The sequence below is a fragment of the Gallinula chloropus genome (genome assembly GCF_964237585.1).
Source record: "Gallinula chloropus genome assembly, chromosome: 1".
Taxonomy (NCBI): domain Eukaryota; kingdom Metazoa; phylum Chordata; class Aves; order Gruiformes; family Rallidae; genus Gallinula; species Gallinula chloropus.
This window is the reverse complement of record NC_140085.1, coordinates 57,127,540-57,199,628: the sequence shown is the minus strand read 5'-3', so window position 1 is coordinate 57,199,628 and position 72,089 is coordinate 57,127,540. Positions and strand designations below refer to the sequence as shown.

General features: G+C 39.8%; 1 protein-coding gene across 1 annotated transcript; it reads right to left on the bottom strand.

The window, feature by feature from the left end:
- Positions 1–13,806: 13,806 nt before the first annotated feature.
- Positions 13,807–40,847, bottom strand: KITLG (KIT ligand; the record flags this gene model as incomplete). Its single annotated transcript, XM_084263066.1, has 9 exons — positions 13,807–13,846; positions 15,274–15,350; positions 15,827–15,936; positions 23,534–23,629; positions 24,501–24,663; positions 26,579–26,758; positions 32,068–32,130; positions 40,480–40,593; positions 40,734–40,847. The coding sequence occupies 9 exons, from the start codon at positions 40,845–40,847 to the stop codon at positions 13,807–13,809; spliced, it is 957 nt and encodes a 318-aa protein (XP_084119192.1).
- Between the last annotated feature and the right edge of the window lie 31,242 nt (positions 40,848–72,089).

Genomic DNA, 72,089 nt, shown 5'->3' with positions numbered 1-72,089 from the left:
GCAGAGGAGCTGTGTTAAATGGCAATAAACCATAACAAGCACACACATAACCTCTAGAGATGTTTCTGCAGAAATTTTTTACTAGAGCTGTAGATTTGGTTGATTTCCAGAACTGCTAAGATCCAGAACATGTGTTGAAACAGAAAGAAACTTGTAATCACTCTGGAAACTTCTAATGAAGAATCAGTATGTATTTGGTACCTCTGAAAGCAAGTTAAATGCCCTACTGATAGAGCAGAGAAGTGTTTAAGGTCATGAAAAAGGTTGTGAACAGAAAGGATATCTTACACACTTCAAAGGAAAACAAAACCAACCTTGTGTTTTCTTGTTTTGCTGCTTCCTCTTCGACTAGCCTTTTATATTTCCAAGAGTAACATCTTACTGAGTAGATAGCATGTTCTGATATTTCAAATGCTTTGTTTAATTGCCAGTAGTGTAAGATGGCTGCCTCTGTCTCCTGCAGTTGAACCCTGCCCTTATTAGAGCACTGTTATCACTTTATGGAACCCTAGAGAAAAGTTTGAAGTGGAAATGAAATGAATTTTTTCCATAATGACACTAAATAGTTTTCTGCATAGTAAATCCGCTTGTTTACCTCTTTCACTTCAGATTAAATGGATTTTTGCAATGTACAAGGTCCATTATAAATTGGCAGATTAAATTCAGGAATCCTTGTGTGAAATTCCATGGATATATATAAGAGTTTCATATAATTAACTGTCTAATATGAATTAATAATTTGCTACATTCACCTGGTGGGGGGGGTGTGTTTGGTTTTGGGTTTTGTTTTTGTTTTTTTTTTTTTTCTTATTCTGTCCTTCTAAAGAAGTTATGGAATTCCAGGACATGGAAAGAAGTTTATCTAAAAACTAAGTGACCTGAAAACCTCAAAAATTTCATCTCTTGAGTGCAGAGCTGCTGTACAACATGATTTGTTTCCTTAATGTTGCTTTTTTAAGTTTGTGGGTTGTTCACTGTCACTCCATACAGACCTAGGCAGATATAGTATAATTTAAAATGCTACCATTTTTCTGAAGGCTGTTTAGCTCCTATACATTTTCCTGGAGTTACTTCATTTTTCTAATCTTAAAAATGTAGAGAAGTCAAACTTTGCAGTTTATTTTTAAGCCACTGTCACGATATTTAGACATGATATTTACAAAGCCACCAGGGAATTTGACAACAATCTCAGGCTGCTTTCAGTCATACTGACTTCCTGCATTGTTGCTTATCTTTCGATTTTCTTCAGAAATCCTGCTCTTTTATTTTTTTCCCCCTCCTTTTTTTTTTTTTTAATATTTGGGATCAGGCACCTACCTCCCCATAACTGCACACGAGGAGAATGATGGATATTCCCCCTGCTAGACAATAGTTGAACTGCTAAAGCGCTTGCCTAGGAAGGAGGGAAAAGGAATCAAAGGGCTTCTTGGCAGCATGCTCCCCAGGAGCAAGACAGTGGTCCTCTCTCCCTTTGAATCTGTGTTGCTGTGCAATATACAGTGCAGTGCTCCTGGGACCAGGGCAGAGGGAACCTAAGGCATGGCATGGTTTCCCACAGCCTGTGGAGCAGTGCTGCTGGTGTGGGGTGAAGAGGCAGAGGATGCTGTGTAGCCTGGAAAGCTGCATGTGCTTCTCTCTTGTCATCTGACTGGTCAGAGTGTGCAAGCCTGGCTACTGGATGGCCATCGGAAGGTGTATGCAGTGCTAGGCCAGGTGCATAGCGCGTCTCGGGCCGGAAAATGTGCTGCTCCTCAGCCTTGGTCAAAACAGCAAGGATTGGTAATGGACACAGAATTAGGGCTGGGAAGAGCATGGGGCTTGAGCTGACTCATGGCTGGAGAGGTGAGGGTCACAGGATATGGATGCAGCAAGATGAAACCCAGATAAATGAGCTATAATTGATCTGAGCAAAACCAACAAGAGAGAGGTTTACCAGAAGGAGAAGTTAGACTTCAGTCATTCTGTTCAGGCATTTTCATTAATAGTAGAATCACAGACCCACAGAATACTCTGGGTTGGAAGGGACCTCAAAGATCATCTAGTTCCATTCCTCCTGCCACAGGCAGGAACATCTTCACGAAACCAGGCTGCCCAGACCCCCACCCAGCCTGGCCTTTAGGATAACCAATTGCACAAACGAACATCTGATTAATTTGACTAGCTGTTGCTATCTCAAATCTGAATGGCAGATATTTTTAGGGGGAAACAGGGTTAACATATTTATGCAGCATAACTTTTTTTTCCTCTGAGGAAAAATTCTCATGGAGTTTTTGTTCTTGCAGCCTGCATGTGTACAGCTGTGTAGTCACTTTGTGGTCAGACTAGCAATACACCAGTTATAACTGTATGATGTCCACATCTGCTGGTCCTGGTGACCTCACCCTTCAACGGAGTTACAAATACAGAAACTTTTGAGATTAAGCCAGCTGGGACAATTTCAGAAGTCCAATCTTTTGCTAAACAATTTCAAGTGTTTTCTTCCTAAATACTAACTCAAATGTTTACTGCCTACATAAAAAACTGCTAATGGCAGGGCTGCTAAGCACCACAGGGATATATGAGGCTTTAATTGCAGAGTATGACTCAACAGGAGAGCGCAGGGAGACAGGGTGGAGGCTGAAGGAGGGACAGGACACAAAAGGTGTACGTATGCAAGATGGAAAACTGGGGGTCTTTGGGGAGGTTCCAGTTATGGTCCAGGTTGAAATGCAGAAGACCTGTTTGAGTTATGCAACCTGGGGCCAGGTTTTGACTTTGAGTTAAATAACCTCGGTGGCCCATATGGAAACATAGATGGATTCATTACAGGTGCCCCCAGGGACGCAGGAGGTGTGCGCGGTTCTGGCACGTGCAGCCACGGCGCAGGAAGGGTGACGGTGCTGAGCTGCCGGTGGCTGGGGAGTGCAGAGCAGGGTGGGGCGCCCAGAGAGCTTTTTGATCAGTGCATGGGACTTGGCAATCTTGAGGCTCCCTCTCGCCAAGGGGTGGATTTGCAAAGAGATTCTGTAACGTGCAGCCATTCCTTCAGGGTGTATGATTCAAGTTCATGGTAGTTACTGTAAAGCTTACTAAATGCAAACACTGCCTCCTCTCCAGCAACCCCCCAGCACCCTCACCCCACACAGGCACACTCTACATTGCAGGTACATTAGCGTGCCTGCTTAAAATGGTGCTGTGTATCAGTGATTCTGTTTGAAATGTAGTGAGTAACTAACAAATTACAGCATGTAACAGGATCATTCATTTGCACCACTCTTTGTTTGATCCAAAGGTTAAGGCATTTAAAACAAACCCCAGAAAATGCAGTGCTTACTGACTGAGGCAATTGGCTTCCTCCGGAACAGTATCAAAAAAGGCTTAACAACAAACTGCCAAGTGGTTCCACCATGCTGATGGGATACTTTCTTCTCAACTTCTGGCAAAGGAGAAATTGCTCCAAAGAACTCATTGCATTATTCTCAGGGATGCGATTCAAAAGATTTAGATGCTATGTCTTTTCCTTCACTGATGCTATTAATTGGTTTTGAGAGACATTCCCATTTTGTCATTTCTAAAGGTGAAGGCTGTTCTGTGTTTTGTTAATGATGACAGCATTGCTGAGAAAAAGGAAGGTCTAAAATATTTAACTTTAAGAACATGACAGATTAAATAACCTGTGGGGTCCTAATAATCATCAATCACAATGTAGGAGATGACAAGGTGAAATTTCTAAGATGACATTTTGTCACTTGGGGTAGTCACTTAAACTGACAAAAGCTATACATTCTGCTCTGCAGCTTCTTTACTCTAATTGGGCCAATTTTACTATCATGCTATTATCCTGCACAGCAGAACTAGTGACAAACAAAGAGGCTTTTGTGATCTCAGTCGAATATTCTTCCATGAGCTCAAGAAAATATCTTTGCCAAAAAAGAAGGAAAATTGTCCCTGTATTTTGTGACTGGCCAGAAGCCCAAGGCTCACGTCTGTCTGGAGAAAGTCTTATCTGTATTTTTAGCTACTGCTTGCTTATTGTGGGATCTTGCAGAAAGGGCCACAAGTCAGGGGAGCTATAGTAGCATTTGGGATTTTTCCTGTTATATGTTGAAAAAACTTTCCTCGGGATACGGTGGAGCAAAAAGAGGGCTAAACTGCCATTCCCTCACTCTTCACAATTTTGGCATTGTGCTTTAATTTAACCTTATTTTCTGCTGCACACCAGCACATAACAGTTCCAATTAAGCACATAACAACAAGAAACTTGATTGTGTTGGCACATGCTTCAGTGTAGTTATTGGGAAACAATCCATTTTAGAAACTTATGAACATTAGAAGAAAATTTATCATCAATGGCTACATGAAGAGTAGTAAGGAAGTGGTTCTATACATTGTTAATGTGGACTGAAGTCCAGAAACAGCCCATCTCATTAAAACTAAAAACATTTTATGTACTGTGCTTCAGAAACTTTGGGCAAAAATACATTTACTAATGCACATTTAACATGTAATAAAATCCCACTGCATTGTAATACGGAATGTATGTGGAGTGGGAATTTATACAGCTGATCTAAAATAGTCATTTCATGAAAGTGTTAAGCTGTTGAAATGTATTGTTATCAAGAAACAGTAGTTCATTATAATAAGCACTGTTTTTCTGCATGACAGAATTAGGAAAATGCCATTATTAGTGCTCTCCATGCCTGGGACAAAAATTGCCTTTGATTTTTCCCACCGAATGAGATGGTTTTTACTAATTGTTTTGGTGACACTGAAAAAGGAAAACTGAAGGTAAATATTTCTTTCCATCCTTTAGCCCATTTAAGTCTCCAGGGTTGAGATTAAGTGGCAGTGGTGGTGAGTCAGCATTATGTAAGGCACCAAAAATTGCAAATCAGACTACCAAAAACATTATGGTGGTATCTCTTTGGCTGAAGAGTCACATCTGTTTTCCCAGCCTTTCACCCTTACCCTTTACTCCGTGTATGTCATAGCATCATAGAGCAGTTTGGGTTGGAAGGGACCTTTAATGGTCACCTAGTCTAATTTCAGGTTGCGGAGAGTCCCATCCATCTACCATCTCTCTAGACAACCTGTTCTAGTCTAAATCTATCCTCTTTTAGTTTAAAGCCATTAGCCCTTGTCCTATTGCAACAGGCCCTACCATAAAGTCTGTCCCCATCTTTCTTATAAACTGTCTTTCAGTACTGAAAGGCTGTAATAAAGTCTCCTCCAATCCTTCTCTTATCCAGGCTGAAAAAGCCCAAATCTCTCAGCCAATGTTCACAGCAGAAGTGCTCTAGTCCTTTGACCATCTTCATGCCTTGTCCTCTGGACTTGTACCCACAGCTCCATGTCTTTCCTGGGCTGAAGGTTCCAGAACTGGACTCAGTACTCCAAGTGAGGTCTCACAAGAACTGAGTAGAAGAGGAAAATCACCTCCTCTGACCTGTTGGTCATGCTTCTTTTGATGCAGTCCAGGATACAGTTGGCTTTCTAGGCTGCAAGCACATGCTGTTGGTTCATGTTGAACTTTTTGTCAACCAACACCCCCAAGTCCTTTTCCTCAGCTCTCAATTCATTCTTTGTTGCCCTGCCTCCAGTTGTACTTGGGATTGCCCTGACCCATGGGCAGGACCTTGCACTTCGCCTTACTGAACCTCATGAGGATCAGATGGGTTCACTTCTCAAGCTTTTCCAGGTTCCTCTGGATAGCATCCTATCCCTCAGGTGTGTTGACTGCACCACACAGATTGCTGTCAGCAAACTTGCTGTGGATGCACTCGACACCACTGTCTATATTACTGATGAAGATATTAAACAGTATTGGTCCCTATACAGACCTCTGAGGGACACTGCTTGTCACTGATCTCCATCTGGACTTTGAACCAGATTACCAACTGCCAACTCCTGACTTCAGTGAAAGCTGTTTTGTTACTTCAGAGCTCTCACATCTCGTTTCCAGATACTCTGCTCTAAATTCTGCCTTCCTGAAATTTCAGCTCAAGCTTGTCTCTTTTTTCTTACAGTAATGCTGCTTTCCACATAAAGCATGCTCATTGCAGAATCACAGAATCACAGAATTTTAAGGGTTGGAAGGGTCCTTGAAAGATCAACTAGTCCAACCTCCATGCCAGAGGAGGACCACCTAGATTAGGTCACACAGGAACACATCCAGGTGGGTTTTGAATGTGTCCAGAGAAGGAGACTCCACAAACTCTCTGTGCAGTATGTTCCAGTGCTCCATCACCCTCACACTGAAGAAGTTCCTCCTTCTTGGCCATGAGGGCACATTACTAGCTCATGATCATCCTGATGTCCACCAGGGCCCTCAGGTCCCTTTCCCCTATGCTGGTCTCCAACAGATCTGTCCCCAGCCGATGCTGGTACCTTGGGTTGTTCTTCCCCAGATAAAAGACTCTATACTTGCCCTCGTTACATTTCATGAAATTCCTCCTTGGCCAACTCTCCAGTTTGTCTAGGTCTTGCTGAATGGCAGCACAGCCCTCTGGTGTGTCAGCCACCCCTCCCAGTTTTGTGTTCCCAGCAAACTTGCAGATGGTGCACTCTATTCCCTCATCCGAGTCACTGATTAATATACTGGTCCCAGTACTGACCCCCTGAGGCACTCCACTAGATACAGGCCTCCAGCTAGACTGTCCTATTGATCACAACCCTCTGACTTTAGCCATCTCCATCCAGCCGCTGCAGCTACATGATGCTCACCTAGCCCTGGCTGAACTGACTGTCCATTGCAGCAGTGCTGCTCCTCAGGGCACAGCTTGTGCTACACCATCAGCACAGAGATCCACTGCTCCACAGCCTTCTTCAAGCTCATCAGCTCTTCATTTCTTGCAGTGCCCAGACCAACAGCCACAGCTCTTATTCTTGTCTGTGCCCTAAATTTTGCCACCCTGAAATCCTGTTCCTCTGTTTCCTAGCCCATTAACCCTGCTCTCTGCTCTTACTCATTGGTCCAGCCTGTACCTCACTCATACTTGTAAACCTCCTGTATCTATCTACTGCAGCTTCGCCTCTCTTTCTTTCAAAGCTCCTTACCTCTCTCCAAGGTAGGTTGAAAGCCTCAGTAGGTTTATCTCTTCCTTTGTAGGGTGGCATCCTTTCTTTCTTTCTCAGGAGCGGAGAGGTGCTGGAGCTCCCTGAGCAGCTGTTTTTCCTCCCAACCTCATCCCATGTCCTGTGCTTCTTACTGAAAAGCCACAATAAACTGTTGAAACCTGAAAGGAAGGATGCCATCTTTATGGGATAAGCTCTGGCTGCAGCTGGAAAACCCTGTTATTTGTAATAAATTCTTGAATTGATAAATGTCACACTGCAAGAGGAGCGTATCAACAACATTGAGACTTTTTAGTGGTAAACTAAATTAAAATCCAGCATGCAGCTAATAGCAAGAATGGAACGTGAAAAACTACCTAAAGCAGGGCACAAACAAGTTTAAGCTTATTAACGAGCTCCAAGAAACTTTTAATTCTGAAACTGGAATAATTTTCATAATTACAGATACACAATGGATCAGCACTGAAGGCTGATAATGAGGACATACAGTCTGGCAACACAAGACTTCAAAATGCAGGATTAAAATGAAAGGATTATGAAGGAGTCTGCATTAGTGGCATACATTCCTGCAGAAAATTATTCCAGGAGAAGACAGGACTTAAAAAAAGGCTTTAAACAGGACTGACACAATGCAATATACTAATTATTTGGCAGTGCATAATATCTTTATTTAGAACAATAAAGTATATGTATATAATGTAAATTCCAAATTTGAACTGGTATAAAAAAGGATCTGGGAAAACATCTATCTTTAAGAGGACATATATATACAGACACATCACATTTTATAAACTTTGTTGATTACCTTCAGTCAGAATGTAACTATGCAAGACTGTGCTGACATTTACAGTGAAAGAAATGAATTTGCCCATGATACAACCAGCAAACGTCTGTGTCTCTATCACTAAAGAGTCTGAAGTTTCCGCGTTCCATCAATTTGATAACATAATAGCAACATGCCACCATTACTGTAGATCTGCATTTAATAGACAGTTGAATCAGATTCCTGAAGTGAAGAATGTTGGATAAGTCTTAAATGTAAATCTAACTCAAAATATCTGTATTTTATATATACAGTTACCTTTTCAATTTAATAGTTGTATTGTGTGTACTGAAAAGTTTCAGCATATTACAAAGAGAGAGCAACAGAGAAAACAGGGCTGGTGAAGATTAGAATCTAAAAAATGTGCAGGTTTTACACATACTCACTCTATTATATAGCACATTTTATAAGCTTACTTATAAGCTTACTTATAAAATGACCTTGTGATGAAACAAGTACCATTTATTTATTCAAGTAAACACACATCTAAAGTAGCACATTGCATTACTCAGTATATCATTATCTGCTTTGTATTCTCACAAGGCCACTATTAATTGCATGCAAAGTTCAACTACTCCAAAGGAAGCATGAAAATGTTAGTTCCTCACAAAGCCACAGGTATCTGAAAAAAATATATACTGTTTTACTTTTGTGTAAAAACCACAACACTCTTTTCTCCCCAACTTCCTTCCAAGAGAAAGGGTCTTCATTTGCTAACTGACTTAAAGCATGGGCTCTGTATACCCAAAAATGCGACTGAAAAACTGATCACTCTTCACAAATTAGCTTACAGCTGGTTAAAGAAGCAATTAAAGGCCTATTTCTGCCATTCCTACTCCCACTGAACAGTAACTCATTCTATTTCCCTCAACTTCAAAGATGTCTCATGAGTCAGTAGCCTTTCAAAATTTCAATATATCCAAAGTAAATGCTTTCACAGTGAGTAGACAAATCAGGCACAGGAACTGAAATAATTTCACGATTACATTTCCAAGTGCCATGCAATCCTCTTTATCCACAAATGTCTAGAACTGTCCTTCTGCTCTGCAAAAATGATTAAGAACACCCAATATTTTGTTCAGATCTCTCAAAATGAGGTGCAGAGAACATGAGCTCCAACAACAGTTCTGTTACACAACTTTGGTGCATATTCAAAGATGTTTGTGATGTGAAATTGGAAGCTTCAGACATGAATTTTCTTTCTGTTTTCATGTGCCTTTAATTTGCTTTGCTCCATGGAAAAGATTACAGTATCAGACATTATCTGGAGGTGACTTAGCTACTCTTTTGTTACTCTTGGAAGGTGAGCATTTTGCACCAGTCTATCTGGGTTTAATGTATGTTTCAATTTACAACTGATATTTTCTGTAGTATTGAACAGTAGACTGAGGAGCCTAAAACATTATACATTTTGAGTATCAAAATCTGATTTGGGGCACACCAATGTAAAATATTGTGTATCTGATTTTCTGTAAAGAACACATTTAAGAAAGAGAACATTCTTATGAACAAAGAACACTAGTAAATAAAAGATTTTTGTTTAACCAAAGTAAAAAAAAAAACCCAAACAACTTGCAAAATCTTAAATCCATAAGCTTGCTTTGACAATGTATTGTACAGTAACATGAGGTATCTACATTTTTTGTAAAATGTGTAAGGATAGTTGCTTCCATTTACTGTGGATTCACTTCTGTTTTGTTGAAACCTACAAGTAGTTAATCTCCACATTACCAACAAGGTGTAAATTTCCCACCAGTTAGGTCACGGTGACATTTCTTTCAGGGTAACCCTCAAGTAAGTTTGAAACACAACATATCAGGGCCTTGTGAGTAAAGAATTCCACAATGACAAAAGAAACTGAGCTGCAGGTGGGGAATCCTATTGTTTGATTTTTACCGATCTAAAATTTGGAATGCATTTGCTTTTTAGAAGTGCTGGGCAACCTTGATTATTTCTTATGAAGTGGTGTTTGCTCCAGCATTTTCTGAATAGAAATGAAGGCCTGATTCTCACATTAAACTTCTTTTGAGCTAGTCTAAGACAAATTCCTCAGATGATGCAAACTCCAAAACTCTGTTAATGTTAATGGCACTATGGTAATTTATACCATCTGAACAGGACCTGAGGACCCTTTTTTGACACTTGGGAAGTGCAAAAAGGCCTTGATATAAATAAAAAAAGAGTTCCACATGGCCAAATCCTTGCATCAGTGAATTAATGACAAGTTTTGACATCGGTCTCAGTAGTGTTAAAATTCCATGCAGTGGCTACACGCACATGTACGCTCTGTCATCAAACATGGTAAGGTTTTGAGTGGGTTTTTTTCTGTTGGTAAGTATGAAAGATGAGTCAGTCTTACCAATAATATACACACACACACACGCACACATACACACGCACTTATATATTATATGTATGTCATATTCTTTTATGCATGGTTCTTATAAAATTCAGCAGATTATTAAAATTTACACAAGAATTCATAAAAAATGAAGTAAAGAGAACTCCAACTTTATGCATAGAATGAAAAGGGTGATGGGCTTTTTTTGTTTAGTTGGTTTGGGGTTTTTACGTTTTCAAGTTACTTGAGCTAAAACTCTTGGTTACCTAGTCAGTTTGATGATAGACAATTGTCATCTGAAGTGACACCTTTACCTTCTGAAGTTAAAACCATTAATACAGATAAATAACTCACACCCATTATCTGGAAAGAGCCAAGATAAAAAGATGCACAACTACGCTTGTAACTTTTTTCCATGGTATTTTTAGGATTTACTTGAAAATGCATGTCTATACATCAGTCCTGTACAGATTCCATGGATGCTATAACAGCAATAGATGCAGAAGACAAGGGGGACACAAAGCCTTTCCCTTTTGTTTTTAGAGAATTAACTTCAAGAGTGGAGAATGCCAGGATATTAAAGCTTACTAATCACTTTAAACACAATGCAAACATTAATTACAGCTGATGTAAGTAAAAGCTAAATACACTCTCAGGATCTTTCAGATTTTCTATGCTATACATTTAAAGACAAGGTATCAATGGCATGCATCTTCAGCATTTAAAATGCATTTCATGGGTTTGTCTTCATTCTGATGTTTGAACGCAATTCAGACTCTTTACTCTCCCTTCCCTTAGCATGTCTGGAAATTTCATCAATGTTCACATACCCAGCAGTTGCTCTTAATGCTTCGAAGATCTGTGACGTATGTTCACCTCCTGTTTACTTTGTCTTCATCAAGTATTTGCTTCTCCTGAACAGAGACCACCAACGCTGATGAATTCTTGAGGCTTTCTGGGGTGGGCAACCAGCCACCTGGCACCTGACAGAGACCACATGTTGCAGTACACACAACCTTTGCCAGGCATAAATACAGTTCCTTATAAGTAAAAGGCTGAACATGGGTCCATGGCATGACTTTGCTTTCAAGTTTTATATACAATATCGAAGAGTATGTTATCTGTATCCATTTCTGCGTTTTCTGTCAGTTCAGAGAACTCCATCTGAAGACACCAAGGTAAGGTAGAGGACACAGAACTTAAATTAAAGATGCAAAAGTATTTATGACTTTCAGTGATTATACATAATTGGAGGCATTTGAAAGATGTTTTTTTTCAGGACATGTACATTGTTTGCCAGAGTCAGCTGCAAGTAGCAATGCAATTAAAAATCCCCAAATGCCACACAAGGTAGATATTCACATAAGATACCGTCCTGCTAAGTGCACACTCTTCTTGTCGTTGTTCAATTCAGTGTTGGTTTCACAGTAATGAACACAAATTGTCCTCATTTCTATATCATGTGTATGGAGTCATGGGCAGCAACAACAGATGCAGACTCAGTCTGTCACTCCAGAAGGAATACGAATGTGCTTAAAGCTGCTTCATTTATGAAGCGAACATGGAACTGTTACCTGCCTGAAGAAAAAAACAGAAATTATAAATTTGCTGATCAATTTTCCTCTCCATATTACCAAACAGTAGAACTTTTCACAGATATACAACGTCAGGCATTTTTTTCCATATTATTTTGGAAATAGATAAATTCAACAACACTTGCATAGATGTTCCTTTATTCTGAAAAAAACCCCATTGTCATAATATACACTTGCCTGCAAAAGTTCACTGATGTCATCTATGGTGATGAAACAACTCTCATGGTACAGAACTGTTTGTGAATTTTGATATCTTGCAATCTCTGGCAATAAGCTTCCCTTTGAAGTCATGTGGACAAGCCAACACCCAACTGAGTTTACATCTTTGGAAAAATCAAATGACTTGCCCAACGCAGTGACGATCTCCCTTCTCAGTGAACCAATGTTGAACAAACTAGGTAAGGAAACTGGAAATCTCTCAAGTTATAGCTAGCTTGATCACAATGGTGACTGCTACAGGATGAACTGCAAGCCTGGATTGCCTAATACACTCTTACCCACTCATTCATTAAAGATATAAAATGAAGAGTTTGGTGATGCCTGAATCTTCCAGACACTTGCCAGAGATGACATGGGTTAAGTATAGCACAACTCCTGCAGTATGAAACCCCTTGCAAGAGACATGCGCTGTTCTGTAGAAGCCAGATGGGACTGAGAAAACTCACTCACATTTGCTGCTCACTCTTACATATTAAAGCAAGAATGATGTACCTGATGAGGCTGCAGAGACTGCAAACTGTGCTGAGCAAGCAAGAATTAATAGAACCTCAGCTTTTCCTGGCCTGTTCTCTTGCACTCACCTGCTAGTCTCAGAGTTGTGATTTTTAGGTCACGCTACTTTGAAACAGCTGTAGGACAAGAGCTGAAAATTTCTCTGTATTGCCTTTCATAACAAAAAGGAGAAGCAGTACCTGTCCTTCCTTTCAGATATTCTGGTATATTTCATTTTGTAACATTCAGTTTGAAAGTCAAATATGTAAATTAATAACAGAATCACACAGGATCACAAGGTTGGAAAAGACCTTTGAGATCATTGAGTCCAACCGTACCTGTCGTCTACTAAACCATACCCCTAAGCACATCATCCACCCATCTTTTAAATACATCAAGGGTTGGTGACTCAATCGCCTCTCTGGGCAGCCTGTTCCAATGCCCAATAATCATTTTGGTGAAGAACTTTTTCCTAATGTCTAATCTGAACCTGCCCTGGTGCAGCTTGAGCCTGTTCCCCCTCATCCTATCATGTGTCACTTGGGCCAAGAGACCAACACCCACCTTTCTACAACCTCTTTTTGGGCAATTGTAGGTGGTGATAAGGTCTCCCCTCAGCCTCCTCTTCTCCAAGCTGAACAGCCCCAGTTCCCTCAGCTGCTCCCCATAAGGTTTCCTCTCCAGCCCCTTCACCAGCCTGCTTGCCCTTCTCTGGAGACGCTCCAGGACCTTGATGTCTTTCTTGTAGCAAGGGGCCCAAAACTGAACACGGTATTCAAGGTGCAGCCTCGCCAATGCTGAGTACAGGGGCACAATCACTTCCCTGGACCTGCTGTCCATTCTTTCTGATAGAAGCCAAGATGCCATTGGCAGTCTTAGCTACCTGGGCACACCACTGGCTCATATTCAATTGTCAGTCAACCAACAGCCCCAGGTCCTTCTCCACCAGGCAGCTATCCAGCCAGTCTCCCCCAAGCCTATAGCGCTGCATGGGGTTGTTATGTCCCAAGTTCAGGACTCTGCACTTGGTCTTGTTAAACCTCATCCCATTGGTCTCAGCCCATCAACCCATGATAAAGGATTAATTATATTAGCTGCTGAAGATCTCAGGTACAGTCAAAGCTTATTGATAACAAGTTTTATTTTACTTTGTTCCCAAGATGGACTCCGAATCACTTTATAATTCATCAGCCCAAAGTTATTAAGGCTGTGGTAAAACTCTCATCTATAACAACTTACCAGTACACAAAACAGTAACAGTGTTGAGGGAGAAAAAGCAACAGCTACACATGTAGATGTTCCTTTTCTTTTTGCTGCAACATACTGAAAAAAAAAGAAGGTACTTCATTACTACAAGACAAAATGGAAGGTTTTATCAGTTAGTTAAAATGAAAGGGAACCAAGTTATTTTAATTTATGTTTGATACTACATCTTCCCAGTTATAGGTGAATATTACAAATTTCTTAGGGAGGAGAGGAGAAAAAAAACATATGCCAAATATTTAAGAAGACGTCTGATAGAGAATGCAACCTGGTTAAATTTCCTGTTAAGACCATCTCCTTAACTAATCCCTTCCTCTTGTCTTTCTATGAAGCAATGTTTTTTATTTTGGGGAAGTTAAAAGGAAGTGGCATGTTACAAATTTAAATACCTGTGAGGATGAAGTGCAGGATGAGTTATCTGTAGCAACTAGTATACCTGACGAATATACAGTCTTCCATTTTATATACTGTACATGAAAAAAATTGTGTAAAGAATTTATTATTCTATAAAGTTTAAACACTGAGCATTTCAGCTCCTGTGATGAAACCACTAGGTCAGAACCTCACCTATTTCTGCCTTCAACAGTGGGCAGCACCAGGCATTTCACACAGTGTGAAAACCCTGCAGGATGAGTCCTTCTGCTGTCTGCATTAGATCTTTCCCTTAATCCCTCATAGTTAAAATTTGACCAAACAACCTGAAATAAGAGGCTAAATAATACTCTCAAAATGCTTTAGTATGAACTGTTCTAACTTAAGATATCCCTAAGTCCTTTTCTGGATTTCGGACTTTTCTTTTTTCAAGTCATGTCCAAACAACATTGAAAGTCTTCAGCTGTTATTTCTAAGGAACAGTTAATCGACTGAGTTAAATGGGTATTTTTTCTGCTTTAAACTCAGACAAAGCAATGTTTAAATATGAACAAAGCCATGAACAATTTCAGGATGACCTTAGGAAGTTATTATGTTTTGAATGAGTTCTCATTAACTTTCCACAAACATTAAAAAAGACCTTTGAAACATAGATGCTTATATACACGTACCCTGGGGAATACAAAAAAAAAAAGTGAAAGAACAGAGAAAAAGTTAATGTAAAAAATATTTAGAAAGATTTAGGAACACAGCCAGGAAGGCATTGTTTTCTATTTATTTACATGGTATCTACCTAGCTTTACACCACACAGCAAATAACAAAAATGCACTTTTTTGTTGCTTCTCCTATAGGTCTCAGCAATCCTTTCCCACAGTGTGAGATAAAGGTAAGGGGTAAGGTCCTCTTAACGAAATCTCTGCCATATCAAGTTTTATATTTAAACAAGAAGCTCCTTTAAAGGACACACCCTAAGCACACATTTTACCTCTACAGCAAGACCTTGTGTTTGGGTTTTTTTCTGTTTGTCTTAGACCTATAGAGAGAAACCTTCAGGAAGCGGCTTTCAAAGGTAAACTTACATTTCTATATCCATATATAAAGTGAAACAGTATACCTTATCTCATTTTCCTCTTGACCATCATGACACTGTGTAGTTTCATCACTTTCTGGTCTGGATTTAGGATGTGTTTTCTAGGAATAAAATGCATTAAATAGAAATATTCTAAAGCTTGCTTTAACAACTCTATAAATAATGGTTGTACATTTCAGTTTGCTTCATTTTTTCAGTATCAAAGTCCTTTGGGAAAATGTAGGCCAAATCTTGTCCTCTAACATACATCTGCTACTGATATAATTTTACTATCAAAGCCTTTGCATTGTAGGCAGGAGAAAAATAATCCTTTCCTCGAGATATAATAGGAGAACTGGGAAATTTGGGGAAATCCCATGTTCTTGATTTCCAATTAGGAAGCTATCATGCCCCTAAGGCAGGTTTTACACTCTGGTGGTGGAATTCAAGAATTTGACAACATATTTACATTTGCATGTCACATAGTTCAGTGAACATCAAAAGAGATGTCTCTTGCTTTCAAATGCAGAGTGGGCCTGCTCGTTCTGCTTTCTCATAGCTACAAAGTGTAGAATCAGTTAAATTTGGTATTTCTTACCTTCCAGTATATGGCTCCCAAAATAAAGCCGATAAGAAGAGACAGCAATGATGTCAGTGCTACGCTGATCCCTTGCAGGCTGGAGCTGCTAATGAAGCCAAGTGCCTCTTCTGTAATTACAGATGTTCTTGTTAGTGAAGACAGATTTATAGCAGAAAGCTATCTATAGGGAAAGAGCACTTTTATGCACCACCTACGTAACAGCATCTTAAATAGCAGAACAGATATCACCAAGCGCTGTGTACATGAAGTGCGCTTAACACAAAACCTCACAGGACATTTCTGACCACAAAGATGCTCTTCCTGATTCTGAAACAGCTGTGTTGAAGAGTTCCAACACTAAGTCTCTTATTGTCATTCCAACTCTATTTCTCTTTTTGCCATTTGTGGAGAATTTTCTTTCCCACATTTCAGGTTTGGGTTTATGATTTTTTTTAAAGGTGTTATTTTGTAGCACAAAGTAATTCTCTGGAAGAGAATATATCTGTCACTTCATGGATTTGTTCCATATTGTTGTTCCATAAGACACATCCCACTGACTACAGATAGACACTTCACTTTGCCACTAATGAACAACCAACATGAAGCCTCTTGAGGAAGGTTAATTTAACAAAATAAACCTGACTGATTTACTTTTAGTGTTTGCCTGGAAAGATCTCAATGACTTGGGTAAGATCAAACCCTTGTGCCTAGAAGTCTAGCTGTGTGTTATTTTGTTGTTACCGTTTATTGACAGCTTTTTACATTTTATACAGAAGAGCCTCAGTCCTAATCTTTTATGTACACAAGCAATTCCATTCCCCTCACAGGAAGCTGTAGGCATGCTGGGGCTGAAATGTGGCCCTGCAATTATTCAATCAAGAGCAGGATGTGAAAAGTCCAACAGAGTCACTCCAGGATCCCCCTTCTGAAATGTAAAGTGAGCCACAGGAGACTGCTAGTTGAGACACCATCCACCCAGTTTTGGTTCATTTCAAAATTTGGTGTCTGCAGCTCAAACAGTGGGTGTATGGTCAGATTACAGGAAAAGTGTAGGTGCTCTAAGCATTGGAAAAGTGTAGGTGATTAGATATAGAGGTGGAAATGGACTGCCGGTACTAGAAATTTATGTGACATGCAAACAGCAAATGTCTAAGCACATAGAGTATGCTACACTGGGTCAAGCAATGTGCATTTAGTACATTATTATATAGCCTCTAAGAAAACACTTTAAAAAGGAACATTCTCATAATTAATTAGCAAGACTTTTTCAACTCGGAGATTTTCTGGTTGACATTTTGCAAGTTTTTACACAAATGTTCTTTTTATCTCTGAAATTCAGCTGTTGTTTCTAGGGCCATATCTATCTCTGTCTCATACACTGCTTACAAAGTCTAGGTTCTGTCTACAGAGGCTTGAATTCTACATCTGGCAAACTCAGCACACTAAAAGGAAACAATGGTTAAACAGAACCGGTGCTAGATTACCATGAAAGAAATCTATCTACAGAGGATAAGGTAAAGATAGCAGGCAAATTTCCACAGAGGTGAATATCAGCTGAAAAAGAGAGGCTATAAATTAGTCTGCCTCTGCCTGCTTGAACCTTGAAACCGAGCAGAAATTAACTGGAGTGGCATATCTTTTCTCAAACTGTCTGCCCCAGGTTAGGCACAGAGGAGGTTTGCTTGTAGAACTGACCTTCAAGAAATCTGGACAAACTCAAGTGGGGTAGGGCCAGCCTGAACATCTCAAGAAGAACTCTTGTTATTACTTTGAACTGTATTCTCAAGGTGTGCTCAGAAGAAAATTCTTATATCACTCTTGTGCTCTAGTCAAGAAAAATGAAACATTGATTTGCCTGATACCGTTAGTCATTCTTCCCAGGGAGAGACCACTGAGTTATACAACTGAATTATATAAACCCTATGTCGATGATCATGTTTTCTGGATCCTGCCCTGCAAACTTCAGAAAAAAATTAAAAGTGAAATAAAAATCAAAGGGAAAAAAAAAGGATTATGCTCATATAGAGCATAATTTATTTGATAAAATATTATAGTAGAGTTTGTTACCTCAAAAATCCTCTCCCTACTCTGCAATGCTGGGCAGTATAGCATGGCAAGCATACTGATTTTTACCTGAACTTCTAGAGAAATGCTTTGTATGCAGGGTGATTAGTGATAGGATAGCACCCTCAATTTTACGATCATTTTTCAAAAAACTTTAAAGTCTTAGACAACAGAAGAGCTCCCCTTATAATGAAGTATCTAAAAGTGGACGAATCTGGTTTCTGAGAAGATATCTCCAATGCAGATGCTTTCTTCAGCATCTATGGAAAACTGAAAGGAATTCATAATTAGCTTTCCATTTGGGGACTCACAACCAGGGGACAGAACCTAAATACAGTCAAATTGTGACACTCCCCACCCTACCTTTTAGAATGATAACAGGTTTTTTTCCTAACTTGATAGTGTATGAATTAATTAGAAAGTTAAGTAACCCTTAACTACTGTAAAACCAAATGTCAACAGGCTATTTAATTTCACTTTCAAGTCCAGAAAAAAGGTCTCTTGAAAGATCTGAGTCGTGGTAGGTCTTATTTATAGTAACACACAAAACATATAAACCAGAACAGGTTGGAGAATTTTCAGTCTGGAGAACATCCTGAGGACCCATGTCCTAATGAGGAAAAGGGAGATAAGGAAACAAGCTGGCTGCCAATAGGCTTTTATTTCTTCTATAGGGACCTTTTCCTCTATTAGAAACTTCAGAGCTCTACACAGAAAGATTCCCACTCTCAGCAGTTGTAAAGGCAGAGTAGGAGAAGGAAAAGGAGAAACCAGGTGTTTGTGAACTCCGTGGGCAATGCTAGAGGAACTGCTGGCTTTGCAGTCAGTATGTTATTCACTTTAAATAAACTTTATCCAGCAAGGTGTAAAAGGGGAGTGGAAGCAGGCCAGCACCTTTCAGAGCTCTCACTCTGCACCTTATGGAAGAAACCCTTAGGAAGTGAGCTCATCTGATGTAGGTTTATATAAAATCTTCATGGACAGTGGGGTATTAAGCTGTGAACACAATATATTTACATTAAAAGCTGCTCAGCTACACAATGAAGTTATTGAGCTGCTCTCTACCTTGAGCTATGCGTGTAGGTTTAGCAAGTAATTATGGTTCAAAGCACTGCCTCAATCTTTTTGCCATACATGTCTCAAAGGAATTTTCAGTTTACCTCTGCTCAGATCCAACACAATTACCACAAGATCTTATCTCTAAAAATGCAGAGCAGCTCTCACCTGTTCATTAGGGTTTCCCATTAACTATAAAGTTGGAACAAAAGCACAGAAAACAGCACCAATTGCATTAAGCCACGGGTGAACACTTTCAAATTGTTGTGCAATTACCAAATTAAACTATGGTATTCTTTGCTTAATTATAGAAGTATTATAGAAGTAGAGCTTCTTCCTGAAAATGCTATGAAGATTTCTGTGTTTACACATTCTTTGAACTGTTCAGTACTGAATAATAAAGCTAAATTATTCTGAGAAAATCATAGAATCACAGAATGGTCTGGGTTGGAGCGGACCCCAAGGATCACAGAGTTCCAACCCCCTTGCCACAGGTAGGGCCACCAACCTCCAGGCCTGGATCTACACAAGGTTGCTCAGGGTCCATACAACCTGGCTTTGAACAACTGCAGGAACACACATCCACCACCTCTCTGGGCAGCCTGTTCCAGTACCTTATCATTCTTTCTGTAAAAAACTTCCCCCTAATATCTAACCTAAACCTTCCCCCCTTTAGCTTCAGTCCATTCCCCCTAGTCCTGACATTATCTACCCTTTTAAAAAGTTGATTACCCTCCTGTTTATATGCTCCCTTCAGGTACTGGAAGGCTGCAATGAGGTGCCCCTGAAGCCTTCTCTTCTCTAGGCTGAGCAAGCCCAGCTCCCTCAGCTTCTCTTCACAGGGGAGGTGCTCCAACCCTCTAACCATCTCTGTGGCCCTCCTCTGAACCCTCTCCAACAGTTACATGTCTGTCTTGTATTGGGGACCCCAGATCTGGACACAGTGCTCCAGATGGGGCCTCACGAGGACAGAATAGAGAGGGACAATCACCTCCTTGTCTCTGCTGGCCACCCCTCTTTTGATGGAAATCATAAGCAAAAATGGATGAAAGCAACACTGAACTTTCCAGGAAAATATAAATAATACTATGACACTAAACTGAGTGAGAGGTGTTAGTAACAGATAGCTAGTTCAAGCTTTAGGCAGAGCAATATGAGATTCATCTGTGGGAACAACAAGAAGACTACTATTTATCATTTGGTTCAGCCATCGAAAGAAGAGATCAGGACTCAAGACTTCTTATCCTGACACTTATTCTTCACATAACCATCTCATCTGAACTCTCTAGACTATGCATGGTATAACGATCCAGGGAAACATCAGTGACTGGTATTTCAACAGTTAATTGGAATTTAAATTGGACTACAGTCATGTAACCCAAAGAGAAGAAAACAAACAAATCCATATAAATTGGAGTTGGGGGTGTTTCAGAGAACTTTATGAGACAAAATATAGAGTGTGAACATGACACAGATCTACATACTATATTACAAGGATGAAAATAGCACTACTACAATTAAAAAAAAAAAAAAGAGTGGGATACTTGTTTCATTTTACTCTTATTTGGGGTAAAACTTTTGTTACAGATATAGTCAGGATTCTACTCTGGATATTAGTTTAATTTTATTGTTGTGTAATAACAATGAAGCCATGAAATATAACTCAACAAATGTGGGAACAACATGATAAAAATAATTCAGATTATATAAGATTTCTATTACAATTATTTCACAAATTATTTTATTAGACAATGTACTTCAGGTCTGTCTAGGTTGAATTTAGAATTAAGAGCAGTTCAAATCATCAGACTTTATTAATAAATTCAAAATTTATTATAAATCTGCAGGGGTTCTTTTGCAAACAGAGACTGCTTCTAAATGGTCTAGAAACCATTAATTTTTAATAGCTTAATTCAAAACTGTTTAAAATTAAATACGATCATAAAAAAAAATAAATTGTAGTAGTTTGTGTCTGAAGGTACTTTTTTCAGGTTTCCCCTCTCCTCCAAATCTTGAATCTAGTGGCACTGCTCTGAGAACAGTACTGGACCTGGCAGACAAGGTCTCCTGTGCTGGGGAGTCTTCATGTGGTTTATTCATTGTTGTTCCTTTCAAGAAGGTAGGATTAAGTACAAAAGAAAACTTAGTGATAAAGCCAAGACAAAACTGAAATCAGTACTAGAGATTATTTTCAGGGAGTTAAGATAGATATGCCAATAAAGATGCCACAGGTCCCTCCCTGCAAAAAACTCCAAATAAATAACTAAAGTGTAATCCAATGACTAAATTAATGTAATTTAATCTGATTAGGAGTTCAAACTGTCTCCAGCCCCAGACAAGCAGTCCTCATGTCATTTCTAGATAAGGCTGTTAACTGATATCCAATTTTCCAATAAATTGCTTAAGAGAATGATAATCAGTTAAAGCACACCTGTACAACATATGGCCAGCCAAGCAATTTCTTTGATTTACTGCATTATTTTAATTAGGCTTTTTCCCTATGTGATTATCAGTTCCACTTATAAAACAAGATTAATAAACCTCTCCTGTACAGACACAGGTGCCACCCTCTGCTGCATCCATCTTCTTACTGTACTTGGTCAAACTCCTTTCATCTGAACTACTCTTGTAATCTATTTGTCTTTCTTTTGGCTTCACGACCCATTCCTGTTGCTTCAGGCTGTAGCTGAATATTCTCTCTAGCAGCGACAGCAAAAATTATCACATGTTCAGACCTGTGAGAGACAGGTATGTGCTCTTTAGCCCCCTCCTGGTACCTCATAATTGGCCCTGGGCTCATCAGCTAGCAGCTAGCTCTGTGACCTCTTGGAGAGGAATTTATGGCAATGAGGGTTCTCTTTTCCAGAGAGGCAGGCTGGCAGCCAGGAGTCCAAGGTGGTTTTTCCTCCAACCTTGAACTCACAGCATTCTGGGGAATGATGACTTAAGACCTTCTCTTCATTACAACGCAATCAGAAAGGGCTTCAAATCTGACAGCAGCTGTGAGCCAACTAAGAAGTTGCATGTATGGTCATAAAACCCCTGAGAATAGCTAGATTATATCTTTCCAGAAGAAGCAGCATGAGAAGAATCTCAGTCTTACTCATATCTGTCCCACTGTCAGGAGCTACCTTTGTGCCCACCAGACAACATGAGGTTTTCTCCTTGCCCATGTTTTCTTAATCTAAAGGAGTATGAGCCACACACTTCAACATCACATTTAGATAACATGGACAGTTGTGAAGTGAAAGGGGGGATTGTAAAAGAGAGGCATACTGGGGGTGCACAGAAAGTTACAAGGGGAGACAGCAAGGACAGCTGACCCCAGCTTACTGAAGGACTATATTCCATAGCTCATCCTCAGCATCTAAGGGGCTGGAAGGAGGAGAAGAGGAAAGAAGGAGGGAGGGGGGTTGATGTTTGGAGTGGTGGCATTTGTCTTCCCAAGTAATGGTTTCATGTGATGGAGCCCTGCTTTCCCAGGGATGGATCAACACCTGCCTGCCCATGGGGAGTGGTAAGTGAATTCCTTGCTTTGTTTTGTTTGCATGGGTAACTTTTGCTTTACCTATTGATCTGTTTTTATCTCAACCCATGAACTGTCTCATTTCCACTCTTCCAATTTTCTCCCCTATCCAGCCAGTGGGGAGTGAGCAAGCAGCTCTGTGGTGCTTAGCTGCCTGCTGGGGCTGAACTGTGACACATCTTCATGGGGCCAGGAAACAGAAGCAAGGGAAACAACAATGTGGTTAAACTTTCATCACCATTTCAGGAACCTCTAAGGAAATTCCCTCTCTTTTTGTTGACATGCAAAGCTCCAGACAATATTCACCTTGTTGCACATGATCTCACTAAAAGCCCCGGAAACTTTGCTGTTTGTCTTCACCTTAGATTCCTACACCCCTTCTGACCTCGTGAGAGGTAATGTCGAGGCTCTTAAGACAACAATTCCAGGCTCTCTTATCTGTCAGCGACTAGTCAGGTAATGCACTGATACAACAGATGAGAAACACAGAGGTGGTGGTGCCAGAGAGGATTACAGGCTGCCGAAAGTGTAGGGACTTTGTCCTTGACCTAAACTGAAAGCGCACTGACTGTGGAGCTGGCCCTATTGTGACTACAGTAAGCGAACATGGGGTCTTGTCTTCAGGTTTAATGTCAAACTGGGAATTGAAGGTACTTTCAAAATGCAATGTACAGGCAACCTCTCTGTCCATGTGAGTACCCTGGACCTGATTTAGGACAGCTGTTCTGTTTGGAGCAACTTCTTTTTCTGACAGTTAAAATGAGGTGCCTGGGACAGCCAAGTTTGCTGAGGCCATATGACTAGTGAGACCTCACGATAGCCAAAATGAAGAGACCTGCCCTCTCCAAGTTGTAGAGAGCTGTCACATCACTGTAACTCGATAGTATCACTAAATTTTGATGAGATAAGTTCATTGCATTTTGGTATGACAGCTGAGAAACACATGGTACACCATCAGGCACAAGTAACTTCCCATTAATTTGCACAATTAATGACATTCTTTTGCTCTGAGATCTCATAACAACCAGCTACCAGAACAAAATGAAGACACATACATTAATTCAATCACTTGTACTTACTGTTACTGCTAGTGTTACTGCCAATGCTGTCATTCCTAAGGGAGCTGGCAGCAACAGGAGGAAACAAAAATGTTTTTGTGACAGCGACTCTGGAATCTAAATAGAAAATGAGTGTGTCAGCATTATGTAACTTAGAATACAGTTCCCTCTATATAAGATGATGGGCTATAGGGCTACTCTGATGTGGCTATAGGGCTGTTTAAAAAATCTGGCTACAAGACTGTTTATAGAGAGGAGTAAGCCAAAAAAGGCAGTCTTATTAAGAAGCAGACGTGTCTACACACTAAGCCGCTGCTGAACATCTATTCTGGAAAAGCAATTGCCTTATACAAGTTCTTGGGTGATGGCATTGATCTACTTCTAGTTACTACTGGTGTAACTGTGCAACTGAATACATTGCCCTAGTTAAAAAGCTAATACCTGTCACCAGAGAGACTGAAAGAGAACACAAAACCTCCATTTACTGGTAGGATGAGAATGAACCACAGGAGCCTGACTTGAGCTTGTTAAATTTTTTAAATGAAGTAAACATGGCCCTTTTCAGGATGGCTGGTATGAATACAGAGGTGACTTGAGGCTGCTGCAATTTGCAACTTGTCCTAGCTTCCTGTCCTTTCAGGAGTACAATCTCAGGCTCCTTTACTGCCATATAAAAATTAAATAGAGCATTAATAGAAGAACAACAACGTAAAAAGGTGATTCAGGATATATTTGGGATGAAAAGAAACAGAGCAGAGTATTGTGAGGTTATTTGGATTACATTAGGGAACAATGGCACTGGTTTTACTGCCAGACAGAATTCGACTTAGGACAATAATACAAGCTCTGGTGTTGGTAGTAATTTTAACTGGCAGTAAAAAGGAGACATGGAGATACAGCATCAGATACTTAGCATCTCTAAAATCAAAGGAAAATCACCCATTTGTATCTATTTAGATTCTGTTCCCCAAAATGAGAGCCATCTTACCATTCTCTGGTGTTTCTACTGTTGAAGGCAGAATGCAGTCATTCTTATCCGATGTTTCTGCAAACTCCCTGTAGACCTCAATGGTTGTATTAAAGTGCTCAAAAAATTCCTTAGGAGAAAAGTGACCTTCCACATAAAGGTGACCATTTTCTTTTACAAAATCCTAGGGTAAAATATAGAATTTTGCTTGAAAAAAAGGTCAAGAGAGATGCTCACTTCAGTACCTAAACAGATGATAAAACTATCTGAAGATGACACAAAAAGTTTACATTTTTAACCTGAAGAAGACCAAATCTGCTTTATGCAATCTTCATAAAACAATCAAGCCCCCTGATATGAGGATTTCAAATTAGCTTTGCAAATAGAAATATGTTATTAATCCAGTGTTTTAAAACTGGCGTGAAAAGAAAGCATCCCATCCTACACTGCAAATTAAGAGACTTTTTTTTTTTTCCCTCATTAAAAAAATTACCCTGATTTCACATTACTTTGCAATGTTCCACATGATTCTTTTAATCTCAACACAGGAACACAATGCAGTCATAGGTATTGTCATAAGGGTATGGGGAAGAGAATACAATAGCTGGGATACACTCCTGCACAGAAGCAGTCTGAGATCCCTGATAATGTGCCTAAAAATAAGAGCAGGACTATAAACAAGGAAGCCAAATCACTCTGAGGTCTAACACACAAGTGTGTTATGCCAGACTAAACAAGAAGATTGAGGTTCATGTTAAGATCATTGATGCTTATCTTCTTTTTTTTCCCTTTTTAATAGACTTTAGCTTTCAAAACAACTGCTTCTTATGCCAGCAGGTCAAATTTGGCCTGAGGTTACTGTTTACTCACAAGAAGGAGGACAGTGGTAAAAGCAAAGGTTAAATATGTACTAATGCAAACTTCCTACTTTTGGTTCCAAAGTTATTTTATGTTTAATGCTGAAAGTGGCAGACCTAAGATCATTCTTCTCAGGAAATCAATAGCTAGTTGTTTCTCTGAATTACAGGATATTTATTCTTCATTCTATAAAAGAAAATTCCACTTCCCCAACCACATCCCAGCTGAGTGCTTTGACTCATCAGGACAAAAATGGTGGTGGTGGTGAATAAAAACAGAGATACATTGAAGATTGGACTGAATTCAGTTTGTAATGGAAAGAGAGGGAATGTCCAAATACTCTCAGCAATACAATGCCAATACGTGACAAGGTCGCAAGGTTATGTCATTCTAAAGGAGACTGAGTGTTTTAGTCCATTTGATTCATTCTGGATGTTGAAAATGTGCAATTATAATGGCTAAGGGCCTACTAGACAAAAATGAATGTATATGGAAGATTAAATCCTTGCCTTGACAAACATGATGGATTTTGGCCATGTTGTCCAGTGGGACAAAACTGTCAACTACAGGACTTATTTTTTATTACTGATAGACTGGTTAGAGCTGGTTAAGGGATTAGAAAGTTAATTTTCCCCCATCATTTTCACCAAAGAGAATCAGTCATCTCTTGAGTGAGACTCCTGGAATCCTTCCAGATGCTGTTGGCATCCAAAACCACATGGAAACGGGCCGATATCCTCTAGTCTTTGCCGTGTCTTTGTATAAAAAGATTAATTTAACCATGGCAAAGCTTTCAGAGCCTCACACACTGTGATACATATTAAAAGTATATTATTAGCTTCAGCCACATAATCTTAAAATTTACATTAGGATCACCAGCAAAATGAGTAATTTAAGCTGGATGCACAAGGAAGAGTTTTGCTTCTTTCAAACAGGCCAGAATGAATTATGTTAAGGATGACGGTTACATTTTTGACTACTTAAATAACTGTATACAGGTCATTGTGTATACTGTAATTCCTTGTAAGCCATTTTTCCTTGAAACAGAAGATAGCAGCTAGCCAACATTAGCACAGTGTACTCAGTGCATTTCTAAAGGATTTCAGATGTACAGGAATAGAAATAAGAAAAAAGAAATCTAATAAAGCTTTGGACATTTTTAAACTATTACCGAGAACTGTGCAACAGAAAGTTCAAATAAAAATATCCAGCAGAAAAGTAGAAAATCTGTATTAGATTACCTTATTTTTATCAAAAGCTAGACATGCCATAAGATCATTAATTATCCTTGTTAGATTATTGATGATCAAATAGTTGCTTAAAACATCAGACATATCTGAAATATCTGAAAACTTCTGGAGAAGATAATGTAAACTCTTTGAAAATTCAGGCACCATCAGATGCAACCAACAGTGATTAGGCTGTCAGGGAATAAAAAGAGAAACAGAGAAGTTGATTAAATATCAGACTTTTGCAAAAACTGGTTAAGCAACTCAACTTGCAAAAGTAGATTAGACTGCTCTTTCCAGTTTAAATTATCTTGAAAGTCTAAATGAAAATTTGTCTTCTTTACTGTGGCCAACCTTCTCTTCAGTCCTTTTGGTAAAATTTCTATTCTCACTGATACTGACATATTTATGGTTGTCTGTTAAGTGCCATCCCTTCATTAAATTCTTAATGAATGCTAAATATCAGTCTGTTGAGAATTTGAGCCTTGGGACATACTACTATGAACCCTCTTCTGTGCTTTCATTAACTTTTGGGTTTTTTTAAGTAACTACTGCTTTAACAATTTTCTCCAGACTTTCTTTAAACCAGTCTTTGTTTTTATTTTATTATTGTTCCCCTACATGGCTCACTTTACCTCCAATATCCTTCCTCTTCTGAGGGGGGTTTCCATAAAAGTTTTGCATTAAATCCATGTGTCTTTTGTCCACCTTTAAATTAGTTAGCTCAGTTAAATCCTCCTCTTCAGCTTTTTCACTAAATGCCATTCCTGAGAACAGTTTCTAGATCTAAAACTCTTTCTTTTCCCGAGATTTTGCCTACAAAAGAGTTATCCACAGCCTGCCACACTATCTGCCACATCTGTGCCACTGGAATAGAGTTCAAATCCTTTCATGGACACCTAAGCAATTAGTTGGCAGATTAAGTTTGTACAGCTGTTCATGTGACTGAAACCTGGTCATTCATCCTTCTGCCTTATAAAGAGTCACTACTTTTACTCGTATTTACATAACAGTCATCAAGCAAATAAAATGTCACCAGCCCAGGAAAAAACCTAACTCAACATGGTCAGCAAAAATACAGGAGATGCAGTAGTCACACTGCAAGACATACATAGGAACCCTTTCCCAATAAATGCTGCATTTTTAATGGTAAATCTTATGGAATTTTATTCCATATGCGAAGCTATTTTTTCAGTGGTTGAAAATGTCTCAGGATCATTAAAACCTGCCAGCTATGAAGATCTTGGGCCAACAACCGCAAATTACTCTCAGTATCACTAGACTAGTTTCCACTTGCTGCCCAGTGGATGGGTGGCATCCACTTAACCCATCCACTCCACCTTCTGCAAAGGACAGTAAATATTTGGTGATGTATCTGCTTCTATCTCATTTTACTCAATTTCTGCAATAAACCTCCATACAGATACAGTATTAAAAAAAAAATTTGCTACTATCAGCATTAGCACTTGTCAACAAATAATTTTGTGACACAGATATTGTTCTGCCTTGAGGTGTAACTGTTTTTTATGAGGAAAAACACACTTCACACTTTTGAAGAGTAACCAGACTATTAAGCTTCCAGTCTTAGAGAACTGAACGTAAATACATTGGTTCCACCTGACTTTTCACTTCTGTGTACAACTCTCACACGTAGATAACAACTGGCAAGTCAGTATTATCACCTTCTGTAATTATCTCAACAGTCACGTGAACAAAACATGAAATGGATGGCATCTGGCTTGATTTTCTGCTTCTCTTTTTTCCCTCAAGCACAAGGAGAGGAAGAATCAAATAAATCGGAGAGGGCTTGTTGAAACGTACTCCATTCAAGCAGCACACGGTGTGCCATGTCCCACTGCCCTCAAAAGGCAGAGAAGGCATTTTCCTCTGCTTTGGCGAAGGAACATGGACATGAAACTTCTGCGCTTCACTGAACTGCAAACCTGGAAATCCTATTCCTCTGAGGTTGTGTGGGTGTGCGTTCTCATCGGGCAGGAACTAGCAAAAGCTTGCTGCTTCTCCAAGCAAGCATTTGGCAATTCCAGCAGGGAATCTATTTTGTTGCTCCTGTGTTTTGCATGTGCGTGAGAGTCTGCTCTGACTGAACCGTTCTGACCTACAAAGCTGTATTCCATGAGAGCTTGAAGATTTCCTTTCAGTAATATCAAGCTGTGCAATTGCTTACTATCTTAATACCTACCCAACATGGGGATAACTCTTGAAACAGAAATTTGATGTTGTTTGTAAGGAGAAATGGAGGCTTAACTCTGGGGTTTTTGTGTAAAATTTGACCAAGATTTACATTTTAGGGCAAATGCAAACCTGATTGCCCTTGTACTTCCACGTAGTACTCCCCTAGCTTTTTCCTTCTACAGCTATGTAAAAGTTTCAAGTTTATCTCCTCTTCTGAGTTCAGCCCCCGCTGCTGCCATCTTTGCCTTTTAACCTTCAGGTTAGACTAAACAGTTCACTCTATGTAAGACTACTTTTAAAGCCACTCAGATGCCTTGAGCTAGTGCATAATGCAACAACCCTTCAGTTTAATGGATCGGGTCAGTCTGTTCCTGTTACATGCACTACACTAACTTCCCATCTGCGCTGCACTCGCCCTGCCTTTCTACCTTTACTCATCTACATCTGAAACATGCTACCTTGGGTGCTTTTCCCACTTCATGCACACACTGCAGATTGACATCTATTGACAATAAAATCAAAGAGAACAGTTCCAAATCCTTTCAGGGCTGAACAAAGGGCATCTGCCTGATGCGAAGCTGTGGGTTTCCCAGCTTGCAGGGACCTTGCAGAACCCAGACCAAAACATACTTACTCAGCCAGCCCTTGCTGTGATATGCAACCTGAAATCCTCAGAGAGGAATTTGGCAAAGTGGGATGTGACTATGGCTAAATACTTCTTCTTGCAAAGGCATGTGTCCAGGAGCTGATTTTGCATCTGGGAAAGGGCAGCCCTGGCTGCATATACAGACTAGGGGACCAGATGCTGGAGGCCAGCCATGCTGAGAGGGATTTGGGGGCCTTGGTGGACAGCAAGTTAAACATGAACCAGCAGAGTGTTAAGGCAGCCAGGAGGGCCAACCATGTCCTGGGGTGCATTAAGCACAGCATTGCCAGCTGGTCCAGGGAGGGGAATGTCCTGCTCTACACTGTGTTGGTGCGGCCTCACCTTGAGTACTGTGTGCAGTTTTGGATGCCACAGTACAAGAGGGACATAAAAATATTGGAGAATGTCCAAAGGAGGCCAGTGAGGATGGTGAAGGGTCTGGAGGGGAAGTCTTACGAGGAGAGGTTGAAACCCCTTGGTTTGTTCAGCCTGGAGAAGAGGAGGCTGAGAGGAGATCTCATCATGGTCTATGGCTTCCTGACAAGGGGGGAGTGAAAGGGCAGGCACCAATCTCCTCTCTTTGGTGACCAGTGATAGAACCCAAGGGAACAGCATGAAGCTGTGACAGGGGAGATTTGGGCTGGATATTAGGAAAAGATTCTTTCCTGAGAGGGTGGTCAAGCACTGGAACAGGCTCCCCAGGGAAGTGGTCACTGAGCTTGACTGAGTTCAAGAAACATCTGGACAATGCACTTAGTCTCATTCTCTGACTTGGCTGGCCCTGTGTGGAGCCAGGAGTTGGACTCGATGATTCTTATGGGTCCCTTCCAACTCAGGATATTCTATGATTCTATAACCACAACTGAAAGTGGTGTAAGCAAAGGGAACATGGAAAACGCTGCTCTGAACATCTCTTCCTCCTATTTATTTCTTGGCCACTCACTGTAAATGTAAACTGGATCCAAGCTTCTGGATATGATGCAACAGGTTAACATGGCATTTAAACTGTAAAAAGGAAATTGCGTTCTGGCAGCTAAAATTGAATCACAGTGCAAGGTAAGAGTTAAGCAGTGAGAAGGACCAGGACTTACAGCTCAAGCAAGCTGTCTGGCCTTCTTCATCCACAGTGCAAACCTCACCAAGAGTACAATGAAGGGAACAGCCCTGATCCAGCCTGGCAGTCACCCATCACCTGCTGCACTCATCCTGGAGGCTGGGGAGCAGCACTCAGGCTGTAGCTGTCCTCCTCAGATAACATCTCATCATATCAGGCACCAAAATCATTGGATTTCAAAGAGAGCTACAGCCAGGAGATGGTGGCAGCCAGTCTTATTTTGTTATTTTTTCTGGATATTGGCTGTTTTCAGAAATGAAAATTTTTTCCATTAGCTTTAATTATATCATATAGAATCTAGTACCCAATTTCCATAGCATTTGTTCTGCAGAATTTTGCTTTCTCAGGAATAAAGTTTAAACTGGATTTTCTAACATAGTAAAGTTTCAGTAAAAGCCTCTTAATTCGTGTTATTCAGGACTGAGAGAATGTTGTTTCTGGTGTCATTCTCCAATATCAATACAGACTATTGCTACAATGTTACCGGATAGGATGTATTTTTATATCTCGTACAAACTAGATTTTCATAATGAAAACTTTGTGTGGGCACAATTGCAGCTTCTTATATCTACCAGATGACTTCCAACTACTGATGTGTGTGCACAACGATTTACTCATAAGACAGGCACAACATTGATCAGTTCAACTAACAAACCAGTCCTTTCCTTACTTTTTTCCCCTCTCCTTTCCTTAAAGAAATAGAGTATCATATTCATATCACCTTCTTTCACCTTTTTTCCCCCTCCTTTTTCTTGCAATGTATGCAACAACCAAGAGAGCATTATTCTTATTTTTTAATTAAGAAAAAACATTGAAAATATTTAGTATAATAAATTATATTATATTATATTATATTATATTATATTATATTATATTATATTATATTATATTATATTATATTATATTTATTATATTATATTATATTATATTATATTATATTATATTATATTATATTATATTATATTATATATAAATATTTAGTAGAATATTGTGGAAATTATAATAGAAAAACAATATAAAAAGTTGAAGAAGGCAGATGAAGCTTAATTGAAAGTATCACTGTGCATTAACTATGAGATTATATAGAAAGAATAATACAAAGCACGTTTGAATGAAATAATGGTTTGTTTAGTTACTGAAACTACCATTTGCTAAAATTAGGGCTCTTCGTTGGCTACTCAGTATTTGTTGTGCTTTAATGGCATTTCCACTGGCTTAAACAAGAAAGTCATTCTGCAGTAAATTCAAAAGTATAATTAGAAAGAAACTACTTGTTTAAGAAAGCAAAGTTTTTCAATTTATATTAATTTTAAATTAATATTAAAATGTTAAAAAAATAATAAACATTTTTCTATGATTCTGGTAAACTAAAATAATTTTAAATTCAGGAATCTCTCTACATTTCATTTAAATGAATACTTGTGAAGCATATGAAAAGTGAAATAACTGTTATTTAACTGTAACCTACTAAACCACAGAATTAGGTACAGCAACCACTGGTTCCAGTGGGCTATTTTACTGGGATTAACTTGAAGTGGTTGTACATACCAGACTATCCATCTTCGGGACATGTTTAAGGGCTATCACATAATCACTTGGGAGATTTCCAACCTACAATAAACAGATAATAAAAAATGTTATTACTGACTAGACAAAGGAAGACCTAATATCCATCACTGAATTCAAGAAAAGCTATCAAATGTCAACATAAATTTTTCTGTAACCTACTAGATGCAAAAGTTTACATATTCCGTTTCCTCTAGAACTGCTACTGAATCTTACTCTCTCACAACTGAAGCATCATTCATACAATCACAGAATGAATCACAGAATGCATTAAGTTGGAAGGGACCTTTAAAGGTCATCTAGTCTAACCCCCGCTGCTGCAAGCAGGGACACCTTTAACTAGCTCAGATTGCTCAAAGCTTCATCAAGCCTGATTTTGCATGTCTCCAGGGATGGGGCCGCCACCACCTCTCTGGGCAACCTGTTCCAGTGTTTCACCAGTGCCTCTGTCCACACCTCTGTAACATTCCCAGATCAGATCCAATCGAGTTCAATGCTACCACTTCCCAGTAGAATAAAAGCCAGTAACACAGTGAGGAGAAGTGATCTGAGGTCGTTCATTACTATCCACCGCGTATTCATCTTTTAATGGCATGTCTTGAAGTGTTTGTGTGATGATTTGAACGTAACCCCAACCACTCCAAACATTAGAGGACCCAGTAGTCTCTAAACCTTTTTCCTTCAGTTAACTTCCAAATTCAGCATGCATTTGAACCTAAAGAAATACTTGCCTGCTTTGTGCTTAGTTATGTACCAGAACAGAAAAATACTGAGCTTTGAAGCTGTGCCTCTTAGTAATGATGAGCAATATAATTATATCACAGCGGTGTCCTGGGGCAAAGAAGAGCTTCCCCCACATGTAAGGTGAGCACGGCTCTGCAGATGTGAGTATGGGGTGTGCTGAAGCAAGGACAAGGAGTTGAAGGTTTCTCACTGAATTATACAATGCAATTACACATAGATGGGATCCAACACTACTGAGAGATGCGGCTGATCATATGGGGAATGTGCTGAGTGGGGAGATGAAGAGGGATACACTGCCATCATCCACAATCTCTTTAAATACTTTTTTTTGAAAGATTTACCAATACTGTGAAGCACAGCAATACATTTTCTTTTCTATCAGTTAAAGATTCAATTGATACTGCTCATCCTGGTTTGAAATTAATTTATTCCAAAGACAATAAACACTCAAAAAACTCCTTTGATGAACCAGAATCTACACTTTGTTCAGCAAAGCATTTCTACCTCTTAGGGTTAAAGATCATCCTGTTATGGCTGCTTCTGATTCTGCTGCTATAGCAACCAGCACGGGGATTTTTTTTCCCCTATATAGTTTTTAGGTAGTATTTGGTTGACACAACAGAATGTTTTATTTGTTAATCAAAGTTCTGTTTCAATTAAAAATTGAAACAGTAATTTCAAAAATTTATGCTTCTAGAAAGGATCAAAGTCAATAGTTACACACAATTATTAGTGAATTCCATTTTTCTATTTACAACGTGAGCTGAGCCACAATCCTCCAGTTCAATGAAATCTACCTTTGTCCTACAGTGTTAAAAACCAAGTTTTACAAAAATGGTCATGATAAATGATCATGATAAATGCTTTTCTAGAGATCAATTTTCTAATTTTCTTTTTATACCTATAGATTCCCAAAGCAGCAGTTTCAAAAGTGCCACTAAAATCCTGTATAGCTGTTTCTATTTACCTGGCATTTTGGGGAGTTGATTCAGGATACTACAAATGTTTTAAAATATTGCAAGGCATTTGGTCTTTCTTTAGAGCATCTAATTTATTCTAAATTCTCATCCACAAGTTTTGTAAGTTTTTCCTCCCTCTAGAACTATCCTGATATCACGGCACATTAATAGGTAATCCAGTTTCTTTTCTAACTTGCTTTGCGTGCCTAGAGAGCTCAGATTAGAAGCACTTCAAGCAGCAAAGATGGTGAAGATGCTACTGCGTGTGCAAAGTTTCCCCATACTCACTCTAGAGGGATTCAATGTGTAGCAATGTCAGCAAAAGCACCGTTCTTTAAGAAAGGTCACTGGAAGATTAAATTTGTTCCAAATCAATGAACACTACAAGAATTGATATGCATTATGTATACAATCTACTTTACTGGCATCAGCCCCTGTCAAGCACTTTCCATGCACAGTTTAAAAAAAAAATAAATGTTAACTGCCCAAGAGCTTTTACAGCTTCTCAAACAAAGCCAGAGAATACAGATCAGCCTCAGATATTTTTCTCCTTGACAGACTGTGAATCAGAAAAGATATTTTTGAATTTACTACTAAAAATGAAGATCACTGGCAGGGAGGGTGTCAAACACAAAATACATGCCCTGCCTCGAGATGAAAAAACTTGCTAAAGTTTTATTGATTAAAGTACCCATGCCAGATGCTCTGCTGATGGCAAATGATGGGAGCTCAGTCAAAGTGAGGGAGTTATATTTGTGTCCCAGCTGGACTTCCCAGCTCACGCACAGAAAATAGGGTAGAGACCCTGATGTAAGAGTGAAGGATGTGTTTGTATGGAGCCTGTGCGTTTTGTACCGTTGTGCTTTCCTGAAACGTGTCTTGAAATTTTGTGGAAGACTAACCACCAAGCCTATGATCCAAAACTCACCACTTGCTTTTCAACTGCTGCAGTGATCCTGAAAGGAATGAAAGGACTCCGCGTGCCTGCTCTGTGCCCGATGCTCAGCTGATACAAGGAGACACACAAGACAGAGGATATGAGGGCTCTGAGCTGACTGAGCAAAGTGGGGTGGAAAGGGACTGTCCCTTGAAACTCACAGAGTCCCAGAATGGCTTTTTTTTTGGGTTCCTGTACTCAAGTCCTTAAGTACAGTGACAAATTTGTGGGCAATAAAACATCTGCCTGCGTGATTTTCCTTAGTTTAGACAAAAGTAACAGTTTTGATGATTATAAAGAATGTCAGCTGATAATCTTGGAAAGTAATGTATAGAACTAAAATAACCCTGCATTGCAATTAAAGTGCCACAAAAGTTTTCTCACGTTTAGTGGGTGTATGTGTTTGTATAAATCAAGGAGAAGAAAAAGTCACCTAGAGTTATGTCTTTAAATCCATATAAGACTAACATTAAGTGCTATATTCCCAGTTGTAACAAAATCTCAAACTGAGGAATGTAAGATTCCTTTTGACATACAGAGGTCTGAATATTTAATACAGCACTGTTAACATTGCATAACCCAAATACACTTTTAAAATATGCTCATGGTCACACAGATGGGGAGATGAAAAAGGGTTGTTGTAAAAGAGATTTGCGTTCCATAAAATTTTCTCTTTCATGGCAACAGCAGAACAGAAACGAGATGACCTATCTCTGCAGTCAAGTGCTTTGAAATGAGGGCTACTGCTCTTGGAACTTCTCTTTATTGTGGCTGTTCTGAAAATTTTAAGGAGACAAGCATAGACATCGTGATTTTTTTTTTGTACACAGATCAAAGTTAAACTAAGTCCTTAAAGAAAAAATTACCATTCACCACTGTCAGTTATTTCTTTCTTACTCTGAGGCATATGCTGGGAAAATAGCACTTTTGTTTTGGCTACCATTTCTACCTCCCATTTCTCTCTTCCTCATTTCCCTTTCCTATTTTTTAATGCCTCTGAAGCTCCCTTTGTTGCATCCTTGGCTTTTCTTTTCCTGAAGGAGTTTCCACTGTCTATCCATCATTTCTGCAGTCTACTCCATCTCATCTGCTAATGAAGCAGTTAATAAAATCCTCATCATTTGGCTTAAGACAACATGCTAACGATTTCCGTTCACACTTCTTACAGCCATAGTGGCAGATTATTTGCAGGATAACAACACTGGATCATTTTTTATAACCCCTTCACTCAGGAGAGTTATATCCATTTAAAAATAAATATCAAAAGAGTGTAAAGTACACATTTACAGAAAAGATGCAATGTGAAACAGATGCATGTTTGAAACAGCATGTCTTGAACAAGCAACTGGACAGTAAATGCTGACTAGTGTTTGGGCTTCCAGTATTCAAAAGAAAAATCATTTTAGAGAAATAGATTGTGTAAGAAGAGATTAGTATCTTGGGTTTTGTTGATGGGTGAAATCAAAATATGTAGGCACATTCTATACATACTGCACAGCTTGGTGAAAAGTTTACCTATATGTAGGTTTGACATTCGTATTTAACAAACATATATACACTTTCCTAATTCCTATGCCAAATCAGAGTCACAATTAACAGCAATGCAGCTTTCTGCTGACTTACTGTGCTGTAAAGAACAATGGGGACAGGCTTTATTGGCAGGTGCTGCAATTACAGTTTCGTAATACAGAACATTTGTTCATCAAGTAATGTGTTTCCCTCCAGAGATCTTCATTAAAAGAAGCAAGAGTGCAAGTGATTAGTAATACAGAATGAATACTTTCTAAATACTTTCATTCTCTATAGGTATGAAATTATGCTCTTATAAAGTTCTCATTAAAAAAACAACAAAAAAAGATTGTTCGATTGTTCTTTGCTTCTTAAAATAATTTTACTTAGGACATTTTCTTCATATGACAAAATTACACTTTAAAGATTTGAATAAATTTAATCTTACAGAAAATAAAAGTCCTTTTTATATGAGCAGATACCAGTCTAGTTTAGTCTTAGGTTGATTAATGCTCAGATACTTCATTATTATTGAACCAGCTCGCTCTTTCTGATTCTAGCTCTTGGTATGAGTCTAGTATGATGCTAGTGAAAATCCAGATTAACACCTCTGAAAACAAGTTACACCATATGTCCAACCTCAAATTAATGCTCAACACAAATGTGATTAGGCAAAGGAACCACATTTTCAGGCACTGCACAGTACATCCCCCCCTTTTTTTTTTTCCCCACAGCTTAGACTCAGTAGATTTGCTTGGTCCATATTCACAGAAAGCGTGGACTGAGGCATGCTCTCCTCACATTCCTAGAATATGACACAGTCAAGCAGAACACAACAGCAGACATGCTCAGGGGTTTCCTACCAGTGATACAGAGGGGTTTACAGTACTTGGAACAAGAAGCCAGAACCAAATAAATGAAGACTTGGTTCTATCAAGGTACAAGCAAAAGAATTTGATAGGCAATTTTGGCACTGTCCTGCAAGCTGTAGGTGAACTGCAGTAGAGGTAGGGAAGGACAGAGTAGGAAAAAAGGAAGAAGAGGGACTAGGATTTATGTTCCAAAGAATTTTAGCATGAGATTGGAAGAGGATGCAAATCTGCCTGGAGATCATCAAGAAGTATCCTTCCTGTGGCCATGAACAGCATAAGAGATTCCATGGAAATAATGAGGAGAAGCTAGGACAAGAGGGCAAACTCAGCATGTGTTAAGACATCATAGGCAATGTTAATAGTTAGTGCCTTTGAAGACAAAACCAAGAAGCTTGCCACTGATAATGAAAAAAGGAGGAACAGCTTGAAGGAAATAAGTAGAAGATACAGGGTCAGAGCAGCAAATTAACAGAAGAGCAAAATTCTAGAAGTTGAAGCCAGAAAAAGGCTTTACTGTAGAATGGAATTTTATCCACCAAGAATTTGGAAGAAAAATTAATCTGTATGGACAGAGAGCTACAAAAACATTTTGTCCTCTTATGACAGGAAAAACAATGGAGGCTTTAAAAGTGAACAGACAAGGGTCTGTGTAGTGGCAAGAGCCAAAATGGACTCCTTTGTTAAAGATCTGAATGATTAGGGAGAGATGGTGATACACCTTCATAGTGAGGAGAAAAGGCACAGGGAAAGCTAACATTTTGCAGAGATGAAGAGATCATCACCTGCCTCAGTGAAGGTTTCAGGCCATACCGAGTCTAAACTGATCTCTGAGGATTTGTGACGAGACAGGAGGAAGAGAGGCCAATATCCTAAGCTAAATGATGGGACTTGATTACTGTCACTGAAGAGCTAGTTTATTACACAGAGATACAGGACTATACTCCTATGGGTGCTGTGTCTAATTTTGAAGATGTAAGTCATGAGAATATCATTCCTTAATTTATTTCAAAAAGCAGGAGTGGTACAAAAACATTTTTAGTAATTTATAAAAGTTGTAGGGTCTTCTGAACTATATTTCTAAGCAATATCATGTGGGAGTCCATATTATATTTACTAAGGATATGCTCCTTATAGCATTAAAAAAATGTAGTTTTTAGCAATGTGGTGAGTCAGTATTCTCTGCGTATTTATCCCTTCTTGTGTTCACACTGATAGCTAAACCTTTTTATAATTTTGTTTTCAATGTCTAGTTGTCACAGTCTAGCATTTCAAAAGAGAATGGCTAACTTGAAATAGACTCAGTTTAATTGAAACCAAGAGCTCTGTACTAAGTTTAAGATACTAAATGTTTTCCTTTCAATTCTCAAGTGGGCTTACAGAAATTATTTCCACATGAAAACTCTATGCAAATATTAATACAAACAGACAGAACAGGCTTTCCTCAGAACATTCTCTGATGCACGACTCAAAACAGAGAGAATACAAGTGGCTGGGCTCTGTATTTTCCGCATCTCTCTTGTTATTTCTCCAACCCAAAATATCTTTGAACTCACTGCATAAATTCACCCAAATTTTGCATTTGGTAGAGAGATCTGAAAGGTATGGGTCTACATCAGGAGAAGGACCGTACAGCATCCACACTGAGGAGTGCCCAGAGGACCTCAGTCCTACATCACTCTGCTCAGGCTTGGCAGCAGCAGAAGCACAGTGCAAGCTGGACAGTTGGCAGAGGTCTTCCCGGACAAGCAGCACATACGAGAACAGCAGCCACACACAATCCTTCCTGCCTAGCCAGCAGCCCAAGCAAAAGGGGACATAAATGCAGCCAGAGGTAGTAACATTACTCAGGTAGGCATCATGTCTATGGACATGGGAGGGAATTAGCAACCATGCTGCAAGTGGAGAGCTAAGAGGGGATGTGGAGGAGGGCAAGAGTATGGAAACATAGTGCTGCAGGGACATGTGCGAGACCTGCAGTTGCTGGACTAGTCTGGAGGAGGATGTAGGAACATGATAATAAAGTCACAGTCAAATTAAAGACCAACCTAATTTTTATGATATTAGGTCTCTTTCATAATTTATCTCAAAAGCAAAGTGTGATTGCTCAAGCTGCATGCAAATTTTTGTAACCTGTATTTATACATTCTTGAAGTTTAAATTGTACCAGAGGGAAAGTTAAAGCGTTTGTTCTGAGGATACGTAATTGACAAAAGTTATTGCTAACCCTGTACTAGACAATTTCACCAGCCCTCACAGGAGTTCTGTTGTTCTGTCATGCTTTCAACAGGTTTAAATCAAAGCTTTCAAGAGATGAAATATTATCTTGAATAAACATGCCAATATTTTAGAATTCTGCCTAAAGGGACTTATGTGAAGCACTAAGCATTTCAATAGGGCTGTAGAGTACCCTCAGAGATTTATACTATGTGCCAAAGTACATAACAATGACCCAAAAAACCACGTTAAGAACACTGCAAATGCAAGGGACTCCAAATTAAATGTTTGATAATATTAACGTTGGTATTGCAAATGTTTTTTCCATAATAAAGCCATAATTTTCAGCTGAATTCAATACATAGATGAAGGTATGCCTGTTAAATTTTCAGTATATATTATTTCTTTAAGTCTGGCATTAGATCCTGCACCACTGCAAGTTAGAATAATCACTGACTTCAGTGGAGTTAAATACCAACAGACTTCACACAAGGAGATGCAGTTTTTTAGGTTAATGCAGTGTTCAATTAAGGACTTAAATCAATTCAGTTCCTATACGAAGCTGTGACTCCTTCAGACATACAATTCTACGTACAGCAAGTAAAGAAACACGCAATGAGTGTAGCCCACTCACATGTGACGACGGTAAGAGCTGTTCAATCGTTACTGCCTTGATTGCTACAATGTCTAATATCATACCACTTTTATAAATGGCACAAGTGTCCCATATAGCTAAGGGAAAGACTTCTGTTTCATTTCAGTTGTGTTTGATGCCAGTCTGTTCCACACAAATCACTACCACAAAGACAACAGTCTTTCATCTGCATGGGAGCAATCCGATTCCAGACAATGTTTTAGGAAATCAAGACTTTTTCTTGATAATTTTTATGGGAGTCTGGAGGGAGAAAAATACATATGTACTGACACTGTGGCTTGGTCAACAAGGTCATCTCTTCAATGAACTCTGAAACTATTGTCCAGTCTCTGTAATGAAGGTTTTGGTTTTGGTCAAGTGGTAGAAGTTGATGGAATTTATTTTTTTTTTTAATATTCCCCTGGTTCTAATACAGACTTGCTGACATTTGCTTAAAATTTCAAGTGTCATTATCCACTGATCATTGTTTAATATAAAGAACAATATAAAATAAAAGCTACTTACCAATTTTGCAATGTCATTCACATCATCTGTCACTGGATTCCCGCAGGAACTCTGGGCTTTGACAAGAGGATTAAGTAGGAGTAGTTGAAGACAAAAGCAAGTGATAATCCAAGTCTATTCGGTAAAAAAAAAAAAAGAACCAAGAAATCCCAAGTAAGCAATCTCCAAATGTGAAACAAGAACAAATTGTAATTATGTTCCTCATATGCAAAGTCTAGATGCAACAGTGCTCTTCATCTTTCATGAGGACATACTCGTACCACCATGGTATAATCTTCATGGCAGGGATCCAGAGAAATGCACTTAATTGATCTTTTCTGGAAGCAAGAACCTTTGGAGTAATAATGGCAAACCTGGTATTGAGCCATCCGATTACTTGTGCGGGATCCTGCTTAGACGAGTTTCTGCAAAGTTTACAGATACCAAAGAGGAGAAGAAGACAAACTGCGGTATCTTCATCATCAACATAAAGCTAACTAAATACTTGTCATTTTCCTGATAAGGCATTTGATAAATCTGTGCCTCTAATAAGATAATGGACGATAAGGAACAAAATGATCCCAGACCACAGCAAGATAAAAGGAGAAAGTTCATAATCACAGCCATTACATTTGGGTACTTAAACTGCAAGCTAAACCACAGCTGGACTCTGCCCAAACACTGAGATCTCGAGCAGCAATACAATGCTTTTCCTCTAAATGACGTGCCACGGCCTCCCAGGGGCGGCAGCTTGGCTTTGGCACTGCTTTTGCCTCCTAGATCCCATTAGGAACAGCAATGCAATGTAGTCACACGGGCTTGTGAGCCCCAGCCAGAAAAGCACCAGATAACTCGCTGCGATGCACCTGGGTGTCTCCTTGGCTACGCTGCCTGAACTTCCTCGCCTTCTGTTGTTCCTTGTGCTTTGCCGTTTCCCACAGAACCCCATGCCAAGTTTAAACTGCAGATCTTTATTTCCAGAATGTTAAAGCATTTAAGTTATGGATAATCAAAAGTTGCCTCGGGTTGTGAAGCTTCTTGTGCCAGCTGACTGAAGCTGTCAGCAAGAGCCGATGATGGTGTACATTTACTGCAAGTATGGAATTTGCCTGTGCAGGCTCCTGAGTCTCCATGAGGACAGGACTGAGACCAGAATTTGCTTTTGCATGAACCAGAATGTATCTCAGCCCCATCTGTTCCCTGTGACAGGTAGAGAGCTCCTGTCTCCAGCCTTCACATGATACCAAACCTTTCAATTTCAGACCAAAGTAAATCAAGCAGCAGAGATGAAGCTCTCTAGGAAAGCAGAGAAAGAAAATCACAGATTTAAAAGATTAAGTAGTAACCTAGAAGGGCAATGAAACTACAATGATAAAGATCGCTTAGGAGCTACATAAACATGACGGAACTGTGCCAGACACTTTACCTAGAGCTGTTAAATGACAAGTAAGTATCTCTCTTGTATCTTATATCTCTTAAATCTTGTACATACCTTACATCTCAAGTAAAACTGGTCATTTGCTTTCTTAGAATATGGCTTCCTGACTCATTTGGGTGAAATCTCTGTAGGCTGCTGCTGGAAAAGACAATCCAGCCTCCTTCCTTGACCTTGCATGCTGGCAGTACACCAGCAGTTACACTCGGGATGTTTCCCTGACAATGTTCTTTGGGGAACATCTCCACACCAGAAATCACTGATTTCTTTATGGGGCTCTTCAACATTTAGCAGTACGTAAAGGAAGTTGAGATTTGTTCACTGATGTGTGTCACTGTCATAGGACGATGTTTCACCTAACAGACTAACAACCAAAAAAGTTACTCCAAACTGTTTAACTGATTATTTACTAATGTTGATAAAAGTATCAGCACACTTCAAATAAAACCAGAACTCTCATGCATCTTGTCAGTTATCATACTGTTGGATCTAAAGACAACTCATACATGAACCATAAATATCACTATATATTTTATAATTATGCAAATCAATAAGAATATACATTTTTTCTCCTATGTAAATAATGGGATTTTAAAGCATAGTAATTTTTATAACTGCTATTAAGAACAAATGCTTTGTAAATTTTGAGATGATTTGAGGTTTTTCTTGCTTATTTGTTCCCGTGTCATCCAACAGGAACTGAAAATCTGCAAAATACTTCTAGTTTCAACATGCCTATTATCCAAAATCTTTTAATTATTTGCACTTACATAATATTTATATTACACATGCCTACAGGCACATTGTATGTAAGGACTATATAGATCAAAGAGCTACGCTATTTTTGTGTTATTTACTAATGACCAAACCTGCTGTTTGAGCAAAACTTGAATAGACTGAATTAAATCAAGGACAGAACAAATGGGAGCCTTAAACAACAGCTTTATAAATAGAGATTCCAGTTTTACACTTTACTAAGCATAAATGAAAGTTACCCACACAGCACTCATAACAGATTTCCATATATAATTACTTCTAAGCTAAAATGCGATTTTCAAAGCTGGCCACAGGATTTAATCTCAAATCATCTACTAGCACTAAACTGAAGATACATGGCAGACAGAAAGCAAACCTGTATACCAAAAGGCATCTGCCTATTTTTGGCTCAGAAAGTTATTAAACTGTTTTTGTATTCTAAGATCACTTAAATCCTGAATATTTAAGTTGTTTTTGTGAAAGAGGAAACGAAAAATATTAAATTGGAAAGAATAATTCAAATTAAGGATTTAAAGCATACCCTTTTTGATCATTCTGCTAATTATTTTTATTATTGTCTATATGCCATAATCTCTAGAGTTCAGTTAACAGTATTTTTGAGGCTTTGGATCAAATGTTTTGAAGGGCATTGTTTCAAGTGCAAATCAACAACTTTTTAATTTATGATCCCTAGTGTTGACAAAGGCTGCTGAATGAGTGTTTTAGCATCTTTTTCACAGTGTGCTATGAAAGATACTCACACTGGTTAATGTTCAGCTAATTACTTAAGTGGAAAGCAACGAGGGGAATACCACATTGCAAAATAAGCAAAACATGGGAAAGTCTGGACATTTCCAGATACCAAGTGTGTACTGATAACAATTCTAATCATAAGTAGGCAGAAAGACAGCAAATAACAAAACACAAAAAAGCATTAAGCAGGGGAAGAGGTAGTAATACAAACACAGGTGAATGGGTTCTTCATTATAAAATTTGTTGCATTCAAATCATGTTAGCCACAGATTTCTTCAGCCCAGTTTCTTGAGCAAATCATCCAATTAACCGCAACCAAGCCACGGATGCAGTAGGGCTAGCTGGCAATGTGGAATAACATTGACCCTGGGCCAAGCTTCCCAAATTCATTTTTGACTTTTGCTAATGTGGAGGTAGGAACTTCTCTCAATATTGGCTCCTTGGGCAATGTTTGCATGCTGCTTTGCAGAGGTACAGCTTGAGAACTTCTGCCATGGACAACATTGTTTGGTCAGTCATCTTAACGCTCATACTCATTCCTTAAAAAGCCTTCTGTAAGAAGATGAAAATATCAAGAAAATATCTTTCTGGCACTTTGTTTCGGGGTTTTTTTTAACCACAAAGCATCCAGAAGCATAATAGCACAATAATTATTTCATATGTCTACTAATCTATTGAGTTATTTAGTTATGATAGGGATAATTGGTCATGGAAGAACTGTCTTTAACCAATTAAGAAATTTACTGTCAATGTGGAAAAATCTGAAAGAAGAGCATTTATACAGAATGTAATCCAATTCTCATTTTCATGGTATTCAGCAATACCTTCACCCATGAAATGACAGCACTAAATTTGGTACTCTACTTGGCTATGCCTAAATACTGCTTAAATTCTAAATACTGTTCAAGACCTAAAAGAGTGAATTAGGTGTAGGAAAAAATAGGTCACTCACCCACGACCACCTAGCTCTGGAAGCAGTGAATTATTTTGGCAAGTACATTCAGAACTGGAGAGGTCCCTACATGCTCTCAGGTACATGGGGGATAACTTCAGTGTAGTTGGAGGAACCACTGCGTGATCCCTGAAAAATGCAGAGTTGAAGTGCTGAGTCCAGCATGTACTCATCACCATCCTTCGAAAGTCTAGCACTAATCTCACCAAATATAATCAACTAGGGTTGTGGAGTCTCCTTCTTTGGGAACGTTCAAAACCCACATGGATGCATTCCTGTGTGACCTACTCTAGGTGATCCTGCCTTGGCAGTGGGGTTGGACTGGATGATCTTTTGAGATCCCTTCCAACACATAACATTCTGTGATTCTGTGAATTCTAACTTGAGGAGATGAGATCTGTTCCTCTCGAATCTCCTGTGTAACTAGCACCAGACACACTTTCCCACCTATGAAAGCTTCGTAGCCAGAGGGGGAAAAATGGGGGTACGCTGGTATTCTTGACCCTTATTTTTCAGAACATTTACACATTTTTACACTGGCAAGCCATTATGTAGGAAAAAAAGACATGCTCACTGCACAGGCATTGGAACGTTTATGTGTATCCTCGTCTCGCACATGCTCCTCCATCTGGGCACCCTAACTTCTGGGAAGCTCCCCAATCAACATGTGACTTCTCTTGAACAACCTTTTGGCAGTCCATTGAACAAAACAGAGGCTAACTCCAGCTCAGTGAGTCACCCCGCCGGGTAGAGACACCTAAAAATCTCTGGATCACACCCTGCATGCTTTGTTATGATTACAAAAAGCAGATGCATACTTTTCTAGTGACTGATACTATTCTTTTTTCTTTTTTGTAAGAATGATGTGTAGTAGGGAGAATGACGATAAAAGTAAACAAAATTCATCAGGGAGTATCACAGTGATTTATTTGGATTCCGATTTAAACACAGACTACAGAAATGATGGTCACTTTTTCAGAGTAAGTTTTGGAGTGCTCTAGAGACGAAGTATTTGAATGTGTATTCTGTTATTTACAAAATGCAGAATTCTCTTCTACCTAGCTGTGCATATAATATATAAAATACATAATATGAGGGTACTTCATGGGGTAAAGGATATTAATGACTCATTGTTACAAACATAAACAGGGAAAGGCACAACCTTTCACAGCTGTTTGATCTTTTTGTAACAATGCCGTATTTGCCTTTCCATGACGTTTCCAACCAAAGAAGCTCTTCCCCCTAACCTTTGCACACTCACTTTCCCATGGGAGACTTCTGGAACGTCTAATGACAACTGACGAGAACAGAATTTTTCAGCTAATTGCCCATTTGGTGACAGAATGCTAAATTGGGACTTGCTGGACTCTGCCAGACACATGTGCAAAGAAAAAGCCAATTGCTCTATCCACATGCTTACAGACCTTGTTGCCTTCTAAGGCAGGCCCTTAATGAATCAGAAATAACTCTATTCAGGTCAATGGATAAAAATAGTCCCAAACCTGTTAAATGCTAATGTAGAACTACATTTTCTTCACTACTATTTTTTTTCTCTTCAACTGGAAGGAGAATCAGTTCTCTAGTTCTGCCAAGTTATGCACATCTTTTTTCCCCGAGACAGACAAATTTAAGATACATGGTCTTACTGTGCTGAGAAAATGATGAATCACACTATTCTTTCCCAACACCCAGATCTTGAGAAAACCAGGAAGCTGCGTGGACTACATGCCAACTTCATTTCATACAACCTCAGGCCAACTGCTATTACCCTCTACCCCTTCCAGATGACAGATATAGGCAGAAGCAACAGGCTGTGCCAGCCAGCATGCCACTGTTGCACTTCAGTAAGGTGCAAACCAACCCCTGCTCTGTTTGGTTTGTGTTTGGCTTCAGCTGGAACCAAGAGGAACATGACAAGCAAGAAGTATAAATTGATACAGAATTTGCCTTGCAAATCAGTGTAATCCAGGTATTTTGTAATTACATTCAGTAAACTACAAAACAGCATTTTTAATGTGTAAAGTACTGTGTTTATTTTCATCCTTGCAAGGATACCAATGTAAAATATTTGGCTGTTCTAACAACGTTGGCTTTGGCTCTTTAAAGAACATTATCTCTTCCGTAATAAATTTTGTCCACTTTTTAATCTCACTTGACAGTCAGGGATTCAGGCAGTTTCCATGCATCCTAAATCTGTCCTGGATGACAGCCAGTTTGTTTAGTTCCCAAACACTGGGAAGTGAAGTTACCAAGAGACAGGTAGTTATATTTGAATGTTGCCTCTGGAGCTTGTGTTAACGGCGTCCAAATAAATATTGACTGATAATCATCCATCAGGTGGCATTCTAGTTCTACAAAGAACCAGGAGTTTTAGGGACAAAACATTTCAAAGGGAAGAAAGCTTAAAAAAACCCCAACCAAACAAACCATATATTTTTAAAGAAATCTTCCTGTTAAGTTATAATCAAAGCTTATGAGGACCCTCAGAGGTCCTGCTCTTAGCACAGCCTCTTTAGGACCTATGTGTTTACAAGAGACCCCCCCGCCCCTTTTAAAGTTCCATTACAATCAACCATGATTAGTACTGACTATTTTTTTCTACCCACTTTTGAGTGATAAAGACTGATATTTTCTTGTTCTGTTAACGGAGACAAAGATATCCAGAATACCTATACAATCAGAGTAGGAATAACCAGAGGAACAGACTTCAGTTGACTCAACAAAACCTCCCACAAACTCCAAAGAGGAAGTAGTCTTTCCCTTCCCCCTCCCCTCCTGGGAACTTACAAAAGAGTTTTCCAGCATAAATCTAAAGGCATTTTTAAGTAATTGAAAGGGGAAAGCAAAGTAGGATACAGGATTATGTTGGCAGGGAGGACAAGGTTCTCACACTGTATGGAGACGGATGATCTGACTTCCTCAGGGAATGAGAAGACATTCTCTTAAGTAAAATACTTAATTAAAGATTGTTTTTAAAGATCTATTTCAGATGTCTTGCCTGTTTGCCAAGTTTGTGCAAAAAAAAAAAAATCCACTATCTTGAATATTCTTTTGAAATATAATGAAAATGTATACAGAGCTGCCCTTTTTAATCTCAGGCCTTCAAGCACCAGTAAAGAAAATGGAATAAGAGTTGTTACAGAAATTCTGTGCTAGATCTTTAATTTTTGCCATCTGCCACAAAGTACGTGGAATTTGGGTTGGGAGAACTATTGCACTGACAGAAATAATAATAATAATAATAATAATAATAATAATAATAATAATAATAATAATAATAATAATAATAATAATAATAATAATAATAATAATAATAATAATAATAAAGAACAGCAAAAGTATTGGCTATTTTGATTCTTGGCTTATGATTAATTAAATACTAGGGAGGTAAGAGACCTTTCCACCATGTACTCATGTATTTAATTTGTAGCATGAAGTAAAACAGGTTAAGTATATTGTTACTCTTACATGCACATAAACTTTGCTAGAAAGTAAACTATTATAAATCTGAAGAGTTTTCAGTTCGTGCTTGAGCCTGTGGAAAGAGAACATCAGGAAAAAAAATATCCTCATACAGAATTAAAATGGTTTTAGGTAGTTTTTTTTCTTTTACTTTTTTTTCCCCAATCCTTACGCACTTTCTTGTATAAGCAGAGAATGATTTTTGAAATATAAATCACAGACTGATCAACTTGGTCTTAAACCAGGCATGTCCTCAGAAAGGCACTGTTCTGTTTGTGAGCTCTGAATTTCTTTGATAATCCTCAGAGGCCCTGTATCTTTCTAGTGATCTAAATCCAGAACTAATTTCTCTGACTTGCTCAGTATGAGAGACCTCATTACAAAAGGACAGTTGCTGAATACAGGCTAAAACTAGATGCTAGCCCAGTCGAGATTAAGCGTGTTTCATCCACCTACCTTAATTGTATTAGATCCTTACAATTACAAGTTTAGATGTGATTAAAGAACACTGGATCTCTCAGGTATGCCAACACCAGGATAAGCTTTGACAGTGCTGACAGATCATATTTTTTTATGTCAGTAGCATGAGACTGTATATCATGAGGCTGTTCATTTCCTGACTTTTTACAGCTGCAGTCTACATTGGTGGTCCACAAGAGCACTCAGGATAAGGTGAGAAACAGAGGCTGCATAAATGACATGTTTTGCATCATGATAAAAATCATGGGATTGAACTCCCTCAGTCCCGTTGCCATTGTGAAGATCTCATGACCAACATCAGGCAAATGTGGTACTTTGCAGTTCATCCAGAAAACCTCTGGCATCATGGGCTACTAGAGCAAATGGTATCAGTAACCTGAACTCTAACTATAGGGATAGGTCTAGGCAGTCCTCCTCAGCAGGCAATCAAAAAACCGGTATTCCTGGAGCATAAATCACTTGACTGACTTTATCTACCCCATTCCACCACAGGTGTCAGTTTTCAAAGTCACTGTGGGTTTCAGGTAACTCCTGGGATAGATAGGAAGGCTCCAGATAACAGTTCCATAATATCCCAGTCCTTTGATGCCACAGACAGCTTACATCTGTAATAGGGCTGGATAAAACCAAATACAAAGAGTTAAGGAGGAAAGTGGGAGTGGAAGGAATACGTGAGAGTGGAAGGAATAATCACAGAATCATTTAGGTTGGAAACGACCCTTGTGCTCATCAAGGCCAACCATAAACCTAATCCTGCCAAGTCCAGCAATAAACCATGTCCCTAAGCACCACATCTACACATCTTTTAAACATCTCCAGGGATGATGACTCAAACACTTCCCTGGGCAGCCTGTGATTGGCAACCATTTTTGTGAAGAAATGTTTCCTAATATCCAATCTAAATTACCCCTGGAACAACGTGCAGAACAACATTTCCTCTCTTCCTATTACTTGATGCTTGGGAGAAGCCGCCAGCACCCACTTCACTACAACTATCTTTCAGGTAGTTGTAGAGAATGATAAGGTCTGCCCTCATCATCCTTTTCTCCAAACTAAACAACCCCCCAGATGGTCCTCACAGGACTTGTGCTCTAGACCCTCCACCAGCTTTGTTGCTATTCTTTGGATGCGCTTCTCAATGTCTCTCTTGTAATGATGGGCCCACTACTGAACACTGGATTCGAGGCGAATCTTGGGAAATTGTTCCAAGTTTTCACTGTTCAGATGGTTAAAAGCCTTCTTGTACTGTCCAGTTTACATGTACTGCTACGGTTATTATCAAAGTGTCCCTTATGGCAACACTGCTCCTTTGCCTATGTAGTTTTACTCACATCTTTTTGTTTTGTTTTCTTGATGTATTTATGGAGCTCAACACTGCTATCTGAGTCTTTGTTATGCCTAATTAAAAAGTCCATTTGACTTCCAGTGCTCCATGATACAGAAGCAACATAAAACCCCAAAGCTTACAGAAAATAAACAAAGCATCCTCTTTCTTTCACATCCTCTCAGATTACACAATGTATTTATTTACTCTCTATAGTAACTTAGTTTCACAGGCTCTCCTCTCCAGCAAATGTAAATAGAGGATTACCCTACCTCTTAGTGAGCATTGTTGGGGCTATTACAATGGATGCAGTATCCAGCCAGGTGGTTGCTTCTGAAGTAAAGAGGAGTGGACAACTTAAAATCAACACTGTAAGTCATGCAACTTTTAAACGGGATCACTTCTCATTAGTCAGAGCAGTTTCTCCCATTCATAAGTAACAGCTGACATAAAAGGTATTCCCAATTTACTCACACAAAAGGTGGTTTCTTTGGATATATTCCAGACCTGCATGGACTTAAAAAGGATTGGAAGAGGAAATGCACCAGAACAGAGCAGTTTTCACTTTGATCCCTCAAAACCTCAGTTGATAACTTTTCAAATTATGATGTAACACTTTTTTTTTTTTTCCTTTTGTAAAGTGTTGGTGAGGAAGGTGATTTCATATTTTGAAGAGATTAAAAAATCCAAACCAACCAGACATTTAACCAAGGCTATTGTCAAAGCTTTCATCATCAGCTACAACACTGATGAAAGATCATTCTGCTTTTCAACTGCTTTAAATCTTGGATCTTTTGGAACACTTATGGGATATTTTAGGTTTCCTTCCATCATCAGTAGTAGTGATAGCTAAAATTTTGAACATAAATAATGAAAAGCTGTTACTCTTCTTCAGCAATCAAAAGATACTTTTATAAGCACTACCTAAACCTACATGATTAACTCGGAGCAGGTAACAGGTATCAAATCTATTCTTCAAGCACTGCTTTACTGTAGGATGAGTGTGCCATTACACAACTGAGCTGCAGAAATGGGACAAGTTATAGTCTTCCATAGAGAAGCTTGAGTTTCTGCTCCTTCCTGCTATTTTTCGTTTCATCAAGACATTTATTATATTTGGCATAAAGTCTACTAACAATGTGTCTGCACACCATTCATGATGCAGAAATGTAGCTTTACAGATTTAACACAGTGCTTTACAAGCCTCTTGCACACAAAACGCTATGCTAAGTCAATAAAAGACCTGGTATGTGCCATAAGTGAATTTAACGTAACAGCACTTAGTTTGTTAGAAACAGTTTGAGTTTTAAAACAAATACATAACCCTTTCCACACCATGTTCTGCTTCCAACAAAACATGTGTTGTTAGGCAATGAAGTCAGCTTCTGGCCCCACAGACAGCCACCGCAGGCATTTTAACAATAATCGATTGGAAATTTCTGCAAAAACTGCACGAGGTTTCTGGAAGAGAATTTTTCAGTGGGAAAGATTAAAAGCACCTAAAGGCAAGCTGTTTAAAAGCCAGCATACTAAAAAAAACAACAGAAGTGAAAAATGAAACCTGCATCTCCTGGCTGTGGTTCAAAGTTTTTATCTTCCTTTATTAGGAGACACAGGAAAACCCTGGAGACCTTCAGTATGTTGAACTTGTCACAATAAAAATCCCATTGTTCTTTGTTCATTTACATAGTGTTTCTTGATACGGTAGTTAGCTAACCAGAAGGCCTGTCATGGTATTTTCTTGGGAAATAGGTAACTTTAAACCTTATAATTCAAAAACTGGTAGCATGTGACTTCATGTTTGTCAATAATGAAATAAAAGTTTTAATGAGCCCATCAGAAACAACATTACGAGGCTTACATTCTCCCTAGAACGATTTTCAAGACTTCAGTAGATCTTGATTTTGTACTTCTTATCACTGTACCAGACAAAGTAAGTTGTGTGTATTAGTACCATGAAATTTTTGTGAGAATCATGCAACCTTATCTCAGTTGTTTCCAAATAATGCAGAAAAAATCAAAATCAGATTTAAATAATATCTGACTGAGAAAAAAGAAACGCACGCACCCCCCAAACAACGAAGCAAAAAATCTCCATCCCCCAAAAAAAACCCAAAAAAACCAACCCACAACTTTTTCCAGATCCTGTTTTCACCTCGGTTCTCTCATATTTACATATGAAAGCTATCCAGAAAATAAATTTACTTCCAAAAAAATGCTCTAAGCTCTTAGACAGCATTTTATTTTCAATATGATTTGAATCACATGCTTTCCTATGCACACTCAAACGAGAGCAAACAATTTAGCTTTAAGGTAACTACCTGTGGAATAATAACTCAATTTTACATTTACACAGTTATTAGAATATAAGTACATTACAAATGGATCTATATTTTTTTCTCAAAGGAATGTTTATCCAAAGTGATGGATTAGATTAATCTCAAATGCCTTGAAGTTACAGCTTGTGGGACTGCAGACAAATCAGGTAAATGACACATCAAATTAGAAACTAATCTTCAAAACATTTAAGTATGCTTGCAAGACAACATAAGCACTGAGCAGGCAATAAGCCATTTACCTCAGCAAGCTGGAATTAAAATACATTATGCCTTGTCTAAAAGCAATTACATCGGTACATTACAAAGAAAAAATCAAGTAGATTTGTTTTAAAGTTTTCAATCTAAATTGAAAACGTTTCAATATGTTGAAAATACCTTAGTGATGATTATTATTATTCCAACTGCACATCTTTTTACCATAGAAAATGAATATATTTCCTTTTTCAAGATTTACTAAAATGCATCATGCCATTGCAAATTTTTAGAGGTTTTTCCAAGATTATTTTCTTGAGATGTATGCATTCATTCTTTTTGAAAGCAAGCAAATTGCCAGAACAGCCATTTTAGGAATTTGAAACAATGCATCAGATTCTTCAGGACAATGTAAGTTGAAGACGGCAAAAGTGGGATGGGCTGATCAAAGTGCTTATTATAACTTAAAAAGCCAGAGACTGCACTACTGCATCCGAAATTCAAGTGCATGTTGAATTCCTACACACCCCTCAAAGAGGAAGTGCCTTTTCCTCTTGATACCAAAGCACTGTACAAGAGTTATCTTTCAGGGATGGTCCATGGAAACTCCATTGTCTTTCAGGGGCTAGAGCTATGCAACATGTCAACATTGCATAAAATTTTATGAGTTCTAACCATTCATGCTACAAGAAAAATCTTTCAGGATAAATGTCTCAGCTGTCATTACTTTCACGTGTAATTGGAGTTCAGCTACAATATATTCCAAAGTGTTTTCCTTTTCTCAAAACTAAAGGCTGAATTGTTACAGATGGTAATTTTGGCAGATGGTTGTATATGAAACTGAGTTTATAATTAGGCCAAATCTGACTTGCAATTAAGGCAATGAAGATTTGGAAAATAAGAAGTGTCAGATTGGTACATGATCAGTCTGGTGGCCACAGAAAAACTGAAGAAACCTGATCATTCACACTTACAGAATACATTGCCTATATGAAAATTTCTTCCTAATCGCATGAATTAGAAGACAAGCAACCTTTCGTGCTCAGAGTGTAAACTAAAGTAACCATGGCTTTTTACCTCCTTAAGTGCATAATCCTTTTTTCTTCAGTTGAGGTTAATGAGATGGTCTGTAGCAATCTAACAGCTCCCTGCTGCTGCGAGAGGGCTCTCAGCATCTCCTCCTCAGCAGCTTCCCTCCCTTTGACATTCACCTGACCCCTTGGCAAGTCAGTAAATTCACACACAGTGACTAGCCAATTCAGCTCAGAGACAGAAAACTAATCCTTGAGGAATGAGCGGAGGAGGAGAAGAGATGTACAAGGATGAGACGACCAAGACTACCTCTTTTGGTTGAAGTGACCTCTTGGGCTCACTGTAACATATATCAAGTTACATTTCAAGTCATATTTTATTTAGTGTCAAAAACCTTTCCAGGCTGGTAATTGTGTGTGAAGGTAGCACTGCCTGTTTTAGCATCTTCTGACTTTCAAGTGTGTTAAATATTTCTTTGCTCTTGTACCAAGAAAGGAACAATAATGTCCAGTAATTGTTCTCTCTCTTACTTCCTGGGTATCACTCAGTTGCTTGCCCTCAGTTGTTTTCAGTTCCCCTTCATATGGACACTGTTTCCATGTAATGCTTTTGCCTGTTTTAGGAACACTATTTCTGTTATGTTGGGTTTTTTTCTGATGGGGCAACCAGGACTTTTTTCATGATGGTTAATTATCACTATCACAAAAGCATTCCCCACTCACACTTCTCTTTCTGCTCGTGCTGCACCCCATGATACAGGTACCTTTCATCCATTTTTCTGGACAAGTATTGCTATAAGAACATTAAAAAAGAGCTTGTAAGTAGTTTTAACAACTAATGAAAACTGTTATTAATGCAGCTACAATTAGTTCAAAACATTCCTTCGAAAATGCATTCCCCTTGCTCTTCAACACAACGAACTCCACTTGCCATCATGCCATCTGTTCTCCTATCTTCTTTAAACCTTTACAAAGTTCCTCAGAATCTCTTTTAGTTTCAATTAACCTGAGTAATTTATGTAGCTTGCACATGTTGTTATCAATCTGTGAACCCTCTTACCAGATTGAACTATATGAGGTTGCTGACAATTAGAGAACATTACCTTGTAGGTTTTTTCCATGTTACAAATTAATGACTTATTCCTACACTTTTCCTAAATCATTTTGTTCCTCAGGCTGAAAAGGGAGAAACGATATGGAGTTACTTAGGGGGTTTTTAGATTTTTTTATATCTAAGCTAAACAATAAATTGCAATGTCTTCTCCTTATTAATCTGTCTTGAAAGGCAACAAATTTCAGTACATTAAAAGTATTTCTGTCACAGGACCTGGGCTTTTCTATTCCTTTCACTGAACGCCATATTAGTAGAGTTCCCACCTCCCTTCTACCAACCGATTTAAATACAGTAAGATCTACTGACCACACAACAATAGAGGCAAGCTCTTGAGAAGCAATCTCTTTTAAACTCTGGACATATTTGTTAACTCTAAGGAAAAGAATTAAGAGTTAATGTGTTAAAAGCTACTATATTTAAGAAAATGGAAGAAATACTAGGATAACCTATTTTTATCGTTACAAACACATTGCCTTTACTGTAAAATAAACCTGAGTTATAAATTATATCTTGCCCCAAACTATAGACCTGTCCACGGAAACTATATTTCTAACATCCTGGTGGTTTGTGGGTGGATTTAGGGTTGGGTTTTTTTTTAGTTTGGGGTGTTTCTTTGGAGTTTTTTTGTTTGTTAGATTGATTTTGGGTTTTATTGGAATACCCACAGGCTAACAACTACAAATTCCATCAAATTATTTCTAGTACTTCAGTGTTTCTCCACAATTTCCCTCTGTTTCCAGGACGAACAGACACATTCCAATGATATAGATGAACATGCGAGTACTCTCAGCTTAGAGCAAAGAGACACATGATATCCCCCAGCTAGCTTCGTTGTCACATAACTGTGACTGCAGAATTAATATGAATGTCATTCAAATGCTGCCTCAATGTTTTTGCTTCAGTTATGCTAAGTAGAGAGAAATGTAAATTTCTAAACTTAAACCCGAAGCTCCACTTGTGGATTTCCTTAAAAATTGCAGAAATTCTGGGGTAAACATAGCAAAAGAAGAAGTTGAGTCAGTTTGCATCTCAGTAAGACTATGGAGATGCTGATATAACTGGTAGAAAAATAACCTGAGATAAAAACTTCCTAAGTGTGTAAAATTTTGAAGGAATATAAATGTCTATTCAATATAGATGCCTATAAAATATAATTCTGAAGGCACCAGTAACACACTACTTTGCATTTATGACACTACTATGAAATTGATAAATGTTAGGTATTCTCACAACATTTGTAGTGATACAACAGAGCACAACCCTTAAAAAAAAGAAACAACCCAGCTATTTCATGTCAGTGATGATTTTCATAGGGTTTACTTATAAAATATGGTTGCAAATTGTGTGTAGTGTGTTTACAACCTATACAGCTTAACATTTGGTCAAAAGTATTCATGTGAATTAGAAAGACCCATAGTTGTCGGTAGTGAAACTATTCTAGCACATGTTCAACAGCATCCTTGTTACAGATGTGCTGATACAGAAACTGATGCAAACATTGACACAATACGATTTCTTAAATTATTTTCACACCTGGTTCTCAAAAGTTTCCTAGGATTTCTCTTCTTAATGAAGACACATTAAGTTGCCTGTCCTATCATGACGTTTCTTTGGCTTCTGCAATTAACCTCGCAGAAATATAACCCATCACTGAGGAGATTAGTGAAAATCTCCTCAGACCATATACTGTTAAATGTCTAGACTCTAAAATTCCAGTAAGAATAGTTAGATATTTTAATAAGTGGTGTGGTCTCTTAACAAATTCGCTTAAGTGACACTTGTCAACTTAAGCATATATATAGAAAAAAAATCCTCCCGGTTTTGTAAGAATTGTGCCATTTTCTCTGAAATAAGCAATGGAGTGTGCATATTAAGAAGTAGGATCTATCATAGTGTTTAAAGCCAAAAAGGACATCATAGTTTGACAATTAACACTTTAAACAGGTACAAATTCAACAGTAACTGTAATAATGTTCTTGGACGCGAAGAAAGAGGGACTTGTTTCAGTAGAAATAAACCAGTAGGATAAAACCTGATTAACTTTGCATATGTCTCAGACAATTTGTAAATGTCAACAACATTCTGTTACAGTGGGAAATAACCAAAAGCCGCATAGACAATCTGACTATTATTGGCAAATGTCTAGTTGATCCCTAAAACCTGTGCGTGAAAACAGATTTATTTTGTTTTTAATATGCTAAGGAGAAGGAGAAGAAAGGTTGGAAATTCACTCCAGTTGATTTAAAGAATGTTTGAGGCCAGAATTTTTTAAAGGTCAGATAAAAACACTGAATCAGATATTTCTAACTCAGTCAGGTAACAAAGCTGAGAAAGAGAGGAGAAAGCAGAAATAAATACTTCTAAAAGGATTTCCTTTGTTCTCAGTGAGTACCTGACCATTATTTTTTTTTTTAAAAGCAAGAATTTTCTTAATATGTTGAGAAAATTCTAACATGCTAATATATTGAGAAAATGACTGATGTTACAGATGTTAAGGTATTACCACTTCTAGAAACAGCAGACCAACATTTCAGAGGGCTCCTCATAACTGTAATAATAGCTTATGAATGTGACTATATAAACAAACCACCTATTCCACAGAACAGTGGATCCAGTCTAATCCTGAGACACTTTGTGTTTACATATGAGGCAAAATACAGTAAAACCATCTTATTTAGATGATTAATATTTGAAGTGGGCTTCAAAAATATAATGAGAAATAAAACTGGCCACTAGACAGACTACTAAAAAACCCAGAATAAACTTTCATTGGAAATGACTTTGTGGAAGGGAACAGTATGCTGACAGATACATCTTGAGTATTTCTGATCCTAGAAGTGCTGAAGTTTTATTGTCAGAGCTGAGGATGCTGACTGAAACACAGTAGGGGCTGGGAAAGGTGTACAAAGAGATAAAGGTAGTTTTCTCTCTGAATCGGGAGAGCAGAGTGAAATGTGAAGGGTGAACAATCATTCATGTGGTCTTCAGACCTGATGAGAGAAAAAGAGAATCCAAAAACCTTGATCACAGGCATGAGGGGAGAAGCAAAATTGATAGGGGATTATGAACACCACCTGGTTTAGGAATGGAGTCTAATTTTAAAAAATAGCAAGATTTTCACTGGTTTTAGTAAAAAAAGGGTTTTCACTGCCCAGCATTATGCTATTAAAGGAACAAATACCAAAGAAATTTATCTAAACAGTTTGGAACAGACTTTGATTATGGCCAGAATTTTTAAAGGACATGGATTTAGAGACTGCATGGTAAATCTAGGGCACATTCATTGCCAGGGATTATAATACAGAAGATCAAAGCAGCTTCAGTGACAGTATTTAAACTTACGGTTTATAAATAAGGTTCGTATTTCCTTGAAAATAAAGTAACACCCATCAGAACCATTTAAACTGGAGTCAAATACAGCACTGATAGCTTTTGCTATTAGAATGGAAATGCAATCCACACATTGCAGAACCACAGTAATTTGAAAAATACAGCAATTATGAATATTTGAGAGATATTTTTTCCGTCTTTAAAAAAAAAAACGCACACACACCAAAAAGCTCTGTTTATTCAGGAACATACTTTTTAATCCAAACGAATGAGGGTGCCAAGCAGTGTTATACAAGCTTCCTAAATTCATTTGGCTGACTAATGTTCCTATTCCTTCGTTCTTCAAAGTCGTAAAAGAAAAACAAATCTCAGGAAGCACTGACGTTCAGATCTGTATCACTTTAAAGACATAATGCATTATATTGTCTGCTTGGCATTTAATGCAAAAGACAAATTTTGCTGAGTTCACTTAATAACAAGCAAATGGAGGCTGGAAATTAGAGGGCTGGAAATTAGGACTTCCAACCTGTACAATAAACCATTAGCACGTTTAAATTTTAACCTCCCTAAATCTCTAAGCACTTCTTTTCATTTAGTGAATTATTTTGCAGCATATTATTAATTTAAATGTATCATGCCTGACTCCTTACTGCTTTATTTCAGTTATACCACAAAATTCAGCACCTTGATATCCTACTCCCATTTTAAACACAATCATGAAACCTCCATAAACACAGAGGAATTTTTTTTGGATCAACATGAAATGGAGGAACAAACTTCCCTGCACACTTAAAAACCTCTGCATTTACATGCACTGCTCAAAAATCACACTTTAAAGTAATCAATCTTCTACACCAGTACAATTTCAGGCAGTATGTGCTATGGGCATCATTTACTCTTTCGTCTAAGAGCAACTCCTCCAAAAAGAGTTGCCGTATGATTTACGCGGAGTTAATTTTCTGTTCTAAACGGAAATAGATTGTCCGGACATGCACAACTTAGTTTTACAGTCTGACTTCTATTGCCAGAATAAGATTTTTCCAAAAGTAATTAGAGGTCATGTGTTGCTAAACAGACCGAAGAATCCATCCAGAGATGATGCATCACACTGCAAACATGAATGGAAGACATATATTTGTCTGCTGCTATTAAGCCAGCACAAGGTAGCAAGGAAGATTTGATGCTTTTTCCCTCGTACTTCCAAATTCACATACAGTGTATATACCTATCAGGTAGCATCATAAAGCTCCTTTCAAAAAAAAAAATTAAAATAGATTGAGCATTATTATGCTCTTCCAAAAAAAAAAAAAAAAGGAAGGAATTTACCTGTCACTGAATTCAGAGATCCACAGTAAAGAACAAAAATGCACAAAGAAAAAGCTATAGATCCATTTGACAAGAACACTTTAAGATTATCCTGTACAGGAGTCAGATAAACCTTTATTCTGAGGAGGTTCTATTGTGCTATGCTCTGCCTCACGTCTTTCATGATAAAGCCTGGTGTCAATTCACACACAGATTATGTCTACTGCAAAGGAAATACACACCGTTGGCACGTACTTCTGCGCACGTGTTTTTCTCGGCTGAAACTGAACATTCCCGTGACTCAGCTGTGCCCACATTACATACAGATTTTGAAATCTCTGGGAAAGAAGGCTTGCACACCACGCTTGGGACCTTCGCTGCTTGCAAGGTTGCGCACAAACATAAGCTGGCATCCAGATCAAGAGTGCTGAGTATGTACAGCTGGTTTTGCACGGTGTGTGTTCCTCTGTACGTTATGTAGACAATGGTTCAGTGGGGTGAGATAGCTGGATTCCTTCCCAACTTTCATTAGTTGTAAGGAAAAAAATAAAAAAAATAAAAATTGCATCGCTTATTTAGGAGGAAAGACACTGGGAGGCTATCAGAGGAAGTGATCCTGCCTACATCAAATAATCAAGCCAAACGCAGAGTGTAGACTCTAACATACAATAAATAGATCACTTAACATATTTCTAAAGCTGTATTTAGGGTGTTTCTAAAAACTTCTTGAGGTACATCCAAAGATGAAACAGTAAAGCTAACTGGACTAAACTTATCCTTGTTCTTAACTGTCAGTGAAGTGATGTCCCTGGAGCTCATGGCAGCAGAAAAAATGAAAGGCAGAAGAGCAGCTGAATAAAACATGGAATCTGGGTCTATTGTCACTGAGACAGTTAACAGGGTTGCACTGAAGCCAGGTTCAGTCACATGGGATTGGCCAAGCTACAGGAACAGATAGGACTGGCAGACTGATGTTTTCGACTCTGGTTTGCAGATGCCTAAATATTTCCCAGCAGAGGCTCAGAGGTTGGCATGATTCACAATCTATAGATTTGTACTTGTAGCCTGGATTACGGATCACATTCCTAGTTCATGTGTCAGTCAAGAATGAACAAATTAATCTAGCAGCTCAGTTAATTTGATACACGTCTTAACTCAGGGGAGTTAAAATATTAATCTGTGTGGTCCCAGTTCAGATTTGGAACAACACTAAAGTTACACTTCAGATTTGGAGTCTGGACTTGATTTTTTTTTTTTTTTTTCTTTTTTTCCCCTCTGGCACAACGCATAATTACTTATACAAATAGAACAGCTTCAACAAGACAGACTGGATGGTCAGACCCTTCTTAGAGACCCAAGTTCCTACCCAGGAAAAGATGTGAACCTGTGTCTCTCACTCCAGTGAGTATGTTTTAGGTAAATTCTTTTAATTAGCCTTTTTCAGTCTGGACTGAATCTAGGTTATTCGCAAACCCAGAGGTAATCTCTGTAAACCACACACGCATCCTTTTGTGATAGCCCAGCCTAAACCTGCAGGTTTTGCAGAACCTGCAAGCACGCAGCCCTAATCCCAAGGCTGGCAGCACACACCCCTCTGACTTCCCAGCTCTGCTGCTCAAAATCACTGAGAAGTCAGTGAAGGTGAAGGTGTACTGAAATACCCAGCCTGACTCCTAGGAACTCTTCACTGAGACATTAAGAAAAACCACGGAAATGTTTGTTATTCAGGTGCCAAATCGCATACAGTAGAAGAGGTAGCTCTTGAGGCATGGGCTAAACATGATCTTGAGGGTTATTCCTGAACCTGATCTTCTCCATCCAGTAGATTTTGCAGCAAAAATGAAGAAAAATAAAAATAACCAAGTACTGCAGTCCCTGCGTGCTTACAAGTGGTCTTGAACAGCAGTGAAGGTTTGGGGCTAGGACATATCTGAAAGGTGGGTCTACAGCAGACCTGCTTAAGAGATGCTTCTAGGAGCATTGACCACTGCCAATTAGTGCTCAACTATTGGCCCTGTGTGTGGGGGAGCAGTTGACACCCCCTCTAAGCCTGCACCATCTGGTGTCACTTCTAGCATTTCTTAAGCAGTGATGGAATAGCTGGAAGCTCAGGACTTACCCACTCTGCAAAACATTGTGCTCCACAGAATGACTGCAAAGCCGTGAGTACCACGAGGGCCTCCTTCAGGTAATACCTGTAGTGACATCTTAGGACTGATACTAAATTCGCTTTGCACCTAAGCTGAAGGCTGCTCCACGCGGCACCAACAACATAAAAGTATGTATAAACCAGAAAATTCCAGATCAGATTTAAAATGGTTATCACATCCATCTACCTTGTGTAATTTAAACATTGTTTTAACAGAAACAACAAGCAACCGTTCACTCAGTGGCTATTAAATAACAATAGGAAATTAGAAGATAATTTATTTCCTAAATTATTGAGATAGAAAGTGTTCATTAATCTGAACTCCTAAACTGGCTTTTATTTAGACATCCAGTAGAAATGATGCCTTCATTAGTGTACCTACTTTCATTGACCCCAGATATTAAGCATGCGACCAGCTTTAATCAAATCAAATACTTAACACTATTTTCTCTGTTCGCAACTGCAACCTATTTCCAATCCCCATTCTCATACTGATAAATGCCTGACACTATTTACATTTGTCAGTAACCAAAACCATACAGCAGAGAAACCTCTGCTCTGTGCGCTCCCCGCAGTCACTTATTCCAGCATTGGTAATGTTTACGAACGCAGGGTTTGCGGGTTTACGTATGACTCAGTACGCAATGCAAACACAGGCCAACCAGCAAAAATAAAGAGGAGCGCTGCCCCTCTCCACTCACCTTACATTCGCCCATCTCCTTTTATCCACAAGTGCATGGGGTGGTGGAGGGGGGTGGGGAGGGAGGGGGGAAGCAAAAAGGATAAGCACCCAACAAACAGCCAACAAGAAGCGAGCGGATTCGCAGTGTGCTCGGTGTGTTTAAAAGGCTGACTAACCTCAGGTTTGGCATACCAAAGACCAGGGCGAGAACAAGCGCTTTCGTTTTCATCTGTCAGCTCCCACACCGCTCAAATGGAATTGCGTAGGGAGATTTTTCCTGCCTTGCTTCAAATAAATGGGTGTTGTGTTTACATACTGCATACTGAGCATTGCCCACTCGAAGCCAAGGGCTGCGTCGTGCCAACTCGTAACTTTCGTACAATATGGCGATTACATGAGCCAGCATACCATTATGCCACAGAACAAGACTTGGGAGAGTGGCACTGTCAGCTTGCAGAGCCGTACCTGAACGACTGACACACGGTGCACAAAAGGAGGAAGCCGGATTTCACTGCAATGGCAGAACTGGGTCGGAAGCAGACTTGGGTTAGCAGCCTCAGTTTAAAGGGCAAAGCCAAGTGCCGCATAGTTCATGGAGATAAAAACTTACAGGCACACAATACAAGCAGTCAGAGGAAAAAAATATTAATACAGAAAAATCCCTAAACGCGCCTTACAGGATGCTCCCCCGCCCTAAAGTCTTTCAGGTCATCTGCTGTTTATTCTCCATTCGACACTTTATTCCAAGACGCGCTTTCCAGCTGCAGTACTCACAAACTGGCCTCTCCTAAGCAGTCAAAACCAGGGGAAAAGGGAAAGAGACCGTAGTCCATTAGTCACTGTGAACAGCACATCATCTTTCTGGCTCCAGCAAGTTCTCTTTCTATCTGATGAGCACCAGATCTATACCTACCATGAGCTCCAAACGTCTTCCAGTGCCTAGTGTCCGGGTTTTTTTAACAGAATGAGCAAGGAAGGTTGAAGAACACAGCTCACCGTTTCCCCTAAATTAATGACTGTGCACACTTGCATCCAAAGGTGTCAGATATCTGCTTTGCATTTCTGATTTAGTCTGACGATACGGGACCGGAGTGAGCAATTTGTGTACCAATTTTTTTTCCAAGTACCATTCTGTAATAATTTCTACAAAGGCTCCTGCTTCAGTGATGCCAACATTCTGTGGACAGGACAGCCTAAGAAGGTCACTTAAGTATCAGCAATAGCTCCCACATTCAGAGCTAAAAAGCTGAGCTGAGATCTAGGACCTTTCTAACAATGAGGTTTCTAAGAGGCTGTGCATCTAACCCACCGCTGAAGATCAAGTGCCTGAACCAAGTATCTCCACATCATCAGCCTTCTGAGCTAGCCCCATGGGTGACCCCTCCTTGTAGCATATTTCTTAGTAATTTAATCCTATTTAGAATGTCTTCAAATCAAACAAAGAACAAGAAAATCAGAAATCTGCTACATGCTTTTGCAAGATTGTATCACACTGGCACCACTCATCCTGTTTTACTCGAAATGTTAAAGGCTGTCCAGACATCAGCAATATTTTATTTGCTGTAATACAAGCATGCAAAATGACATAAACTCACTTCTGATAATAGTTTTAATTACTAAGTATATAAGCCTGCAAATCCTCTCATAAAAGTAATCCTTCAATAAGATTAATTCATGGAAATAGTCCCATTGAAAAAGGATTTGTATGGCTGGACCCTAAATGCTTAAGCACATATATAAAGGAATCATTACATTTTAAAAGATATATCCAGAGGGTGTTGGGACATTTAAAGCAGGGGCTTAAATATTTCTGAAAGTGTATAGTTTCAGAAACAATCCTTCTACGACTGACACTGTTGGGGAACATGTTTCTGCAGTTCCTGTGGTTTCTCAGGTTTAAGTCTGATTTAAATAAACTGACCAACCTGCTCACTTCCAGCCTGGCGTGCAGCACGACTCTTTCAGCACTTTTGTAGCATGAGGTATGACTCAGCTTCTCCTTCAGCTACACCAGTTACATATTATCCCTGGTAACTTTACCTCAAACATCAAAATCTCTGGGTTTATTTTAAGCACTATCCAGGTACTACCAAGTGTTTTCAAGGCTCAGTGATACAGTGGTTCTCACTTTCTCTACTGTGTCTATTGCTGAGTATTTTATTATAAGGAAAGTTAACTTCCTTTCCTGCTACCCCATCCTTCTCTTTTCACTGCATCAGTTACCAGCATAGACAATGGCAAAAGTTGCCACAGGAGAGCATTAAAAATTGAAATTTACTTCAATGTGCTGAGTGCCCCAGTGTGCTTAAATCCTCCTTCCTGTATCCCTTTCACTTGCTCTCTTTGCACGAGGGTCTTCACTATTTTAGTGGAAAATCTTGCTCGAAGTATCTCCTTCTCTGATTCCCCTAGGAATGATTAATGCTTTGGTGTCACATTTGTTTACTAATCCTTAAAATGAAGGAAACAATCCTTTGGTGAGCTAGGATTCTGTCACTGCCTCCAAAAAGCAGGAAGCATAGCTGCTTGAAGGCTGACAGATGCTTCACCACCATGACAAGAAGCTGTTCCACAGGCTCATGAGCCCCTGAGTCAAGCCATATGGTCCTGAATGCCAAGACTGCCTGTCTTTCCCAGTTTACTGGAAGAGAGGGATTATTCCTGCTTTGCTCTGAATTTGCAAAAGTACTGTTGGGTTTAGAAGTTTACAGTTTGTATGAAATGAAATGCTTGACCGCTTGCACTCATAAATCCCCCTTTGTTTGCTGAATAGTTTTTTCTTCTCAGAAGAAACAGCCTTACATTTATGCTTCTGTGGGCCAGGATAACATCCTGTGACTTTACTGCTATCCACTCCGATATTAAATTAATGCATATAACTAAGCACACGTAAATGTGGCTCTTACTCTTTCAAGAGATCGTTCCAAACTAACAGATACTCAGTGTCTTTGACCAAGTTTGTATATAAGGTCTGAAACAACAGCTTTGAGGCACAAGGCATCTTTAGTCATCTAAAGGGAGCAACAGCAACGGGTATATGTTGCTGGAATCCAGAACTGATCACTCAATACCTAATACCTCACTGTGCTACTGCATCACAAAAAATTAAGACTCCAAGTTACAACTCCTTAAGCATGGTCACATTCCCCAGTGCTTTGGCCAGCTGAGATTGAAATATTTCAGAAAGCGAGTATTTCTAATTCCTGCCATCTCTTGAAAAACTGTTTAACCGCCCAAAAGACTTCAGTAAGGTCTTTCCCTTTTAAAAAAAAAACCCAAACATCGTATGTCTTTTCCAATGACTGTGTGCTGAAGTGTCTTCAGGCTACTGCTGCGTGGGCCACTCAGCAATCGCCAAGGAATAGGCGAAGCCAAATAGCGTCGTACTTGTCACCAAGAAGCGGAGGTTCGGGGCTGGAAGCGGGGCAAAAGCCCCCAGCGCAGGACCAGCGGTGTCCGGGCATTGTTCTCCCTCAGAGCTCAGTCTCGGCGCTGAGCAGCCCTGGTTCTCTCCCTGAGGTCACCCAGGACGGAGGGTGCCGACACCTTGCAAAGTCAAGCCTTAAACTTTTTCCTCTTCCGACTTTCCCTAAGCTGCTTGGCGTTACACGGCAATTTTCCCGCTCGTGTCTGTCCCCATCCTTCTTTTTTTTTCTTTTTTTTCTTTTTTTTTTTAAATACACTACACAGCGATCGCAGCCTCCACTGAACTCGGAGCAAGTGCGGCAGGGACCCCCACAGCGGTACCGAGCGGCTCTTGGCGGCGGGGCTGAGGGGCAGAATACCGGGGGGGGGCCACCCGCGACACCGACCCGGGGCGTCTTGAATGGAGCCGCTGAGCGCAGCGGCCGCGCCACCGCTGCCTCCGGTTAATTCACGCTCCCGCACTCGGCTCGCCAGCCTAACACGCGACTGATCTGTTAAGGCATTTTTTCCAAGTGTCCTCTGAAATCTCCCACGGCTCGGCCGCTTGCTGCAACTTTTCCACGGGCTGCGGACACCGAGGGCAAGACCGGGCGATAATTTAATTCCCTATCCCCCCCCGGCCCCCAACCCCGCTCCCCCAAATCTCTCCTCAACGGCAGCAGTTCCCATCTCCGGCGCCCCTCATCTCTCGGGTCGCTTGGGAGCCGTTGCCCCCGCGGACACCCCCGCGGACGCGGGTGCGCTCTCCCCGCCCAGCGGCCTCCCCGACCCCGCGCAGCCTCTTCGGATCCCGCAGCCCCCCACCCCCCCACCCCACCCCGGTCCGCAGCGGACCTTCTCCTCCGGGGGAGCCGCGGTCCAGCCCCGACCCGGCAGGTAGGTCCGACAGCGCCCGTCCGCCCCGCGGCCCCGCCGCCCGGCCTCACTCACTTGTGCCTTCTTCATAAGGAACGGCAGCGCTGCAGTCCAGCCCAGCCGGCCGTGTGCAAACTCTCTTCAGCGGAACTGTAGCTCCAGCATAATGCAGCAGCGGATAGTCCACGCATTGGGGTTGCCCACGGCGAGCCCCGCGCTGCCTCTCTGCTTGCCCCGCTTCCCCGGCCGCCGCTCTGCGCGCCCCGCTGCGCCCCTCTCCCGCGGCGTGAGCGCCCGCACTGACTGGAGCCACAGCCGGCGCCCGGCCAGGTCTTTTATATCTCCGATCTGCCTCCAGCAGCGGCGGCGGCGGCAGCGGCAGCCCAGGCAAAGACACGCCTTTCCCCTCCCTCCCGCCCTCACTCCCTCCTGGAGGACCGGGAACCCAGGCAGACCCCGCAGGGAGGGGGAAGCCCGAGTAAACTTAGGGGAAGTTGGAGGCAGGAACGAGCCGAGCCTGCCCCTTCCCAGCGCAGGAGGGAAGCGCGCCCGCGGCGGGGCTGGTCGAGGGCTGGTCGCCGCGAGGGAGAGGCAGGCGGGGATGCGGGGCGGGGTGGGGAGTGGGGGGGGTTAGTGGTGGTGTGGTGGTGTGGATGCGCTTCGGGTGGCGCGCTGTAACGACCCCCAGGCTTGGGAGGCTGGTAGAGGGCTTCTCCCGACCGATGCCCGGGGGCTCGGCGATGACCAAGCGAGGTGACCCCGGCCGACCGGGGCGGAGCGGGGCGGGGGTTCTCCGGCCTCCTCCGCGGTGGGCTCTGACAACTCGCAGAGAAGCTTCCCGCCGCCGCGGCACTCGAGGTCAATTAGGCTGTGGGCGCTGAGCCAAGCCCTTGGGTTGGGTCCCCCCCACCCACGCCGGTGGGAAGTGGGGGGTCCCTCCCGCCGGGCCCCGCCGCCGGGGCGCCGCCTCGGCCCGCGGCGGGGAAGGCAGCGGGCTCGGAGGGCTGGCAGGGCGCCCAGCGAGGTGCGCGGTATTTTCGGCGCAGCACCTAGCTGCGGCAGCGGCGCGCACAGCCGGGAGGCAACTCAGGTTTGCGATTTCCATTTCAGCGCTGCCTTTCCATAACCGGCGAGAACAAGTTAGGCGTTGGAATAAGCATTCCGACTGGAGCTTGAAAACTCCTTTTACCTGCTCCAGCCGCGGATAAGTGGTTGAGCAGTGCCTCCTAATGCTTGTGTAAAGGTGATTTCTGCAGGTCTTTTAACACGCTGTTACAATTCGCATCCTGTGTAAAATAATGGTGCTGGGTGTGGAAAAACGACACTTGATTTTTACTGCGTGGAGTCCTGCTGGCAAATCCATCCCAGCAGCAGTGACAGAATTTGGGTTCTCTTCAGAGAAGACAGCTGTCGGGTTCACACAGACTAAAATCTTCAGCATCCATCAAATGGAAAGATGAGTGGTTTATGGAACTAGCATTTCCCAAGACAGCAGTCTTTAGTGAAAATTAAAAAGGGTGTTAACACGGAATGGAAGAATAGGCTGTCCAAGTTACCGGTCATTTCCTAAGAGAGATTGATTAAATATGCTTGGAGTACGCAGTAAGATATTTAATTTAAAAAAAAAAATTGTCTAATTTTAACCTCAAATGAATGATACATTTTCAAAAGACTAGGTTTCTCCCAAAGTAAAGGTGAGCTGTTCAGGTACAAAATGATTTTGAACCCATCTCCAACTCTACTATATATTTGTGTTTCAGCGTAGGGCAGATAAACACGGAATCTCTTTCTGCCTCTGCACCCAATCCAGAATAAAATGGTTGACATTTTCTTTTATAGCTTCTGATGAATTCATTACATTATTTTTTTGCCTTGATTATTACCATGCTGAATTAGCTTGGGAATTGTTGCCCTCTGAGCTTTGTCAGACTGTTTTATACACATAGAGTAATAGCCTCTTCCCCTAAAAGGTTATGATTCAAGCAGCAGATTAGCAGTGAAAGGGCGGAAGCCTGTAACAAAAAAAAAAAATCAAGGACCACACTCACTGGAAGGATAGTTTGCATATCACCTACCGGTGATCAACCCAAGCTGCTTCCACAGTCTACGCATTTGGAAAATTGGGCCAGGAAATTAAAATGTTATGGCATATTTCCTCCTTAGAACAGATGACAGGTTTAGTCTCCTGGGGAGAAGCCCTGGAAAGTGTGAAAGAGCAGTCTGTCATAGCAGTTACCTACCGTATGGAAAACACTTCTGGTCTTTCTCCGCCTTGAGCTTCGTCACAGTCCAGCGTGAGTCATGACAGGAAAGATGTGGTGGATGCCCTGCATTCTGTTACCTTACTGATAGTCACACAGAGAGGATAAGATTCTTGGACCTAATTAAGTGGATTTTTCACCACCCTGGCATCACGCACCTTTTCCCTTCATTCCTGATCTGAGCTCTTGAACCTGCCCTTGGGTTTAACCAAACCCAGCTATAGTGGAATAATGCCTTTACATTGGCAATTTGTAAGCATATTGCTGCTAATGACCTCAGCACGGTTTAGGAAATTTTTCTATGAAGTTCAGAGTTCAATAGTTTAAGGTCATCAATACGTTATGTCCATAACCCATATGTTTTTATCAGTCTTGACCATTTCACATATAGTTCCAACTTTTGATTTACTGGGTGAGACCTGGTTAGCCATGGACCGTTAGTGTGCTGAGTGGTAGGTTTTCAAAGCACAACTGCAAACCACATTTGGTCTTTTATGGCCTATCTCATTTGCATTTCCAAATGCTTGAGGGTGAGCACAGGCTCCTGTCACAGTTCTGTAAAAACCTGTTTCTTCACAGGGAAGCTATGGAAAATAGTGTCGGTCATCCCAGCTCTTCACAGGATTTGGTTCCACCCACTCAGCCGGATCGTCCCTCATCAGGAGTACTGTTCTGTGTACATGGAAATAGCAACGACTGAAGCATAAACGACGCCTTTCCAGTCTGGTGTGAATGAAAGAGTGTCACCATCTTCTGCAGGTGAGAAATGGCTCTTAAGTGATGTTTATTCCAGAATTTTATAGAATATCTGCTGTGCTATCTATAGCTTCAGCCATGAGAAGAATGACCTCACTCAGCATGTTGATAGCTTAGCTGCTGGCTGGAACAGCTGGAATTTGGGAATATGCAGAATCAGATCCACCCTTAGCCACTGAGGTTGCCAGGTTAAAAATGCTTTACACCAGCTTGGAAAATCAAAACATTTCTCCTATGAAACCATCTAAGGTGCGAAGGCAAACACCAGTGTGTGCCTGTTAGAAAGATAACACGCTGACCCCATCTAATCTGTTACAGAGTGAGCGTTGGAGGCCTTTGCTGACATGGAGGCTGAGTCCGTAGTGTTAGCTCAGTTAACTCCTCTCCCTGTGGTCTTTTTTAAGGACACAGAGTAATATGTACTAGATTTCTTAACCTACTTCAGGCAGATAGAAATAAAAAAAGTAAGAGTTAAAATTGAAGCATATACAGGCAAGAAACTCAAAATGTATCATCAAGTTTCCTTAGGTTTTATTTACAGAAGTGCTTGATGGCAAAGGAATTGCTTCTTTGCTGTAAAGAAAAAATCTTCCAAACTTGCAAGACCCACAGAAAATTATGTGAATTACTTTCATATTGAGGAATTATGTTGAGATAACTAACGCCTTAAGAGATCTTCTGTATCTTTGATACACCAAAACATACTAATGATTGATAACTCATATTCTAATCTCAGAGAACAACCACAACTGAGTATTAATACTTCAATATTGGATCAAAGCAAGTATTTTGAATTTCTAATTGAGCCTTCTTATGCTTAACAGTTACCAAAGTGACTGCTGGTTTCTTTTATGCAATATACATCCTTTGTGCTTTATACAAATGACAGGGAGGACTTTTGTGGTTATTCAATCTTGCTAATCAGCTAGTAAGTGAATGACTCAATCAAGACATAGGTCCATGGAGACACCTACACCACAGTGGAGCCACTTTTATTTCACTGAGTGCTGTAAGAACACAGGATTCAGCTGCATTTTTTTTTATTATTTTAATTTTTTTTACATTCACGTGACCTGGTTCTAAAGCTTAATTTTTGAAAAGTGGTTTCCGTATAACTGTTTGATTCTCCATAATAAATTAGTACAGACAGGGATTTTAGGGGATAATTTGTTATTATATTGTAAAATCCCTAGCTAATTACTTCATTTGGCAGACTGATAGGCAGACGGATAGGCAGACCAGCTGGGGGTAAATGCAATATGCTGGATGAATAGAGCTATGTCCAAATATGAAAAAAAAAATATTGAAATTTAATTATGTATTGAAATTACGATATGAATAGTTCAATATCTCATCACGACGCCTCTTTTTAAAAAAAACCAAATAACCCTATGCACTTAGAAAGCCATCCAGATACAGGGGAAGAAAAAAACCCCAGCAAATAGGAAAGTGGACTTCGTATATCTGACTATCATCCTGGTCTGAAACACTGATGGAAAGAAGGAATGACAGATTTTTACCGAAAGCCTAAAACTGCTTCTGTCTATTAGTGTCTTTGCTGGTTTACTTTGTAGTAAAATGACAGTTTTATTTCCATTAGGATTTTACAGCAGCATAATTAGCATGCAAAAGATACTCTGTTTTACTAAGAAAAGTTTTTGGCAAGGAAGACAAGCCCAAAATAGGAAGCCGCACTGATGTTGTTAAAATTCCATCAGAGCCTGTGAAAATATAGTTGTGGCTGCTAGAAAGTAAGTGTCCATTTCTTGACTTACATGAAAGCGTCTTTCTACTATTCTTTCAATATACTACAGTTTTAAAGTACTCTAAAATCAGCATCAGAGGATCTCACTAGCATGGGGGAGTTCTCAGCCAGAAAAAAATGGCACATGGAGAACATAACTTGGGAAAAGTGGATGCTGCTGGAGTTCTGTGATCCTTGGCAATCCCTCTTTGGTTTCTGATGACCCTCCAGATGTTTGTAGACATTAATAGAAATCTGAGGCTCCTTTAAATTCTTGTAAAGTTTTGCAGCCACTAAGGTTGCAGGAAAATCAGAGGACAGCAGCAATTCAGAAATTATTTTGGTCTTAAATCACTTGGGGATTTTTTTAGCATGTGTGTTAGGAGGGGTATGATTCGTCTGGAATCGCACTCAAAACCACTGTGTCTGCTTTTGAGGGGTAACTTACATGAGTGGTCTTGAAAGCTACTCAGTTCTCCAGATCAGGAAGACCTGTTGGAGTACACTGTGATTACTCTGATGTAATCGTTCGGTTTCCTTCTATGGTGAGGGAGGTTGCAGGGCTGAATGGTGCCCATCCAACTCCTGTCTTGGCATTCCGTCAGAAGGAGACCAGAGAATATATTGGGATGGAGAACTCGGCTGCTTTCCAAGCCTCAAGTTTGCATGTAACCATAGTACATTGTGCTGTGGTAGTTTCTAGTGGTGTTCAGCACCGCTCAATTTACCAGAGCCCAAACAACACCTTCATCCTCTTCCTGAAATAATGGACTACCCAACCTGCTAGGACAATTTAATCACAGAAGCTTCTGCACTAAGTTTGGTTGGAGCATTGGAAAGCAATGCTCAACTCTCTGCTCAACCGATGCAATCCTAACCCTTTTCCTGAAGTCTGACAGCCATCTGCCATGGGGTGTCATGTTAGATGACATAAGAGCAGTCATTTATCCTACAGATAATGATTTCTTCAAGATACTGTAGTTGATATGAAATCCACATTTACAGTAGGAGATATTTCAGTTTCCACAGGTTTCCAGTCATGAAGGAACAGGGAGATTTCTCCTTATTACTTGAACAGGAATACCAGAGGCACCAGCATGACTACACAAAAGTACTGGAGCTCATGCTTCCAAGGAGCATATGACAGACAGTGTAAAACACACTCCCTACAGCATTAGAAAGAATTATAGTCACTGTATAAAATAATCATTATTTTCCCAACATTCATAATGATTTTTAACTGTCCTCACATTTTTCCCTATTTTCCACTTTGGAAGAAAAAGAA